The sequence below is a fragment of the Malania oleifera genome, chromosome 10 (assembly GCF_029873635.1).
Source record: "Malania oleifera isolate guangnan ecotype guangnan chromosome 10, ASM2987363v1, whole genome shotgun sequence".
Lineage (NCBI taxonomy): Eukaryota > Viridiplantae > Streptophyta > Magnoliopsida > Santalales > Ximeniaceae > Malania > Malania oleifera.
Genome location: NC_080426.1, coordinates 605,938 through 677,152, shown reverse-complemented (window position 1 = coordinate 677,152; position 71,215 = coordinate 605,938). Strand labels below are relative to the sequence as shown.

Genomic DNA, 71,215 nt, shown 5'->3' with positions numbered 1-71,215 from the left:
GCTATACTAAGAGTTCTAAGAATGTTAATAGAGATTTCATAGATAAAAATATATATATACGTATATATATATACTAGTTTATTATATAGTTTTTACAGAATAAGAGTTTTAATGTTTGCGTGGCCTGAGTAGATATTTACCTGATGTAGAATTTATACAATGTTTCAGCATATCATGTTGTATAGTATATATATATATACAGATATTCACAAATATTATACAAACAGATTTATATAAATTTTATTCAGTTCAGTATATTATAATATTTACAGAATGTCATGTTTTCCTAAATACCATAACGCACAGTTTATAAATATAGATTATACAGACAATTTATAAAGTCAAATTATATAGTTATAGCATCAAGATGCTACAGTTATTCAGATATTACAGTATTTACAGTACAAAATCATAACGTTATGGTTATTTTGGAAACATGATGAGAACGGCAAAGATAGATATATAAATGTACTTATATAGTATCAGATCCCTATGGAAATATTACAGACAGATATAGTTTACAGAGCACAGTACCGTTGCTATATACAGATAGAGTACAACCACATATCTCAGATAATATGTAGGTATCGTCTAACCGTGTTCGGAGAGGATGCAGCTCCCCGGAACGCTGGGTTGAAAGGGCCGATTATACGAGGTAGCAGCCAGTCCCGAGCTTAGGAGTGGATGTAGTTTGGCCGGGCTGAGGTAGTGTAAAGTATGATGACTTACCTCAAGAGACGACTGAGTTAAGTCCCGCCTACTGGCCGCACAATCCTGTCATGAGGGGTCAAATCATGACATACAGAGTCCCAAAAAAAGAACACAATTATGTATATATATATACAGTTTTACAGTTTTTGTCATATGTAGTATGTTATAACAGTATGGATGATAGAAAGCTCAGATGATACAAATGTTTTAAGCTATTATACATGAGTTTTACAGATTTGCCAGATCATGCAGTTTTAAATTTTATTATTATAATTTTATAATTCGGTCGCCACACACTAGTAATAAATATTTCCACTTACTGAGCGTCGTCTCACCCCATTACTTTATCATTTTTCAGGTGAGCCAGTTAAGTGAGCAGATCAGACTCGTGGATAGAGATCATTTGATCACCCTAGTTATAGGGTAAGTTTTTGTGTAGGGTTTTGTATTTTTGGGACAGTTGACACTGGAAAGAGAGATGTATTATGTAGTTATGGTTGAAAATACTGAATTTTGGTATTATATATATATATGTATATGTGGTTATGTGATTTATGTTCCGCTGCATAATAGTGCCCATTATTTTCAGATATTGGAGTAATTTGTAATTATATATAAAAAAAAAAATGGTGAGAAAATTTGAGGATGTTACATTTTGGATGGTGCCCCGGAACCCCAAATTGAAATTCCGCTCTGCCTAAACTGTATAGAATCTTCCTAGGAATCTTGTGGTGGTTCTTGATCGTCAAAATGGAGCTTAAAGGGACTGGAATCGAAGGTGGAAAGGTGGAGGACCGTAGGGTTTGCGAGAGGAGAGAGTGAGAGTGTTTTGATTTTAATTTCAGCACAACACTCGTAGGATTTCTTATATTTCAGCACTGCCTTCTCAAACTCTCAAAAAATAGCCGCTGATTTTCTATTTAACTAGCCCAGGTTTACCATTTACCCTTTACCTGGCTGCGGTAATTTACCAAAACTGTCAACAATTTTCTTTGCTTCTAAGAAAACTGTCTCCAGTTTTCTATTTAACCAGGCCAAATTTACCGTTTTATCTGTTACCGAACCGCAGTAACTCCCGTAACCGTCGCTGGTTTTCTCCTTCCTCAGCCAAAAATCCATTTTTCCTCATTTATTCTATTTTATATTTTCCGAGTCTCTACATGAAGGTTCTTTTATATATATTTGTAGATTTATGTAATTGGGGCTATTATTGAGCCGAAGTTATTATCTAAAGAAAAATTAAGTATTATTTTTACTATATAAGTGTGAGTTACATTTTACAAATGACATTTTTATTTAAAGATAAATTAATGGATGTATTTTGACTTACATAAAAACTCATTTTTGCCACACACTGATAATAATATATTTTTTCTTACCGGTCTCACCCAATTATTTTCATACATTTCAGATAACCTGAAGAGCCTAATTGAAATCAAAGTAGCGTAGCGGAAGCGTGGGTGGGATATAAAAGTTAGTTAGGATAAATATTTAATTAGTTATGTTTTCAATGTTTTGGAATTTTAGGGTTGTTTGTAAGAACCCGAAAAATATAAAAGAGTTTCTGCAGATTTTGTCGACGAAGGTTAGATTTCGTCAACGAAGGCAGTAGACTTTTTGTCGACGAAATTCAGATGTTCGTCGATGAAGAGAAGCCGAGAGGTCTGGAAAAATGGAAATATCAAACTTCGTTGATGAGGTTGCCAACATCTGCGACGAAAAACTCGACTTTTCGTCGACGAAGGAACTTTTCGTCGACAAAAACTAGGCAGGTCAAAGGGTTTGTTTCTTCTTCATTAAGTTTCCTAATCTCTCTCTCTCTACTCTCTCTCTCTCTCTCTTTCTCTCTCTCTCTCTGGATTTCCTTGCTGGTTGTCGATAGAATCGGAAATCCGAGGTTACCACGAGGATCGTGGAAGGATTCTCTACAACTTCTGTGGATTGGAATCTCGTTTCGACGATTTTCGGGTTTCGGCATAAAATCGAGGTAAGGCTTGGTTTTCGTTTCTGATCTAGTAGTTTTGTAGAAGAATGTATCGTGAGTATATTCTGTATTGGGATTTGTAGGTTTTGGAACTCGGTTCGCTATTTAGGAGCCTTGGAGTTCGGGTTTTGCTTACGGGGTTGAGGTAAGGAGAAACTGTGTTATGTTAGTTATTTTTGAAATCGGACTCGGTGGAACTGTGGTCCACGGTCCTGTGTGTGTTTTGATTACTCATTTGGCAGGATCTAACGGGGAAAATATGGGTTTTTCATTATTACAGTTTTGGGAAAAAGGGGGCGACGGGCTGTATCCTTGGTTTTGATGAAAACCTATGTATATATGTGATTTATACTGCGTGAATGGGATGGTCGTGCCTTGACTTTGTATAAACTGTATTTGTTTGGAAAATCATGGTTTAGATTTCCAAATGGGTGTGGTTTGATTGGTTATATGAGCATGCATGTGTGTGTGATATGTTGAAATGCTAGTAGGAACACGGTTCCGAAACTATTCCAGGTACTGAGAGTGTCCGGCTCTATATCCGAGGGCGTATGAAATCGCTGGCCATAGATTGGCAAGAGTGTCCGACTCTATATCCGAGGGCATGAGCCTTTCCGGCAGATCAGGCCACAGGGTGTGGATCCACCATTTGAGCGCCGGTACAATGCCATGGGAGTCGAGGACTAGCCATGTGCCGGTTAGCGCTGTGCTTCACGGGTTGGCTGCAGGCCAACGCCGGAATGCAGATCCGGCTTCGTGCCGAAGAGTGTGATGACACTAGGCTGATCATATGTGTGTATATGATGGAACGGAGTGGATATGATCGCTTGTTCTTGTGATCAGTGTATTGAGAGAGCTGAGCTTATGGGATACTAGTTCTGTTTACCATGTTACTAATCATATGTTGTATGTGCTTGTAGGCACTGTGTGAATTAGTACTGAATTGCATTTAACTGCGTGTTTGTTTTGTCATGATAACACTCAAATGCCACACACTGATATAACTTGTGTTCTTCCTTACTGAGAGGTGTCTTACCCCTACTGTACGTACATTTTTATAGGTCCTTCGAGTAACCGGAACTAGCATCCTAGTGTGGGAAGTGTAGAGGCCGATGTACTGTGTTAGCGCTCGGGTAAGTGCTAGGACTATATGTAACGACCCAAATTAAAAATGAAATTTAAATAATAAGGAAAGAGAAATGGAAACCAGAAACAGAAGGAGGTTGTAGATTTTGTCGACGAACGTGGATACATTTTGGAAGAGAAAAACAAAAAGGGGGAGTTTCAGGGCTTCGTCGACGAGAAAATATCGAGAGGGGTTCTGAGGCAGCCTGAATTTCGTCGATGAATACAGGGCCTCCTCGACGAAATTTGTGAAGGACTCGTCGACGAATACAGGGTCTCGTCGACGTAATCCCCTGTTCTATAAATAGTTGAAATCTAGGATTTTTATCATTTACCTTCGAGCTCTCTCTCTTCTCTCTCTCTCTCTCTACGGTTCTCTCTCCCTTCTCTCTACGTTTTCGGCCCCACCGGTCATCAGATCGAGATCCAAAGTCACCACGACGCTCCTGGCAGAATTCTCTCAAATTTGCTGGAGCGAATCGTGGGAGAAAGCTAGTTGGAAATCATCCCAAAGTTAAGGTAAGGCTTTTTAAGCCATATTTGGTCTTGCGCTAGTTAGAAGAAATGTTGTGCGCATGAAAATACTGAAGTTTAATATTGAGGGTTTTTAGTTTCGGAGTATTGGTCAGGAAACCTCTCAGGTGTTAAACTTGAATGCCTTTGGGTAAAGACTTTCTACTCAATATGTGGGTTTTTGATAGTTGAGGAAAATATTGTATGCTTAGAAATACTGAACTTTAATTCTGGGATTTTTCATTTTCAAGGTGTTAAGTTAGGAACCCTGCGGGTGCGGGACAGTTTTATTAGGGGCTTTCCAAGAATCAAGTAAGGGAATAAACTAAGCTAGTATTGTTTTGGAATATATATATATATATAGTTATCATTTGATTTATGGAAAATGTATATGATTATATATATATGTCTTATATTTGTAAAATACTGTGAAAATGATCGTATGTTGAATATGTGGAAAATCTACTGTGTGGCATGAGTAAAAATGTTGTAAAATGCTGTTTTTTGGGAATGTGGATGAGATGGATTTTTATGACGGAAAATCGGCGTACGGGCCGAGATGTTTTCATATATATATATATATGGATGTGATTTGCCAGCGTATGGGTCGTGCTATGTGATTTGCCGGCGTACGGGCCGTGCTATGTGACTGTGATTGCTAGCGTACGAGTCGTGCTATGAGATGTGATTTGCCGGTGTACGAGCCGTGCTATGTGATTACTATCTGCCAGCGTACGGGCTGTGCTATGTGTAGCTGGCATACGGGCCGAGTTATGATAAAATGTGTAATACTGGCGTACAGGCCGATGATTTTCATAATACATGTATATATGTGAAATGATATGATCGATGTGAAAATAAATGATATGAGAGATTTATGTATCACGATTTTAGTATATGTATATCATATCAGATGCTGGTTGGCTTGGTTTAGGTTAGCACTTGCACAGTACCATTGCTATGTGTCTGTGGTCCTCATGATCATGTTATCTGTGTTAACGCCGCTGTACGGAGTGGTGTGAGATTGGATGGTCGATGTGGTTATGTTTGAGGAGTGTGCTGTTATCGCCTCTAGTGTATAGACCAGTCTGGGTAGACCCATCGGACCTACAGACTAGACTATCGACTTGGCAGTGGTCGGCCAACCATTGTCAAGTCCTGCCTTCAGGCCACACAACCCAGTCATGTGAGGGTAATACATGACAACAGCCAGCTAACCTACTAGGATGATTTTTATGTTATTATTATTATCATGGTATGAGATGAGGAATGTTTATGAAAATGCAGTATGTTCTGCCATGTTTTGATATACGTATGTTTTCCCATATTTGATAAACAGTATTAAATATGTTATGCATGGTATGTGTAGAACACTGAATACTCATGTTGCCACACACTAGTATTAGTTTATTTCTCTTACTGAGAGGTGTCTCACCCATAAATTTCATTAACTTTTCAGGAGCTCCGAATAGGAGAGCGGGAAAAGCCCCGCAGAATTAGTGTTGTTTATCTGCCCTCTGCGAAGGGTAAGTCTTGGAAGGGATAGTTAGATTTTTGGGGGAATTGTCCCTAGATTTATTTTTGGGTTATATATATTGAGAGTTAGTGGTTGTAGTACTCTGGTATATGTTATGCACATTATGATGAGATGTATATGATTTTATACTTTCTGCTGCGTAGGCTTCTACTGTATGTTTTGTTATATCCTTGGTACCCACGGGTCTAGGTGGATGGTGTCCTGCTGAGTTGTGATATTTGATGTTGATATTATTATAATATATATATATATATATATATATATATATATATATATGTGAAAAATGAGTGGGTCGTGACATTGTAGATATGTTGGGTTGCCATTTTGGGTTGTTTTTTTTGGACACCCGGTTGTACGTTTTGTTAGAGCTGTGTATTGCTCTTGTATAGACTCTGGTATGGTACTGCATATGTTGATATAGAATGACTTTTTCCGCTGCATATATGATTATGATTGGATGTGTTTAGGGTGCTTAGGAACCCCACGGGGTCAGACCCTCATTTAGTGTACTGTATCTGTGATGATTTATATAACACAGGGACAGGATAGGTTACATTCTCACCTCCGGGTCCCACTTCGGGGTTTGGGGCATGACAACTTGGTATCAGAGCTAACAAGGTTACTATATCTTGTAGACTTGGTTAGGCTTAGTTATGAGTACATACCAAAGTATAGGATGTGGATATAGGTAGTGTTGGTTGAGGGTTGTTCGGTTGCTAGACCGGGAATTGTTGATGATATTCTGTGTTTTTCTGGGATGACGATTCCAGTAAAGCAGGGCAGATCATCGATGACTTTTGTGTCGGTGTGATAGGACAAACCTAGACCTGGTAGGGAGTAGTTAACACGATTAGTGTAGATCATTGTGTTAACTATATATGTGGTTGGGATTCTAACTGATTCCTATTCTGTTTTCAGTATGGAGCCCAAGGATAATAACCTGAGAAGTGGCTCCGAGGAGACTGCGAGTGATGAGTCTCCTTCTATGCCTCAAGGTTTGACGAGGCAGGTATTGCTGGAGATTGGGCAGAGTGTGAGGAGACGCGAGCGCTCTCCTACTACTGCGGGGTGCACCATTGGGAGGTTTACACGCATGCATCCTCCGACATTCTCGGGAGGACTTGACCCAGTGATAGCAGAGTATTGGGTGGATAAAACTGAGAGGATCTTGGGGGTCCTACACTGCACGGATAGGCAGCGAGTTCTTTATGCCACATTCCAACTATCTAGGGAGGCGAGTCGATGGTGGACTGCGGTGAATCTATTGGAGAAGCAGAGGGGTGGTTCTGAGGAAATGACATGGAGCCGATTCAAGGAGGTATTCTTTGATAGATACTTCCCGGCTTTCGTACGTGATGCGAAGGCAGATGAGTTTTCTGCTCTGACGCAGGAGAGTTTGACGGTGCAAGGATATGCAGCACGGTACGTAGAGCTGTCCTGTTTTGCACCATGTATGATCTCAAACGAGTATAAGAAGGCTCGGAGGTTCGAGAAGGGATTGAGGAAGGATATCCGCAGACTGGTGGGTATGCTTCAGATCCGCGAGTTCTTACTATTGGTGGATAAGGCCACCGTGATTGAGACTGGTATTCGAAAGGATGAGGCGGATCAGGAGTCGAGGAAGAGGATAGTACCTTCTAGTTCTCAGACAGGATCTCGTCAAGGATCGTGGAAGAAGAGGAGCAAGGGCTCGAGTTACTGCAAGAATATCGAGCACCAGGATTCTCAGGGGAGCCAGACTCGTGGGCGTTGTGACAGATGCCACAAATGGCACGAGGGTGAGTGCCAAAAATTTGGGGGTAACTGCTATAACTGTGGCCAACCGGACCACAAATCTCATGATTGTCAGGGGCCGAGGAGAGAAGTACCTGCTTTCAGTGGGAACCGAGGGAGTAATCAGATACCTCAGGGAACCGCTCAGACGAATACAGCTCCAGCCAGAGTATACTCTCTTACTCCAGCAGACGTTGAGCATGCAGGTAACGTGGTGACAGGTACCTTATTATTGCTTTTGAATAAAGCTTCTGTATTATTTGATTCGGGTGCAACCCATTCCTTTGTGTCTGTGAATTTTGTGGGACGGTGTGGGGTAGAGACCCGAGACATGAATGAGGTATTATCTGTTACTACGCCATCGGGGAGTGTATCTTTCTGTAGGAAGATGTGGGTAGACTGCCCAGTGGAAATTCAGGAGAACCTACTACCGAAAAATCTTGTGGTTTATGACATGTTGGGGTTTGATATCATTCTGGGGATGGATTGGTTGTTCTCTAGTTATGCTGTGTGATCGACTGTCGTAGGAAGGTGGTGGTTTTCAGACCTCCTGGGGAGCAGGAGTATGAGTTCGTAGGATCATGTGTGCGTTTAGCGCCACAAATTCTGTCGGTATTACAGGCGAGGAGGCTACTCTTGGACGAATGTTAGGGGTACCTAGCTTATGTGGAGGAACCGTCGCGGGATGAGTTGAGACTCGAGGATATTCGGGTAGTTAGCGAATTCCCGGATGTGTTTCCATATGATTTATCCGGTTTACCTCTAGACCGTGAGGTGGAGTTTGCTATAGAGTTATTGCCTAGTAAGGTATCGATCTCTAAAGCTCCGTATCGGATGGCTCCAATAGAACGTAAGGAGTTGAAGGAACAGTTCCAGGAATTACTGGACAGGGGATTCATTCGACCTAGTGTTTCGCCCTGGGGAGCTCCAGTACTGTTTGTGAAGAAGAAGGACGGGTCGATGCGGATGTGCATTGATTACCGTGAGATTAACAAGGTAACTGTGAAGAACCGTTATCCTTTACCTCGTATAGATGATCTCTTTGACCAGTTGCAGGGCACGCGAGTCTTTTTGAAGATCGACTTGCGGTCAGGGTATCATCAGGTGAAGGTTAGAGCGGAGGATGTAGCGAAGACTGCTTTCCGAACCAGATATGGCCACTACGAGTTTCTGGTCATGCCTTTTGGGTTGAAAAATGCTCTGGTGGTGTTCATGGATCTGATGAACAAGGTTTTCCATGAGTACCTAGATCGGTTTGTGGTGGTATTCATCAATGACATTCTGGTATACTCAAGGAATACGGAAGAGCATGTGGAACATCTGAGGTTAGTGCTACAGATTTTGCAGGAGAAGAAGCTATATGCTAAGTTGAAAAAGTGTGAATTCTGGTTGAGTCAGATTGCGTTCTTAGGCCATGTAGTTACTGGGGATGGTATATTAGTTGATTCTAGCAAGATTGAAGCTGTGGTCGACTGGGTAAGGCCGAAGAATGTGCAGGAGGTTCGAAGTTTTCTAGGACTGGCTGGTTACTATCGTCGGTTCGTAGAGGGTTTCTCTAAACTGTATGGATTAATGATTGCGAGCAGTGCTTTCAGGAGTTGAAGCACTGGCTGGTTACTGCTACAGTATTGACCATTCCTTCGGGGGATGGTGGATTTATGATTTATAACGACGCGTCTCTGAAAAGCTTGGGATGTGTGCTTATGCAGCAGGGTAAGGTTGTGGCGTATGCTTCTCAGCAACTGAAAGAGTATGAGAAGAATTATCCTACGTATGATCTGGAGTTGGTTGCTGTTGTATATGCACTGAAGATCTGGCGACACTATTTGTACGGGGTGCAGTGTGAGATCTTCACTGACCATAAGAGCCTTAGGTATTTCTTCACACAGAAGGAGTTGAATATGAGGCAGAGACGGTGGCTAAAGTTGATTAAAGACTACGATTGCACGATCAGTTATCACCCAGGAAAGGCTAATGTGTTGGCTGATGCGTTGAATCGGAAGTCAAGGCCTACGGTTGTATCTGCGGTTGTAACTTAGTGTCACATTAGACGGGATTTGGAGAGCTCAAGTATAGAGTTGGTGGTGGGTGATCATCAGGCTTATCTTGCTGGTTTGGTGGTCCAACCAACTTTGTTTGAGTGTATAAAAGCCGCGCAGGCTAGTGATGCAGAGTTGGTGGAAGTTATGGAAAAGGTACAACAGGGACTGACTACAAAGTTTAACATCTCTGAGGGAGGTGTGCTGAGGTTTGGGACTAGACTGTGTGTTCCGAACAATGATGAGATCCAAAGGACGATTTTGGAGGAGGCGCATCGTTCTATGTATACGGTACATCCTGATAGTACAAAAATGTATCGGGATTTGCGCGAGACTTTCTGGTGGTCTGGTATGAAAAGGCAGATTGCTCAGTTTGTGGAGCAGTGTCTGACGTGTCAGCAGGTGAAGGCTGAACATCAGAGGCCGGTAGGGCCGTTGTAGCCTTTGCTTATTCCGGTGTGGAAATGGGAGCATATTTCCATGGACTTTGTGACCGGTTTGCCACCAGCGCTTCACGGGCAAAATGCTATATGGGTGATAGTGGATAGATTGATGAAATCTGCTTATTTCATACCGATGAAGGTTAGCTATCCTTTTAGTAAGCTAGCTGATATGTACGTGTAGGAGATTGTGAGAATGCACGGGGTACTGGTGTCCATTGTGTCAGATCAAGATCCGAGGTTTACTTCTCGATTCTAGACGAGCTTGCAGGAGGCACTGGGAACGAAGCTTGCTTTCAGTACAGTGTTCCACCCCTAGACTGATGGACAGTCGGAGAGGACGATACAGATATTGGAAGACATGTTGCGAGCATGTGTGTTAGACTTCGGTGGTAGCTGGATACAGTTTATGCCACTTGTGGAGTTCGCTTATAACAACAGCTTCCAGTCTAGTATCGGGATGGCACCGTTCGAGGCTTTGTATGGTTGGAGGTGTCGATCTCCTTTGTGTTGGGATAAGGTTGGTGAACGTTAGGTGTTAGGACCTGAACTCGTGCAGCAGGCGTCTAAGAAGGTGAGTTTGATCCGGGAGAGGATTAGATCAGTTCAGAGTCAGCAGAAGAGTTATGCAGATGTTCGTCGCCGTGAGTTAGAGTTTGAAGTGGGAGGTAAGGTATTTCTGCGAATCGCTTTGATGAAAGGAGTGATGAGATTCGGCAGGAAGTGCAAGTTGAGCCCGAGGTATATCGGACCATTCGAGGTACTTAAGCGAGTGGGTCTGGTAGCCTACAGAGTTGCATTACCTCAAGCACTTTCGAGGGTCCATAATGTATTTCATGTATCCATATTGAGGAGGTACGTGTTGGACCCTTCACATGTTATCAGCTACGATGAGTTGGATATAGAGGATACTTTAGCGTATGAGGAGATACTTGTTCAGGTTCTGGACCGTAAAGTTCAGAAGCTTCGTACCAGAGAGATACCATTAGTGAAGGTATTGTGGTGGAACCACGAGGTTGAGGAAGCTTCTTGGGAACTGGAAACGGAAATACGCCGGAAGTATCCACAGTTGTTTTGAGCACTTGTACATGATTCTCTGTGGGTTGGGATAGGTGGTTGGTCGTCGGGAGTGTGTGTGTATTATGAACTCCTGAGACTGTTGTGTATGTAACCATGGTATTCTTCCGTCATATGTGAGGGTATGTATGTGTATGTATAATGACGAGGCCGTGTATAAATGGCCGCCGTATTCTCTAGAGTGTGTATGTATAGTGTTGGGACTACGCTATAGTGGTTTCCAGTTTTCTCTAAAGTTCTGTCTGCGTATTTGATTGTATGTAAGTTTATGAATGAGAGGTGGCAAATTTCGAGGATGAAATTTTTGTAAGGAGGGGAGATTGTAAGAACCCGGAAAATATAAAAGAGTTTCTATAGATTTCGTCGATGAAGGCAGTAGACTTTTCGTCGATGAAATTAGACGTTCGTCGACGAAGAGAAGCCGAGAGGTCTGGAAAAATGGAAATATTAGACTTCGTCGACGAGGCTGCTGACATCCGCGACGAAAAACTCAACTTTTCGTCTACGAAGGAACTTTTCGTTGACGAAAATTGGGCGGGTCAGAGGGGTATAAAAAGGAAAAATTTGTTTCTTCTTCATTAAGTTTCCTAATCTCTCTCTCTATACTCCCTCTCTCTAAACTCTCTCTTTCTCTAGATTTCCTCACTGGTTGTCAATAGAATCGGAAATCCGAGGTTACCACGAGGATCGTGGAAGGATTCTCTACAACTTCTGTGGATCGGAATCTCGTTTCGGAGATTTTCGGGTTTCGGCGTAAAATCGAGGTAAGGCTCGGTTTTCGTTTCTGATATGGTAGTTTTGTAGAAGAATGTCTTTGTGAGTATATTCTGTATTGGGATTTGTAGGTTTTGGAACTCAGTTCACTGTTTAGGAGCCTTGGAGTTTGGGTTTTGCTTACGGGGTTGAGGTAAGGGGAAACTGTGTTATGTTAGTTATTTTTGAAATCAGACTCGGTGGAACTGTGGTCCACTGTCCTGTGTGTGTTTTGATTACTCATTTGGCTGGATCTAAAGGGGAAAATATGGGTTTTTCATTATTATAGTTTTGGGAAAAAGGGGGCGACGGGCTGCATCCTTGGTTTTGATGAAAACCTATGTATATATGTGATTTATACTGTGTGAATGGGATTACCGTGCCTTGACTTTGTATAAACTGTATTTGTTTGGAAAATCATGGTTTAGATTGCCAAATGGGTGTGGTTTGATTGGTTATATGAGCATGCATGTGTGTGTGATATGTTGAAATGCTAGTAGGAACACGGTTCCGAAACTATTCCAGGTACTGAGAGTGTCCGGCTCTATATCCGAGGGCATATGAAATCGCTGGCCATAGATTGGCAAGAGTGTCTAGCTTTATATTCGAGGGCATGAGCCTTTCCGGCAGATCAGGCCACAGGGTGTGGATCCACCATTTGAGCCATTGGTACAATGCCATGGGAGTTGAGGACTAGCCATGTGCCGGTTAGCGCCGTGCTTCGCGGGTTGGCTGCGGGCTAAAGCCAGAATGCAGATCCGATTTTGTGCCGAAAAGTGTGACGACACTAGGCTGATCATGTGTGTGTATATGATGGAACGGAGTGGATATGATCGCTTGTTCTTGTGACCGGTGTATTGAGAGAGCTGAGCTGATGAGATCGCTAGTTCTGGTTACCGGGTTACTAATCATATGTTGTGTGTGCTTGTAGGCACTGTGTGAATTAGTACTGGATTGCATTTAACTGCGTGTATGTTTTGTCATGATAACACTCAAATGCCACAGACTAATATGACCCGTGTTCTTCCTTACTGAGAGCTGTCTCACCCCTACCGTACTTACATTTTTACAGGTCCTTCGAGTAACTGGAATTAGCGTCCTGGTGTGGGAAGCGTAAAAGCCGGTGTACTGTGTTAGCGCTTGGGTAAGTGGTAGGACTGTAGATATGTTGGGTTGCCATTTTGGGTTGTTTTTTTTGGGCACCCGGTTGTACGTTTTGTTAGAGCTATGTACTGCTCTTGTATAGACTCTGGTATGGTACTGCATATGTTGATATATAATGACTTTTTCCGCTGCGTATATGATTATGATTGGATGTGTTTAGGGTGCCTGGGAACCCCACGGGGTCAGACCCTCATACAGTGTACTGTATCTGTGATGATTTATATGACAAAGGGACAGGATAGGTTACATTCTCACCTCCGGGTCCCACTTCGGGGTTCGGGGTGTGACATTGTTAATTTTGATATTGGAGATATTATGTAATGGAGGTCTTTAATACTTTGATAAATAAATATATTTGACATATTCCACTGTGTAAATTTTCAGGTTACTACGGTTGATATCTATAAAAATTTTTGGGTAGCCACATGGCTAATATGGGAAAGCTAATGCCGTAAGTCTAAAAATATATCAACCTATAGGAGGTTATTAGTACAAACAAAAAGTTTATTAGATTTGAATAGAAAATATACTAAAGACATTGATGAAACCATTAAGAGAGGAGTGAGGAAATGTACCTTTAGTAAAAACTTCCCTTCCTAGTATGGAGAATAATAGAAGGAAAGATAGACTATTTATAAGATAACAAAATATGACACAAACCTCAAGAGTTTGTGAGATGCAAGCAATGCTAGGAAAATCTATCTAAAAAAATGGGCACTGCTTGACAAAAAATTAGTCCATATAATAAGCACCACTTATGAGACCTAAAAATGTTAATATGATGAGCACCACTCATGCGACAACAAAAAACAAACATTGATTGACAAAAAAATTAGTCTATCTAATGAGCATCGTTCACGAGATAACAAAAGATAAACATTACTTAATAATAAAATTGGTCCATCCGATGAGTACCGCTCATAAGGCAAAAAAATGCTCATCTGATGAACACTGCTTATGAGACAATAAGAAATTGACAATGTTCAACAAATTATTGACCTATCTAATGAGCACCACTCATAAGAGGACAAGAGATGGATACTGCTAAGCAAAGTACATACTCATACGATGAGCATTGCTCATAAGACAACAAGAAATTGATACTATTTCGGTAAAGTATCAGCTTATTCGACGAACACCGCTCATAAGACCCAAAGATGCCCATATGATGACTTAATCTGAATTTCGTGATAATACAATAACATATAATAATTGCAATATACTCTCAAGCCAAAAATGCAAAAAGACTCGAGAGTAAAGGATAACTAATATAACCTAAAAAATACTTTGACATTAAACTCGACGTTAATTTATATAAAACCAAAAAATTAAAAGACAAAAAAAATAAAATAAAAAAATTAAAAGACAAATGGATAAATAGAAATTAAGTAACGTCGATTAATTAAAGCATGAGGCTGACACATCAATCTTTACTCCTTAGTAACATATTCATAACCAAAATATAACCTTTGTGATCCATTAGTAATGAAGTCAATAAGGAGGCACTATGAGTATTGATAAAAAGGTTCCCCTAAGGAAGATAAGACATCTTATCTTATTCTTACTCACTCGTATACTGTTGCACTCATATGATCTTTCAAAATTCCATCACTTAGGCATCAAAGTGGCCCCTTAGAGTACACTCCGAGTCCTCCAAGTTGTTGTTGTTTTTTTTGTTTTCATTCTTAGCAAGTAATCAAAATCATAATTGATCCAAATTGTTTCGGGCAAATTTTGTTAGCAACTATGTTGACTCCTATGCTACACTTTAAGTTTTTAAAATTACAATTTAACAAAGAAAAAATTTATAAAATAACTTACTTCAATAAAAAATTTAAATTAAATTAAAATGAAGGGTGCTCCATACATGAAAATTAACTGAATTAGTAATTCACAAGGTTGTTTGACATGTAGGATTGTAAACAAGTCAAGTTAGTCTCTTAAAATTTTAACACGTGTCAAACTCAAGCCATTCTCAATCTAGCCTTAAAAACGATGTTTATGCTTGTTGCTTATGGAAAAATTTAAGCCGATCCAAGTTTACTTTTACCGTGTTTAAACTTGTTGATTAGATACTAGTTAATTATAATATAATGAAAGTAAATATATTTTGATAAAATGTTGAACCGATCATATATAAGTCGAAACATATAATAGTGCGGTGATACTGTTGTTTTGACTTCATTTGGTCCCACCAATGATAACAACATACAAGGATGAATGAATTCACAACTCTTGCTACATGTTTAAAACGTACAAGTTGGATGGATTTGGATGAAATGAAAAAGAATTTGAATTTATCAATTGAATTCTTCATCTCTCTATTCAAAATTGATTTGATTCCATTCCTATCAATTCAATTTTCCAAACCAAACATTGTGCTAAATCTTAATTTTTAGTATTTGAATTAAAAGCATGAATTACACTTTTTGAACTATGATTTTGAAAAATAAAAGAAAATAAAGATAAAAATCAAAAGAAAGTGAAATCGAATGGATTTGACATCCTAAATGATGCGTATAAATTGGGTAATATTGTGCTGGGTCGTAAACTCCCATAAAATTCATATAAATACATCAAAAATAGTTGTTGCAAGAAAAACTTTTTGGAACCTAACCATCACAAAATGTCACATATTAACTTTTAGATTTATAGAAAGGAGATGAGGGAGGCATCTTATACCTTTTGATGGGCCATTTGTTATGGCCTACCATGCTAACGGGTTCTCTATCCGGATAACCCGACTCCGGGAACGGGAAACCCTTAAACCAATGTTCTCGGTGTTTCAGCTGAGAGAGGAGGATTGAGGCAGTAGCAGAAGCAAGTGGAAGAGAAATGGCGACGAACAGCATCATTCTGAACAGGAAGAGAAACATTGTGTATTCTCTCTGCAAACGCCTCTCCCTGGATCCTGTAAGCATTATCACTTTTTGATTCTTACATACTGGGCTTGCTAGTGTTATAGGATTTGAATTATTATCTCTTTGCGCGTATTATAGCCGTCATTATTTTCTTCAATGCTTTTGTCTTTAAATCAATAAATAATTGTCTCATTTTTTGCGTAACTTTTAATTTTCACAAATTGGGTTGGTTCTTCAGTTTTTGTGGTCTGAATTGTTAGTGGCTGCGGCCATTTGTTGGATGCTTCTTTAGGAATCTGTGTTCTTTTTTTCTTTGCACATACATGGATAAATAGTAGATAGATATACTGGAAATGTATTGTTTGCAGTTCATTTTTGAATGCAGGCAATGCGATTCGATCTTGTTCATTAGAATAATCTGTACGGATTATGGTCTACTGTAGTTTGCCAACATTGAATGGTTTTAGAGGTGGCCTCTTTTATCTCAGGTCAATTAGGAATTAAGAAGTCTTTCTCTCGATTAGTTGTGAATGCAGAAGTCATTGCTTCTCAAGTTAATCTCCACATAATGCCAATTCAGTTGCTGAATCCTGAATTTGATTTTTGTGCAGGAAATCTTCCTGGGCAACATTGAGGAAATTGATCTTAAGAGCTTGTGCTGTAACATTTTGAAGTCATCGAGGAATGTAGATTCCCTCAAAATCAATGATGAGGTACAATTAAGTTGGCTTATTGCGGTTATGCTTCAGGCCAAACTCGAGGTGCACCCTTCCATATGTAGTTTACTTTGTGGCAGAATGTTAATGAAGTCAGTGTTGTATTGGTTGTTGAGTATTTAGGTGATATATTCGTGATTGTGTTGGTTGTTTGGGGCATTAGATGAATTATTTATGGAAGTCACTTGCCAAGTTTTTAAGCCGAAAATCCATAAGACAAGATCTCATGGAAATGGCTGCATGTCACATTGGCTTGTTTTTATTTCTGTTGGTCTGTCTTGGTCTTGAAAAGAAATTTAATTTTCACTCCTGTTTTTTTGTTTAGGTGATCAGGTGGATAGAGTTTGCAGAGAATTTTCCTGTTGACTCTCAAGCATGCTTTGGCGTCCTCAACAATTTAAATGAAGACTTGGCACAAAAGTCTGTTCTTCAAGGCAATGGGTTGAAGCCCTTGGAAGCTGATGTTGTTGCCTTTTCAGTACTACACTCTTTTGTGGTATGCGTTTTTCATCATTTATTGCTAATAATTTTTGTAATTTAAATTCAATTGCTTTTTTGCTTTTTTGAATTACGTTTCCTTTTTAAGATGCAATATTCATCTTTTTCATTATAATCAGTTTCTCTGTTTGCACAATGTGTTTGTATACTGAGTAACTCGTTTGATAAGATCCTAGGGTTTTATAGTGGAGAAATTGGGAAAATTTAAAGAAAGGGAAAATAGTAAGAGAAATAGGGTTTGATCACTTCGAGGGGATTTGCCTCCTAATTAGCCAAAGGCTATGAATTATGTTATTACTTTATTGATTGAATGGGAAATCCCCATAGGAGTTACACATGTATATATAGGGTAGAGAAACTTACTCCTATTAGTAATGTAAAATGCCCCCTTGAATCCTAATTGTTTTGGGAATCTTAATAAACATTAAATAATCATAACATTAAATAGAATCCTAATTGATTTGAGAATCATAACACATTAATTAGAACTCCCAATTGATTTGGGAATCCTAACGTTCTCGCTTCCTTCAAATCAGCCTTGTCCTCAAGACTGAGCAGCAATAAACACTGAGTCTCTCCACTTTGCAGCCGCATGCACAATGGCTAGCATCTCTTTGTTAGTCATGCTGATGTGGGATGGAGAAAAGCCTTACTAGTAAAAGCAATAGGGCATCTGTTTTGCATTAAAATTGCACCAATGCCAACTTCGGATGCATTAGACTCAATGATGAACATGATGTTGAAATCTGGCAAGGCAAGAACTGGTTTGGTGGAAATTGCGTGTTTAAGCTTGACAAAGGCTTGTTCAACTTCCTTACTCCATTTGAACGCATCCTTTTTCAGTAGAGCGGTCAATGGAGCACTAATTGTTCCATAATGCTTGACAAACTTGTGGTAGTAATAGTCAACCCCAAAATCCTTGCAACATTTTTATTGTTTGTGGAGTAGTTTAGTTTGATATCACTTGTATTTTAGAAGGGAACACCTTCTTGGGAAACAACATGCCCACAGTATTCCGAAGAGTGGTGAGTATAGGACACAAATGACCTAAATATTCTGGCAATAGAGGAATGCAGTGATCATGCGTTTGCTAAGGTGGCAATCCTTGTGGCTTTGCAAATGGGTCAGAAAATTCTGAAATAAGAGTCTAGCCCTTCATCCTGGTCAGATTGATGTTGTAACTCCGTTGTTGTTGAAGTTGTACTAGGCAACCATGTCACTCCTTTCTAAGGAGTTTCTCCATACGATGGCTTGAAATTGTAGTGACATTACCACAACATTTGCCTTTAAGAGTCCCTCTCTGGCTATTCACGACAAACTTCATAACTAGTTTAGAGTCACCTAAAGTCCTTAGGGATCATTTGGAACCACCTATATGGAAGTACTTTTTAGAAAAAAAGTGTTGAATTTAATGAGTGCTAATAATAAATGTTGAATTAGAAAAGTGTTGAAAGTTATAAGTGGTGTTTTGTTGTGTTTAAAATAAGTGGTATTTGAATACTTACTTTTATTATAGGGTATTATATGATTATTTTTGAACATATTTCCAATTACAAATATTAATATTTTTTAATTAACAATTTCATTAATAATTATTTTAATTATTTATAATTAAAATTTTAATATTTTATATTAAAAAATAATATAAAATTATTATTTTTAATTAACAATAATCTTGTTATTAATGTATATTTAATGTTAATTTAAATTAATAAATAGTTATTATTCAATCCATAATTGAATTATAATAATTAATATGTCATAATACATAGTAAAATAATATATAGTTATTTTTAAATATATTTTAAATAAAAATATCAATAATTTTATAATTAAAAATTTAAATGATAATTATATTAATTTTTTGATTAAAATTTAAATATTTTATGTTTAAAAAGATATTATATTAAAAAAAAAATTTGGCATGTAATGTTCACAAATAAGGAATTCAGCATGCTCTGAGCTCAATACAATACTTTCCCAAGGAGGACCAAACTGCCTAACACATGCAAACATAATATGCTAATGTCACATTAAAACTCATCAGATGACAGCACATAATTGCACATGCAAATTTTCTCTCTCCCCCTCCCCCCACTAAATAGAAATATTGTCCTTAATGTGAAAGCATAAGGGAAATGGAAAAAATGTGCACGAGAGAAACAAACCACAGGAAAACAATAGAAAATCACACCAACAAATGCAATATAAAAAGAAAAAATAAAGATGCAAATAAGAATAAATAAAACGAAAAGAAAAAGACAACAAAAGAGAAAGGTCTGAAGACTCCCCTGGGGTCTTGCAGAAGCAAGACCTTTTCATGTGGATCGAATGAAGTCATAAATGGCTTGAGATGTTGTCCATTGACTGTGAAGCTATTACCATTCTTTGGATCTACAATGTCTACCGCACCATGGTAATGAACCTGTTTAATGATGTACGGGCCACTCCATCGGGACTTTAGGGACAAATTGTTTGTCTTTGATTTTCTTGTCATGCAGCAACTTCATCCGCTCTTTCGCTAAGTGGGCATTGTCATAGGCTTCTATCCTGGATTCTTCAAGCTCACAAATTTGCAACTTTCTTAAACCTTTCGCATCATCAAGTGAATAGTTAATTTGTTTTATAGCCCATAAAGTACGATGTTGAATTTCAACCGGTAAATGAAAAGCCTTACCATAAACTAACCTGTGGGGAGACATCCCTAAATTAGTCTTGAATGCAGTTCTATAGGCCCAGAGTGCATCAACCAATTTTTCTGACCAATCCTTTCGATTAAGACAGACCGTCTTCTCAAGTATGATCTTGATCTCTCTATTGGCCAACTCAGCTTAACCATTAGTCTGAGGGTGATATGGAGTAGAGGCCTTGTGGGTCACTCCATATTTTTGCATGAGTTTTTCAAAAGGTTTATTGCAAAAATGCAACCCTCCATCACTAATGATCGCCTTGGGCATGCCAAAATGTGCAAACAAGTCTTTAAGAAATCGGATGACAACCCTATGATCATTTATCCAACAAGGTATGACTTCCACCCATTTTGACACATAGTTTACAACAACTAAAATGTAGGAATTCCCAAAGGAGTTCGGGAAGGGTCCCATAAAATCAATTCCCCAATAATAAAAAATTTCTAGAGTTAAAATAGGGGAAAGAGGCATTTCATTCTTTGTTGTAATTTTTCCAAGCTTCTGACAGGACTCACAGGTCTTACAAAAATATTCAACATCTTTAAACATGGTAGGCCAATAGAGTCCACTTTGCGAAATTTTTGAAACAGTTTTCTTTGCGGCAAAGTGGCCGCCACACTCTCCATTATGACAAAAAGGCATCACAGAGGTAAACTCATCATTAGGCACACATCAACGCACCAACTGATTAGAACAATATTTAAACAGATAAGTATTGTCGAAATAATAGTGTCGTACGTCTGCAAGAAACTTACGCTTGTCTTGAGTTGCCCAATGCTTTGGCATTCGGTCGATGACAAGGTAATTCGCACTATCTGCAAACCAAGGAGCGTGTGACATTGCAAAAAGATGCTCATAAGGAAAATCATCATTTAAGGGAGGAAGAGATAAAGATACATCAGGTAGCTGCAAACGAGGAAGATGATTAGCTACAACATCTTCTACTCCCTTTTTGTTTCGAATGGTAATGTCAAACTCTTGAAGAAGGAGAATCCATCGGATCAATCTGGGTTTAGCATCCTTCTTTGCTAACAAGTACTTCAAAGTAGAGTGGTCAGTAAAAATAATAACAGGTGACCCAATAACATAAGAACGAAATTTATCTAAAACAAACACTACAGCTAACAACTCCTTCTCGGTGGTAGTATAGTTCTTCTGAGCATCATTTAAAGTATGACTTGCATAATAAATAATAGAAGGATTGACTCTTTGACCAAGAACGGCACCAAGAGCGAAATCACTAACATTAGTCATAATTTCAAAAGGCAAGTTCCATCGAGGAAGTTGCATAATGGGTGCAACTGTCAAGTGTTTCTTCAGGGTCTCAAAAGCCTGTTGGCATTCATCAGTCCACAAGAAATTAGTATCATTTTGCAATAAAGCACACAATTGTTTAGAAATACTATTGAAGCCTTGAATGAAACGCCTATAGAAGCCAGCATGGCCAAGGAAAGAACGGATATCCCTCACTGTCTTAGGGATAGGTAACTGAGAAATCAGCTCTACCTTGGCTCTATCGACCTCTATATCGCGCTCAGAAACTAGATGACCAAGTACCAAACCACTACTTACCATAAACAAAAATTTTTCCCAATTCAACAATAGATTCTTCTCTTCACATCTTTTCAAAACAGCTGTTAAATTTTTCAAACAGACATCAAAAGATTTACCAAACACAGAAAAATCATCCATGAAAACTTCACACATATCATCTAACATGTCAGAAAAAATGCTCATCATACAGCGCTGGAAAGTAGCAGGTGCATTGCATAAACCAAATGACATTTTACGAAAAGTGTAAGTACCAAAGGGACAAGTGAAGGTGGTCTTCTCTTGATCCTCTGGTGCTACGGCAATTTGATAGTATCCAGAAAGACCATCCAGAAAACAATAAAAAACATTACTAGCTACTTTCTTGAGTATCTGATCCAGGAAAGGTAATGGGAAATGATCTTTTTGGCTAACCGAATTCAGCTTATGGTAATCAATACGCATTCTCCAACAGTCCAACTCGTTACTTTCCTAGATGGGATCAATTCTCCACTAGCATTTTCAATAACAGTTAAACCAGATTTTTTTGGAATTACTTGTGTCGGGCTTACTCACTTGCTGTCGGAGATGGGATAAATGGTGTTTGTAGCTAACAATTTCAGCACCTCTTTCTTCACCACCTCCTTCATGGTGGGATTTAATCTACGCTGCGCATCACGAACTGGTCTCGCATCTCTTTCTAGAAAAATGTTGTGGTTACAGATTGAAGCGTCAATGCCCTTGATGTCTGCAATAGTCCAGCCTATTGCTCCTCGATGCTGTCTCAGTACCTGCAATAACTCTGTTTCCTACTTCAAAGTAAGATGAGAAGAAATTACCACTGGGAATGCGTCCTCAGTTGGGCCTTGAAAAACATACTTTAAGTCCTCAAGTAGTGGCTTCAACTCAAGTGCAGGGACTTCTTCTTTCGTTGACTTCATGACTTCCGGTAAGTCAAAAGCTTCAAAAGTTGGCTTATGCCAACTACCCGTGTAACCTGCATCTAACAACTGAGGGGGACCATCTATCTTTGTGAACTGCCCCTCTGATTCTGTCAACTCTCTAGACAAAGGAATTATCTCATCAAAAACATCAGGCTGCTCAGAAGAGTCATTCTCAAATGCACTATCAGAATCAAGTACCGATAACAACTCTGAAATATCAAAATCATCTATCACATCAACTGCATGTACCTCTGAGTCATCACAACGACTTGGCATCTTGCAGGCATTAAACACATTCATCTCCAATGTCATTTTCCCAAATGTGAGCTTCAGTACTTCACTCTGACAATTGATCGACGCATTGAAACGGACGACCAAGAATGATAGACGCCTAGTAAATGGTGGAAACAAATTGCTGCATATCCAAAACTACAAAGTCCACACTGGATAATAAAATTTGTCCACTTGAACCAACACATCTTCAATAACACCTCGTGGAACTTTGACTGATCCGTCAGCCAACTGTAGCATCATGGAGGTCTTCTTCAGCTCACCTAACCCCAACTACTCATATATCGAGGATGGTAGCAAGTTCACACTACTCCCCAAATCAAGTAGAGCTCTCCCAATGCGAGATTCACCTATCATGATGGAAATGGCGGGAGAATTAGGATCTCTGAGCTTCTGAGGAATTTCACTCAATATAAATGCGCTGACTTGCTCTGTCAAGAAAGCTTTCTTCTTTACATTTAGTTTCCTCTTCACTGTGCACAAGTACTTCAAAAATTTTGCATATAAAGGAACCTGTTGTATGGCATCCAAAAGCGTAATATTAATCTTCACTTGCTTGAAGATTTCTTGAATTTCAGTGTAGTATTTGTTCTTCTGGCCAGCTGTCAACCTCTGAGCATAGGGTACCACAGGTCAGTACTCCTTACTAGTCTCGACCTCCGTATTGATTGACTTCTTCAATTCTAAGCTTGCTTCCTCTGATTTTTCTTTGGCTTCATCTGTCTCAGTTGCAACTTCAGGTGTTGGGACAATTGTTTGTCTCTCCGTTCGAGGAACTTCTTTTCCACTTCTCAAAGTAATAATGGCCTTTGCCGTTTCAATAGAATCCTCTGAGACATTATGTACCTGTTGCTGGTATACTTGAGGATTAGACTGAGGCTGTGCTGGAAATTTCCCTTTCTCTAGGGTACTCAATGTCATGCCCATCTTATTAATGGTGCCCCGCAGTTCATTTATGGCCTGAGTGCTCTGATTGTTAGTTGTGACCTGAATCTGTATGAATTGTTGAAGAGCATTGGCCATCTGTGCCGTGCTATCATCAAAAGATCTCTTCGGTGGAGCGGGTGCTACATTGGATTGAAATCCTGGAGGTGAATAGTGCTGAGAGATCGGATGTTGCTGATACTAATGCTGAGGAGCAACTGGATGGTATGTCGACTGCGAAGGTGGTGCATAAGACTGAGGAGGTTGCTGAAACTATGAAGAAGATTGACCAGGCTGATCATTCCTCCATGAGAAATTCAGATGACTCCTCCATCCCGGATTATAAGTGTTCAAGAAAGGCTGATTTAGTGCTTTGTTAACCCAATTCGCTAATTGCACCTGATCAGACCTACTCTTTTGTAAAACAGGCATAATTGGACAATCCTAAGTCTTATGGCTAGAATCAGCACAAAGAGAACATACCTCCACCGATTTCGCAGCTTTCACCTTCTCTAACTCCATAACTTCTACCCTCCCAGTCAAAGCAGCAATACGAGCCTGAACATCGGTTTCCTCTTTGACATCATATTTACCTCCACCACCAATTGCTTTGAGAGGTTGTACTGCCATTGGTGCCCAATAAGATCTTGTATTCCATTGTTGGACATTTTCAGCTAGGTAATCAAAAAATGACAGTGCCTGATCTGGTTCCTTGCTGAAGAATTCTCCATTGCACATAGTTTGAACAAACTACTTGCATTTAGGAGTGAGAGCTGTATAAAAATAGTTAACTAGCCTCCAAGACTCAAACCCATGATATGGACAGATATTTATTAGCTCCTTGAACCTTTCCCAACAAGCCTGGAAAATCTCATCACCTTTTTGCATAAACTGTTTGATTTGCTCTTGCAGGAATTGGGTTCTCTGAAAAGGAAAAAATTTATGTAAGAACTCACGCTGTATATCAGTCCAACTAGAAATAGAGTTAGGCCTCAAAGAATTAAACCAAATTTTCGCTTTATCCTTCAAAGAGAAAGGAAATAAGCAAAATTTAATATATTCATCAGTTCCTGCTCTAGTAACGAAAGTAGTACAGGCCAACTCAAAGTCTTTCAAGTGCTAATAAGGACTCTCAGAATCCATCCCGTGGAACTGAGGTATCCTTGACAACATTCCATGCTTAATTGTAAAAATCGGTGCATCATTAGGCAAAGCAATGCAAGTCGCAAGATGGTGTAGTGGTGCGTGTAGGCTGCAAAAAGTCTTTAAGAGTGCGTGGTGCAAGTGCAGTCATAGTTTCTTCAAAAATCTCTTCCACAAAAAAATTGTATAAATCAAGTTCAGAATCCTCACTTGCAAAAGAAACAGGAGAACTATTAGACTCTGTGCTGTGTGTGTCACAACTGGTGCTTAGTGAAATTTTGTATAGTCTATTTGAAATGTCTCTGACCCAAGGCATCAAACATCAATCCAAACAACAGTCATTCACCAACACAGTAGAAAACATAAAAAAATGCAACAGAGGTAAAGCTACTCCATGAATTTTTTTTTCCTTTTTTTTAAAAAAAATATTATTATTATTATTTTTAGATTATGAGAAAAATCAAAATAAAGGGAAAAACACTAGTTTGAAACTGAATCTCACGATTTCCCGGCAAGGCGCCAAAAACTTGACTTACTCTAAAAATGAGCAGTGCAAAGGCTATCCCAAGTATAAAAGTTCTGTCGTGTAATAATTAGCCCAAAAGACCATATCGTTTCCTCAGGAAATGCAAATCGGTTTCAAACTCGCGTAAAACAAAAAGAAGAAAATAAGAAAACAATTTTAGTGAACATAGTTCAGATTCGAAATCTTGGGGTTTTTGAAAGTTTGTTGCGAAATTAAAGCAAAATGAAACCTAAAATAAAAACATAAAATGAACAGTACGAAATTAAACAAGCAAATGAACTACACTTAAACAGGGTTTTTAAACAAAAATGAACTCAACCTAGTGCTTAACAATTTAAATCCACATAAAATGAGCGCACATGAAAATTAAACCAACAATAATAAGTTCCATTAAATATTAAAATGACATTGAAATTTAAGCTAGCTAATTAATTAAAGAGACGAGAGAACAAGAGAGAGAGAGAGAGTGAGAAAACTAAAACAAAAATTAACCTAAATAAAAATTTCCTCAACAATAAAATAAGCTTAACACACTAAACAATTTAAACGAACATTTAATTTGAGCATAAACTTTAAATAAAAGCAAGCTAAACTTCAATAATAAAAATGCTCAAACAAATATTAACTCCAACAATAACTTTAAATAAAAAAAGAACAAACTAACTTTAATAATGAAAATAACCCAAACAAGAACTCATTCCAACAATTACATTAAATAAAAAAGGACAAACTGAATTTAATAATACTCCAACAATTATTAAAATAACATAGAGAGAGAGAGAGAGAGATTAAACAAAAATTAATCTAATAAAAGGTTCTTCAACAATAAATTAAACTAAACACACTAACTTAAACAAATATTCAATCCCAACTTTAACTTTAAATAAAAATGACTAAAAACTTAACCATGGAAATAATTCTAACAATATAAAATTCAAAGAGAGAGAGAGAGAGAGAGAGAGATGAGAGGCCGTAGGGTGTGAGGAAGAGAGGTTTGCGCACACTCCTCTGTTTCCTGTGTGGCGTGAGACCCTAGGAAAGCCCCCAAAAGAAAAAGCTCCCAAAACCCTACAAAGGCCTACCCTAAAAACCCCTAGCCTTCTTTACAATAAATGCCCTCGAAAAGCCTACAAAAGCAACCCTTTTTCCTTAAAACCCCCCTATGGCCAGCCTATGTTCCCCCCAGCGCAGCTTGCCAGCGTGTGCTTCCTCTGGATCGACTTGCATGGCCCTTGTCACGTAGGCCTCCTTCCAATTTTAATTACACGACCCAGCTCTTGTGCATTCTTGGCACGGCTTCCAGCTCCTATGCTCACGGCCTGCTTCATTCTCTTTTCAATTTCCGGCTCACATGAAATGCTTCAGCTTCCTTTTAATTCCTCTCACGCACACGGCTCACGTACATGACCTCTCTTCATGTGAGTGCATGGCACGGCCACTTGCATGCATGGGCCTTTATATCATTCATGTGTGGCCCAGTTTCTTCACTCATGTTGCATGCTTCCTACTCACGTGCATGGCTTCATGCACATGGCTTCTAAAAATTATCCTGCAATAATTAAACATAAATATTCGTAAGTTTACGGCAAAAATAAGATAATTACCTTAATATTATCGAATAAGCTCAATGATTAAAATACTGGAAATAATTAAGTATTTAATTAAAACTGTAACACTTAATTAATGCATTTAAATACTTAATTATGCAACTTTGACACGTAATCAGGACTCAGGAGGATTTTGAGGTGTAGGTGGTGTGATAGTGGTTCTAGCATTCTGCTTGCTAATGGTCTTGCTGGAGTGACGTCGTTCTTCTCCTAACTTCTGTTCTTCTAACCGGGTAAAGGAAATTGCAGCGGTCATAGTCTGTGGCCGGTGCACTTTGACTTCATGTTGGATGTCAAGTAGGAGACCTTCAATAAAAGTACGCACGAGTTGGTTTTCATTCCAATCTTTAGTCTTGTTTGATAGTTGCCCAAATCATGTCTGTCACTCCAAGACAATGCTAGTTTGGCATATTTTAGCAAGATCTCCATTGATATTCTTAGATCCAGTGGGCCCAAATCGGACGAGTAATTCGGAAACAAATTCTACCCATGAATGCATTCCACAATGAGCTTCAAACCAATCATACCATTGAATAGCATCGCCATCCAGAATAATAGAAGATATTTTTGGAGTGCGGTGAAAGTGAAAGTATTTTTCAGCCCTAGAAACCCAACCGATAGGGTCTTTACTGTCCCATTGAGGAAATTTCACCTTTATACGAAAAGGACCATGGTCACGCTCTCCTTGGTAGCCTCCTTCACACATGTACGACTGCTCCCTACAATTAGCTGATGTAGGGACATCAACTTCAATCTCTTTATGGGAAGATGCAATGAGTAGTTTAGAGAGCGATCCCTAGATCTCTTCAAATTGAGACTTAAACATGTTGTCAAGTTCAACCTTTAGCCTATCTTCCATCTGGGACTCTGCTAAAGGGTCTTGGCAAGTTGGTGTCTAAAAAGACCACTCTTCTAGCTAAATGGCTATGGCGTTTCCCTCTAGAAGGATTGTCCTTGTGGCATAAAGTAGTAAGAAGTGAGTTTGGGTTGGATGAGAATGGGTGGGATACCAATGCTAATTTAAGATGCTTTTTGGGGAGTCCGTGGGAATCCATTTCTCAGATTTACCCTTCTTTCATCCCTCACACTAAACTTGAGGTGGGGAGGGGTTCTCATATTCGTTTTTGGAGAGACCCTTGGCTGGGAAATGCACTATTTTGTACTTCTTTCTCTCATCTCTTTCGTCTTAGTTCCGAACAAAAGAAAGTCTTTTCTTTCTTTGTTGGCGAATTGAGTAGTCCTTTGGTTTCCTGGAATCTTCATTTTAGGAGACCTCTGAACAATAGGGAGATGGTGGAATTGTCATTTTTGTTATCTTTATTGAGCGGGAGTAATCTGTCTTCGGGGAGGGATGTTCGTTCTTGGTCTTTGGTCCAATCAGGTGTGTTTTCTTGCAAATCCTTTTTTGAACTTTTGGTTTGTTCTAACTCTTCTTTCTCGCTATACTCCACTATTTGGAAGGCTAAGTTCTCCCTAAAATAAAGGCTTTCACTTGGTTGGTTGTGCTTCATAAGATAAATACCAATAACTTGTTGCAAATTAGGAGACCTATGAAGGCTCTTTATCTCCCGATGTATGTGTGCTTTACTACAAGAACTTTGAGACAAGTCAGACAACTTGTCACCTTCTTTTGCAATGTGGATTTGCTTGGAGTATTTGGAATATGCTTTTTGGCGTTATGGGAGAAAGTTGGTTAGTCCTCCCTTAGTGGAAGACCTTTTAGCAATATCCTTTGCAGGTTTTGGCAGAAGAAAGGAGAGGGCAACTTTATGGAAGTGTGGCTTTTTCTCAGTATTATGGGGTATATAGATGGAACGTAATACTCGGATATTTTCTGGGAAAAAAATTAAATCAGATGTTGGTTTGGGAAAAATAAAAGATTTGGCCTCTTCGTGGTGTGTCAGTTATGAAATTTTTAAAGAGGCAAGTTTGAAGGAGCTGCAAAGAGATTGGAGGAACATGTTGACTGAATGATTTTTTCTTGGGCAGTTTTTATGTTTTGCTGTTTTTTGTTTAGTTTTGGAGAGTCTCAGTTTGTCTCGGGAGATTTCTCATTCTCCCTCTTCTAAATTCTTCCTTTAATGATATCTTCTTTTGTTATCCAAAAAAAAAGAAAAAAGAAATCCCAATCAATTTGGGAATCCTAACATTGCTCTTATAGTTTGAGTTAATGTTTTGCTTGGTTTGCTCAATATTGTATAATTTAGAACAAAAATACATTATGGTTATTTTTTTGCTTGTGTTTATGTTTTTTTTTACTAGATTACCTTTTGAAGGATTAAATATTCTAAACAAAAAAGTTGTCTGCTTTTACACTCTGTAGTTATTGTTTCATGCCTTAGCAATGTAATTTGACCTTCAAATTACTTATGAATTGGTTTTTTATTTCCAGATTGGTTTTTCCAGTTCGGAGTGGCAGAAGTTGCCTCATGTAATGAGATGGATGGATTATATCCAGGTTGTGCATTTTGTGTGTTAGTTTTCCATCTTCTTTGTGTTTTCTTTCACATTTATGGTATAGCATTATCGCTATTTGGTTTTCATAAGTAATCCTGCAGTGGTGCATGGGCATTCAAAAAAGTGGAAGAATTAAACTGTAATTCATTTGTGCAGAACACCAAGGATATTCCTGAATTATTTGCAAGGATTTCGGTAGAAAAGCCTGGGTTTGAGCCTCCAGTGAGTAATTTTTTCCGTACTGCACTTTGCTGGGAAAGTGCTGCATGACTCCTTTGGTGCTGCCTTGTTTAGTTAAGATCATTCAACTATATGGAAAGCATATAAGGAGATGAATTTTCTTGACGTTGCAGGTATCAAAAATTGTGGCCAAGATGGAAGCTGATTCAAATGCGACGAAGATTGTGCAAGGGGCTAAAAATGCCAATAATTTAGAAGCTGACCAGAAATCAAATAAGAGCACTACTGCAGTAATCCTCCATTAATCTTTTGTGGGGTCATACTAATTGCATTTACTTTCATCTTTTGAAATAGCTATTGAGATTACTTGTTGATTTGCTTGTCCTTCTTACAGAAAATTATCTAGACAAGCCTTTAACTATCTTTTTTAAACAAATGGAGAATTTTTGCATGCGCATTCATGGGTAAAATCTAAAATATGCATGAAGTAGGCTTTGCATTTTTCCCATAGGGAAGTAGATTATAGTTCTTTTCTTGAGATTTTAGAAATGAATGAAGAAGTTGATGTTTACTACTAGAAATTTCCTTCTTTCTCTTCATTTACTGGAGATTACAGTTCTTTGCTCATGCTAGGCCGAATAGTGAACAAGTTAGGAGAAGTGAGTTAGTTACTGCCAGCAGCAGTAGAAGAGGTAGGGGTTGTAAGTAAGGATTTAATAGCCCTTAAATTGTCAGAGGAAATTGTCCATGATTGTGTGCATTGGCAGAAAAAGGATTGATATAGCCGATCTCACCTATTGGAATTTAAGGCCTGGTTTGTTGTTGTTGTTGTGTACATTAGATATCGCCTTCAATACAGTATTTCTGTCAAACTCATCCTTCTAAGTAAGATATTATGTCTCTGTATGAAAAGGGGAAATGTCGTCTTTCTAATCATAGAATCAGTCCAATTCAACCCTTGCAAAGAGTATCTAATGTGATTTCCCAACCAATACACTATTTTAGCATCTCTTCATTGCCTCTTTTTTTTTTCTAGCATCATAACCCAAATGGATGGGTAAGGAAAAAGAGAAGGGGAGAAAAGAGGGGGTAGGGGTAGAATGGGTTGCATGGCATGGATATAGATTAGCATGAGTTTGTTGGTATCTGGTCATTCATTCTGCAATCTTACTATGGTATATCAATTTGGTAACTGTACTTGTGTTTCTTTTTGGCACAAATTAGAAAAATGTTTTTCTAGTGCTCCTAGTATAGACCTTAGATGGCACTACCATCCGTTTTCATTGTCATAGATTTAATTAGTCTAGTTCTATCTTTTTGAGAATATTTGATTTAACATGCTACCTAGTACCCTGTTTTAGCTTGTTCTTCCTTGCCCTTGTTTCGTTTGACATACTCGTCGTCTTGCCTCAAGCGGGCAGGGAAGGAAAAAGAAGAAAAGGACAGGTTGGTGATGGTTGGATTTAGATTTATGTGAGTTTTTTGGTACATTCAACATGGAAAATTTTGATGTATTTATTATTTGGTCTACTTTGGAAGTCCAATTTGTCGTTATAAAGTAGTACAATATCTGTCCCCCTAGCAAGAGTTTTAGGTGGCAGTACCAAGTCTTGTGGAAGCCTATGGCTATGTAATCATTGTGATGTAGAGAGTGAAGGGGAAGATGAAGAAGGAAGAAGAGTAGAGGAGGAAGAAGGAGATATAATTGAGGGAAACACACACTATCACTTTCTCAATTCAAATTCATTAAAACTAATCTACATGGCTTTCACACCCTATATACTAGAAAGGCTAATTTAAAAAGTGAATTTGAGAAAAAGTGAACTCGTTCCAGTTGGAGACACTGTTGACAGGCCTTTCCTAGTGGGCCTTTTGGGGTGCAAGCTGGGGGCTTTTCCAACTTCCTACCTTGATCCCCCCTCTTGGTGCTAAATTCAAATACAAAGGAGTTTAGGATTCCATCATGGAAAGATTTGAGAGGAAATTGGTCAACTGGGAGAGGATTACTTGTCTAAAGGCGGGAGGCTTACCCCTCATTAACAAATCTCCTGGTTTTTTATGTCACTCTTCCTCATCCCTTTCTCATTTGCTAGAGGGTTGGAGGGAATTCAAAAAGGATTCCTTTGGGGGGATTCTGGGGAGGAATTTAAGTATCATATTGTCAAATTGGGGGTGGGGGGGGGGGGGTAGGTGTGGCGTAAAACAACCTGTCAGATATGGATGATTAGGAATCAAATCTCTCTCTAATTTCAACAAATCCTTCCACGGCAAATGGCGTACGGGATCAATGAAGGAGAAGGTCAGATTTGGAGGGGAATCATTGCTTCAAAATATGGTATTCACTATTCGGCATAATGGTTGGGCCGCTAAAGGTGGGAAAGGAATGCATGATGTTGGAGTTTGGAAATCCATCAGGAAAGTCTGGGATGCTTTTTTCTCCTTCATTAGCTTCCAAGTGGGAAATGGGGATAATATTCTGTTTTAGTATGATATCTGGTGCAGCCATTCTCTCTTTAGCATTAAATTCCCTTCCATTTTCTGTTTGGCTAGTAACATGGATGCCCTTATCAGGAATCATATTCAAATTTCTAAAAAATAGATTTTTTGGAACATTCCCTTGATTAGAAATGCTTATGATTGGGAAGTTGACCGACTTACATATTTTTATGGTAGCTTGTATAAAATCCAAGTGTGGAATACTATTAATGATCCATACAAATTTTGGATCAGAACAATAGATTTATGGTCAAACCATATTATAGGAAGCTCATTTCTCCAACAGAAACTTGTGGGAATTTTCCCTTGAAGCAAATCTACACAACTATAGCGCCCACAAAAGTTGCTTTCTTTGTGCGGGAGGCAGCTCTAGGGAAAATTCTAACTGTGGATAATGTGTAGAAAAGGAACTGCCTCTTGTTAACAGGCGTTTCTTGTGTTTGGAAAGTGCTAAGTCTATTGATCACATCCTTACATGCCACTCTTAGGCCAGAATCTTTTGGGACTTGGCCACTTCTTTGATCAGGCAGCAGTGGATTATTGCCAAAACAGTTAAAGAAGAGCTAAGGGCCTGGAATGTTATCCATTCTGGCAAGGAGAGGGAGGAAGCTTTGTTCCTCATACCGCTTGTCATTTTTTGGTTTGTGTGGAGGGAAATTAAAAGAGAGAGCTTTTGAAGGATTGGCCACCCCCATACATATTACCCAAGACTGGATTTCTATTGTGACCAGATGGCACAGTGATTTATTTTTGGTTGACTATCTTGTAATTCTTGATTTTTTTGACACCTTGCATTGTTTGTTTGTACTTGGGCAGCATCCCCTAGATGCCCTTTAAAGGATCTTTTCTCTGCTGATCGAAAAGAAAAAAAATACTAATAAACACCTAATACAAGATATCAAACAAATCCCAGAACACATAAGTCTATGGCCAAATTAAAACTCTAATTAAACTAAGTTTATTTGGGTTTAGGACTCAACAATCCCTTGGTCCAATCCTTCTGAATTTGTCTCCAACAAGGTCTACCCATGGTCTAACTTCTTGTTGTACTTCACAGTGAGCAAGGTCTATTTCCACCCATTTTTCCCTTTTAAGGATGCTCTGTCTTATAACTCTAAAACATAACATGTTTCTTGATGCTCCATTGAAAGAAAGAAGTGTGCTTGCGATAGTGGACCCCTTTAGACATTTATTGATGAGAAGGTGTTGTGTTGCCATTTGGAGCTTAGATTTTAAAATACTAGACTAGAAAATATTTTGTACGGTTTGTCCTTCAGAATTATCCTCAAACATTACACAATTTTTACAAGAAAATACTTAGATTGTTGTGTTATCACATGCAGTATGGAGATCTGATGCTCAAGGCAGGACAAATATGTGTGGGATTATGGTTTCCTATTCCTTGCTACTACCTTTTATTTAACCTAGCTGTGGTTAGGTCACTTAATTAACTACCACTTATGAAAGCCTAAATGAAACCTAGGCCACACAACTAGTAGGATTTGGTCTGCCTAATTAGGTTAGGTTCAGATGCACATTTAAGTGTGGAGCAGGTATTGGCGCCCCCAACACTTGATGATGCATGTATGATCATCAATAGAATCATTCACACTTTTGGCCATACCTTGCCATTTATTATTGACTCCCCTGAAGATTAGGCAATAAGGATAGTCTCACCTCAAGAAACCCTAGCAATGAACTGGTGTGCTCATTTAGGGAGTCCATCGAAGGATGCATTCATATCCTTCTCATTGTCACATGAATCAATTAAAAATATAGCTGACAAGCAAAAAAAATAAATTATGCTCAAACCTGAAAGATTTTCTTTCATATTTAGGAGTTGGGGGGGCATTTGACAGGACAAAAATATAACCATGAACACAATGAATCAGCTCGTTAATGAGGGGACTCTAGGACTACTTGTGGGGAGTAAAGGGGAATTATTCAACCTCAAATGAACTAATAGGGGCTAGGAAAGGTTTTGTAAACCTCACATGAAAGTTGTAAGGCATTTAACCCTAAGGGCATTAAAGCTCAAGGAGTCTCACTCATGAAAGAAGTCTTGTACAAAGAAACGTACTCTCATTTCTACTATTGTTTCCTCATTTGTAATCTCTTTCCCTTGACTTAAGCATTGGGATGATTCCCTAGAATACATCCTGGGTGTTTGAAGGCCTTCTTTTTTGGCATATTTAGAGAAGGTTGGTCCTGCGCTTTTTGTTGGCAATACCTAGAATGGTAGTAAATTAAAATTTTAAGACCTATAAGTCAAATTCTCTAAAAAGAAATAAATTATGTAAAATGGAACCATTTTTATTTTTCAATTTTCCATTTTTGGTGATTGTTAGCAATTTTTAAATTTAAACGTGCAAAGATAAAGTAATAATTTTTAGAATTCCTAGAAATAAACTCTTTAGTTTTTATAATTTTTTTTTGGAATTTTCAGAAACACAAATAAGCAAAATGCAGGTAATTATAATGATAATACTAATACGCATACTTGTTAGAATCTTACGATTCATGATTTGATTCATACGATTCATATCAATTCCTCACCAAATCTATTCAAAACTTATTAGAGAATCTAAAATCAACTGAATTGTTGTCAAATCAATCGATTCTCCTTGTGAATCTATCGAATTGATCTAAATCTATTGATTCTCGCAATTCTGGACCTAGCATATCTTGACAAACCCAACTAGTTTGAAAGCCCCAAAGCAACATTTCTTTCCTTTTTATTGCTTTTATTTTTACATGATTACCTTCCATTCCTCGTTTACATCATTTTAATGTTTAAAAAGAGGAGAAAATAGAACTTTGGGTCTTATGTTACCTTCACAAAACCATTCTTTGCTCTAAAAGGAGTATAGTGCTCTACCATTGTGATGAAGGGGCAGAGCACTCACCGGCTAAGGTGGTAGTACTCATGTTTCATTGTGTTGTTAAGATTCAAAAGTTAGTTCTTCTAGTAGTTTGTTCAATTATTATCATTTTTAGTTAAATTACTTTTTCTTTTTAATCTGAGAAAGAATATGCATGAAATATTATTTTTTATTAATTGTTGATAAACACCAAAAGTTCAATTTTTTTAATTATTTTTTCTTGATTCCTTCCCCTAAACAAGAAAATTTCACTATTTTATTAATATTTCCTTACTCATCCTCTTACTTTTCATTTGTTTATGGAAAGTATACACATGAAATATGATTATTTTTATTATCAAAATTGAAATGTATTTTATTATTTTGCTTGTTGATTATATATCAATATATGCTTGCCATTTAAAATTGGTTTTGGAAAATTTTCCAAATCTAATGATTCGATTTGATTCTCGATTCCCAAAATTGGAATTTCGATTTATGATTCGAATCTCATTTTGACAACTATGCTAATAGCCTAAAACCAATGAAAATAATCCTACAATTTCCAAAAAGCTTGTATTTATGTACTTTCTAATTTTTTTTTTTCAAAATTTTTATCTTTCTGATATTTTAAATAAAAGAACAGACTTAAAATAACATACTAAATAATAATCGAAAATGATGAATCAATGATAACAATAGTAATAATAATACTAATAATAACAATAAAAATAATAGCCACAGTAATCCTGCAGCCATAGAAATATATATATATATATATATATATATATATATATATATATATTTTGATTTCTGTTTTTTCCCTTTTTGATTTTTTTTGGGTATTTAAGTGGGATAATAATAATAGTAGTAATGGTAATAATAACAACAACCATACTCGTGATTGCTGCAAAAAAAAAATTTCTTTTCTTTTCTGGTTTTCCATTTTCCCAATTTTAACTAAAACTTTATATATATGATCAATGAATAAACAATAATCATAATAATCACAATTATGAAAATAAAAATAAATAAAATAATAAGCCGAAAATTGCACTCAAAGACAAAGAACTCTTATTCATGTATTTGTGATATTTTCAATGATTTTTAAATGAAGAAAAGAAAAGTAAAATAATAAAATTAGTTAGGCCAGGTCAGGTCCACTCTTGGGTCAACCTGATTTGCTACTTATGTGCAACTCTGTGGTTGGGGGTGGGGGCGGGGGTGGCTGTATCCTGTCGCAGCCTAGACACTGTTGTGGGAGGAGCAGCTGTTGCTCCAGCCAGTCACCAATGCCTCACCTCTGCTGTCCTCTGCTCGAGCCTCCATTTGTTTAGCTAACTGGTGATCAATTGGAGCTGTCAGTGTTGTATAATTTGCTCTAGCTGCAAAGATCTATATGTAGGACTCTGCAATAGGTCGGTTCGGTGACAAAAAAAGGGAAAATTGATTTTTTTTTTGGTTCAGTGGCCAGGAGTTTCTGAACCGAACCAAACCGAATTAGCAAAGGCAATCGAACTGAATTGAAGTACTTCGGTTCGGCTAAAACCCTTGAAGCTGAAATGAGCGATAAAACTGAAATTAAAAAAAAAAAACTGAATATTTTCATAAACTGAATTCCCTATAAACCAAATAAACTGACCAATCCGAACCAAAATCAAAATAAAAACTGATTTATATTTAAAAGCTATTCTTTCTTTCATGTTTAATGCTTGTCCCTAAACTAGTAGGCGGCATTTGGCAGGGCTGGCAGGCGGCAGTGCAGCACTTGAAGTCGAAGGGGAAGGGTTGAAGGGGAAGTCGGAGCCTCGAAGTTGAATTCTAATTTTTTGCCGAGCGAAGGGTTGGGTTTAGGACTTTGGGTAATTTTTTGTTATATATATATTATTATTTAATGTAGTTAAATTTGATTTTCGTTCAGAATTGAACCTATAAATGTCACACTGAAAATTGAATCAAGCCTTGTTCGGTTATGACTCTCCCACTGAACTGAACCAAACGTTAGTTTAGAACCGAACCACTTGGACCGAGAGGGGGCTGCTCGGTCGGTTATTTCTGAAATTTGCACAGCCCTACCTGTATGCTGGTGATTGGTGCCATGCTAGTGTGTTCTTGACTTGGCTGTCAAAACCGAGTTACCGGCATCCACATAACCCTATTCCCCCTGCCCATTTCGGGCATTTTTGCTCACTTTTGATCAATTTTGACTGTTCCTGGTGATTTGGAATGGTACGAAAGAGTTAGGAGCAACTTGGGTAGATTTTTAGGTTTTTGACACGAAAATCGAGGAAATATCCTAGCCCATTAAGGGCATTTTTGCGCCTTTTGACCAATTTTGACTGTTCTAAGTGATTCAGAATGGTCTGAAAGTGTTAGGAGCAACTTGAGCAGATTTTGGGTTTCCGGCATGAAAATTGAGAAAATTTCTCTGTTTGTTTCAAGCATTTCTGCTCCTTTTTGACTGTTTTGAGTGATACGGAATGGTCTAGAAGGGGTAGGAGCAACCTTGCCAGATTTTAGGTTTTCGACAAAAATTGAGAAGATCACCTTGCCCATTTCGGGCATTTCTGCTTCGTTTTTTACCAATTTTGACGGTTTCGGATGCTTCGAAATGATTCAAAAAGGTTAAAAATAACTTGGTCAGATTTTGGGTTTCTGGCATGAAAATTGAGAAAATCTACATGCCCTTTTTGGGCATTTCTATTTCTTTTTTACCAATTTTGATCGTTTTGGGTTGTTTGGAACGATTTGAAAGAGTTAGAAGTAATCTGGGTAGATTTCGAATTTTTAGCACAAAAAATGAGAAAACCCGTTTTCACTTTTTTTTTTTGGGGATTTTTCTTCCTCTCCTGGATTTTTCTAGATTTTTTAATTATTTTTTCTGGACTCCGTTGGTATTTTTTCCCTCTTTGGTGAGTTAAGTTTTTTTCAAAAATAAAATTTAAAAGTATTTAAAATAATATTTTAAAAATAAAAAAATCAGAAAAAAGAAGGCGTGTGGCCGCACGCGCTAGCGCATGTGGCCGACATGCACCTAGCCAAAATGACGCCGTTTACACGTTGACTGGTCAATGTGTCAAGTCAGCCGTGCACATGGCTGCCCACATGCACAAAACAGTACCATTTTGATGTTGTGGTGTTTTTGACAAAACAACAGTGTGTCTGCCTTCTCGTTTTAATTGAAACAATGTCATTTTTTTATTAAAAAAAATTAAAAATATATGAAAAATAAAGAAACTCCAAAATGATGCTGTTTTGCCTGGGGGGCTGTCTTCACTTCAACCTCTAGGGCCCCATTTTGGAAAGATTTTAGCCTGATTTTCTCCATTTTTTTGGCAAAAAATTCTGCAAACTTTTTTACCCTCCCCAACCTCCTACCACCTATTCTGGCTGGCCCATGATCTTCCAACTGCCCTAAAATCCTAAAAAACCTCCAAGAAACAGAAAAAAAAGAGCCTTCTTCCCCCTCCTCCTTTCCCTCCTTTCTTCCCCACCTTCTCTCCTACTTGCCCCTCTCTTTTTTGCTCTATAAAACCCTATCTGAGGGTTGCAAAAACGAGAAGACGGAGCTATCTCTCCCAGATTTACTCTCTCTCACTTACACATACATCCACTCTCCCCCCCCCCCCTTCCTCTCTCTTTCTCTCCCTCTCTAGGCTTATCCGGCAGTTCAACTCACCTCCAATAGGCATAATTTTTCTTCACTCTCCCATATTATTTCCTTTTTGCATGAAATATCATTTTTTTTTTCATGGAATGGTTATCTTATGAGAAAAATGTCATTTTTGCATAAATTCCGCATGTGATTTATAATTTGAAAAATTTGCATTTATTTCTTCATGAAATTCATGTAATCAACATTTTGTAGAAAAGAATTGTTTCTTTTCATATAGTTTGCATGTGATTTGCATTTTAAGGGTGTATTTTTTTTTTTCATAGTTATTATTGCATGTAGAGAATCCCATCATCACATGGACTTTTGCATACCCTTTTCATGAAACCTATATGATTATCACTTTATGAAAAATACAATCATTTTTGTATGTAATTTATTATATAATGTGCATGCAATTTGCATTTTAGAAAATGGTGCATTTTTTTCCATGAAGTTATTATTTTATGTAGAATATTATCTTCACATGAATCCTTGCATCCCCTTTCCCTTCATGAAATTCATGTATTATTATCATCCTCACATGTAATTTTGTATGTAATCTCTAGGTAGATTGCATTTTTGGAAAGATTTGTGTATCTTACTTTCATGAGAGTCATGTAATTATCATTTTATGTAGTTTTTGCATAATTAGTGAAATTTACATTTTTGAAAATCGAATGCCTTCCTTTCATGTAAAATCAAGTAGCATCATTTCATGAAGAACCTCATTGTTGTATATTAGCATGTAGATTTTGAAGTTGAGATGACTGGGTTCAAATTTGGTTATTACTTCTTAGTAAGAAATGGGGCTCCTGTGGGATTAATTTCCCTACATGGGCCCCACGAAAGCTTCCTTTTAAAATCAAAGTTCCTTTTTCTCCTTCTTCCTCAAATTGCAAAAAATTGAAAACTGATTTTTATAAAAAATTGCTTCTAAGGAAGTAATGGGACCCCTATGGGATTAATTTCCTCGCATGGACTCCACGAAAGCCTTTCTTTAAAGGTCCAAAACTTGTTTTCCTTCTGATCAAATTGTAAAAATAGAGATCGGCTTTTATAAAAAATAGCTTTAACGGAAGTAATGGGACCCTCGCGGGATTAGTTTTCCCACATGGGCCCCACAAACCCTCTTTCAAAATCATTGTTTGTTTTGCTTCCCTATCTCGCATTGAAAAAACAGATTTCGGCCCCCTTATTTCAAAACTCGAGTTCATGCCGAAATATTTTTGAATTTTCTTAAATTGGATTTTCTTGTACTATTTTGTTTCCCAAAACGAGGTTATCTTTCTTTTCAAATTTGGGCACTATCTCCTAGTGTTCCAAAACCCATTTTTGGGGGGCAGCCACCCCAATTCAAAAGTCTTGGATTCCTTTTTGTGTTTTAGATAAAATCGAAATCTCCCGCTTCTCTCTCTCTCTCTCTCTCTCTAATACATCAACTCTTTCACGGGAAATTCATTTTAAAAAAAAAATCAAACCAAAATTTTCTGAACTACGTCGACTTGATCCCTTGTCTCAGGTAAGGCAGCCTACCCCGAAAGGGGTAGGTTCAGTCCAAAAAAAAAACTCTTTTTTTTTCAATAAAGTGGATCCTAAAGCAGTTTTCGAAATAAAGGATGTGTAATGGGGCCTTCTTGGGGTTCAGTCCCTTGTATAGATGTCACGGAATGTTGTCGGGTTTTTTTTTTTTTCTATTTAAACAGGAAGCATACACATGCACACACATAAGCGTGGTAACCATTCCATGAATGGGTGTCGATAGGGTTGTTTGGAGGACAACCATCATCTAGATGGTTGTTTGACTACCTTTACGCACAAACGAACTCCCAAGCCCTAACTCTCTCTTTGGTTTTTTCTTTATTTTCCCCCTTCTTTCTTAAGAAAAATAAAGTCATGACTCCCTATTTTTTTTACGGTGTTGTCATGTGCCAAGCCACCATCGTAGCTAAATGAGCTGTCATTGGAGTTGGCTGGGAATCATAGAGACTCCAAAGATCTCTCTCTCTCTCTCTCCCCCCAAAAAGAAGTTGAGGAAGAGGGAGATGGAGATAGGGTAGGGATAGAAGTCTCATGTCAAGATGGTCATGCATGATGCTGTGTACGTGAGTGATGATGGCTATAATTTGATGAATGGTCTTGATTTTCATGGATGCCTCTAGGTTTATGTGTGCTAACTGAATCACAGGAGCATGATGATGAGGTAAAGAAATAGACCTCTTTCCCTAAGCATGTATCCTGGTAGGTATTTTGCTATCCTTGAACCTATGCCTCTCTTTGATGTGTTCCCAATCTTCCCCAAAGGTGTTTTTCCCTTTCCACCGATAGCCCCTTAGCCGTAAATATGCCATGTTGCATTAACTCCCAAGATCTTCTTTCTGTACTATAAATTCTCTAAATCTGTTCTCCTTATTGCAGGCCATAAAATTAAATCTTCCCACGATCTTCTCTCCCGACCTTAATAGCAGTAGACTTTGCATCATCTTGCAGGGGGATGAAACCTAGACATGCCCTAGTCCTGGTTCATCTAAATTCTAAACTGTCAAAATTGACTGGGTTTGCCCCCTGAGACAAACGAAGGTGGATTAGTCCCTCAGAGTCAGGAAATTGGAGTCGTGAGTTAGCTTGGACAAAAATGGGTGTGCACACATGTGGAATTGAGACATCAAATGGACGTTGGGAATTTTAGATTCAAAATCACTACAATAATAAATACATTCTCTTTTATTTTTCTGTACTGCTAGTGGGAACTTCATGGCTTGTAATATGGCTAACCAAATTTTGGCGGCTTACCATATTAATTGTAAGGCACTCACTGAGTCACTATTATGCTTGTGTCAGGAATGTAAATATGCCTTTTGAGCTTGTCCATTGCTGTGGGTTTTACAAGAGGACAGAATGTTAAATTTCCAATTTCAAGTCAAAGTAGAATCTAATATAAAATTTGTGTCACCTGAAATTTATGTCTGAAAAAAAATTTGCAGTTTTTGAATATTAATTGTCAAATAAAACAATGCTACTGCTTTGTTTAAGTATCCTGTATCCAACTCCTGTGAAAGTGTTGGTGAGTTTAATTCAATGGTTGAAAGTTCAAAAAATGATACTCAGTTTCTTGAGTTCTAAATATTTTATCTTTGAGAACATTCAGAAAAAGGCAGTTGGAGATGGTGAAACTGCCGAGAAGAAGAAATTACCTGATAAGGAAGCAGTTGAGAAAGACAAGGAAGTTAGCATCAGTTTGCTTAATATACAGGTTGGGCTAATACGCAAAGCATGGAAGCATCCATCTGCTGATAGGTCTGTTCACAATCTTTTCTCTTGCTCTTCCTCCAAGGGGACCCCACCACCCTCGCTCCCTCAACCCCCCACCCCCCCGGGGGACGTGGGCGGAAAATGGCAATTCATTGAAATTGCTTCAGGGCAGTTTTTTGATCTGTATGAATTTTACCAAGATGGAGGATACAGATCTATTCAGCATGAGACTTGCAGTGCTAGGTGATTTTTTGTTTACTTTGTTCTACGATGCAGTTTATTGGTTGAGGAGATAGACATCGGGGATGCTAAATTGCGGCAGGTGGTCAGTGGTCTAGCAAAGTATTGTAATCCAGTTGAGTTGATGGTATGAATACCACTGTGTTAGTATGAACATATTTTACTCATTTTTCCTTTTCAGGGTCCCATTTAGTTTTTACAAATCTTAGATGCATTGAAAATATCGGTTTAATTTTACCCTACAGTGGTACCTGCTAAAATATCTTTTTGACACTCGTCTTTGCAGAATCGCCGTGTTGTCCTAATTACAAATGTAAAACCTGGAAAGCTAAGAGATGTGATGTCGGAGGGACTGGTATTTTCTTTTCCTTTATCATTTCATCAATTTTTGCATTTATTTGTTGAATGGATTGAATAATGATACATTTTATGTTATTTGCAGCCTTCTGCTATATCATTTTGTGCATCAATTTCAAGTCAAATTTTAATATTTAAGAGTATAATTCACCACTCTAGCAAAGATTAGATAATTTTATAAAAACTATAGGTGGTGCATAACATAATTGCATGTGGATGAAGATAGAGATGAAGAAGAGTTGAGGGAGATCAGCATTGAACTACTTGTACATGGGTGGTTATGGAAAAAAAGGGATAATGGGAGCAATTTTTTGGTACATGTGAGGCCTGTTGAAATATTTTTAGGAAAATGAAATTGAGTTTTAGTGTTTAAAATTGCATATTTAACTCATGTGTAAAATCCTCAGATTTATCGCATATATGCTGCACTTTGTGTTGTTTTAGGAAAAAAGAAGCTAGAGATGCTGAGTTTAGAATCAGCTTCTCATCTTTTTGCATTGTTTTTTCACTTGGAGGGTTTGGAAGGATTGTTTGGTTTATTTTGAAGAGAGCTAGGTCTGTTCTATGTCAATGGAGGATTTGTTGGCTGTTTCCTTTATAGGAGGATTTGGTATGAGTAGAGAGAGCTCGGGTTTGTGGAAATGTGCTGTTTATGTGTTGTGAGGAATTTGGTTGGAATATAATGCACGTATCTTTATAGGGAAAAGATGATGTGTTTTTCAACACATGCAGATTGGGATCTGACGCCTCGACAGGGGTGGCTATCCAAAGAATGAGTTTAATTGTCTTTTATCTTGTGCTTTAAGGTTCACGGAGTTGGCACTAATCATTTTTATCTAGGTATAGTTAAGTTCATCTTACTACTACTGATTAATTGGTCTCTAGTTAATCCTAGGGTCCAAGAAACCAATAGTCTCTAGTCTACATTCCAGAGCTGTGTTTGGGAGTTCAGCTATGTGAAGAGAAGGTATTAGGCACCCCTGCACACCAATCCTTTCGAATGGTACCATGATAAGCTCGATTGTTCAAACACTAATCTAGGTGGTCTTTGAATCTTCGTTTAATTAGATTACATTTCCTTTAAGTATTGTTTCACCTCAAAATCATAGGGCAACCTATCAGTGTTGTGAGGCTTCCTTCACCTTTAGAATGCACGAAGAACAACAACATGTTTCTTGAGGATCCGTTGTCAGATTCATTAATTAAGTTTTATGACATTGGCAATATGGTTTCATCACGTGGATCATACAACACACGTCATCATGTTCAATCTTAAATTGATACTAAATATACAGAATCACATTCATATGACATGATACAATGCTATAATCGAAGAGGGGTGTTTAGTGAGTTTATTTGTCATGCCATTAAATATTGTTCCACCTTGCAACTCGTTAGGGTTGTAAGGCTTCCTTCACTTCAAGAACCTTACAAAGAACAACATGTTCTTTGGGGATCCATCATTGGATTGATTAATAATTTTAGGGTTTTCAAAATGCTCACTACATGCTCATATCAAATAATAAATCAAAGTCATCTCACTGCAAAGTAAACCATATCACGATACAACATCTATATACATTATTGAACCTATGCATACCTCCTCAATCAACACATGCTTCAAAGGAGCATTCATGCTATCATATATTGACAATAGTGCGTGAAACAAGGAATCAGAATATCCCCGGGCTTGGGATTTTGCATTTTTCAAGTTCTTATACTCAAATTAAAACAAAAAAACTACTCAAAACACTTGGGAAATCCTAAAAAACAGAGTGGAAACACCTCTAAATTTTTTGGAATTCTTCATAATTTTGTTTAATTTTTACAAATTTATATAGGTTAAAAACAGAAGATGTTACGAGAAAAATCAATATAAAATACCTAAGATGTTTAGAAGTTAATATAAATATTCCTAAAGTTTGTAAAAGGCTTTCCTGAATTTTCCTAATATAAAGTTGATAAAAAACAAAAGGAATTATTTTTAAATTGGAGACAATCTATTTAAAGGAAAATAAAAAACAGATAATAAATAAAATAATTAAATTAGGAAAATATTTTTAAAAGGAAGAAGAGTTTTTTCTGGTCTGCCTCCTATTTTTTGGTTAGTTTTTGAAATTTAAAACAATTTCCCTTGATTTTTAAATAAACAATTGATTTTTAAATAGATAAAAAAAAAAAAAAAAAAAAACTGACCAGTCAATAGGTCGGGACCAATTTAAATGAGCACGAGCGGCTCACGTGACGCGCGCAAGGGCCTGCACTTCGCTGGTTGTCTTCTCTAACCAGGTTCTGGTGAGTTGCCGGAGCCCTAACGGTGCTGCCAACTTCTTGGGCTTCTTTCTGCTGATTCTGACGTCGAAATGACGTCCTACAGCCACCGCTTGACTCCTCTCAGCCTCCAAAACCTATTCCGATGCTCCAAACTCCCCGAAAATCAGCCTTTCATGACTGATATTCTTCAACCTTGCATCGCCAGTGATAATGGCGCTGGTGACTGTTTGACGTGTTCCAGCATCTGTTTTGTGTGTCTTTCAGCTGGTTTTGACTCCTAGGATCTCCTTTTACTTCTCTTGGGCCTCTTTATGAGATCATGCTTGTGAAAATTGGTTCTTTTTCGAACCTTCTCTCTTTTTTTCCATGCTGGTGAAGCTCCGACAAGCTTCTTTTATGGGTTTTCTCTGCGAATTCTGGCTATTTTGAGCCTTTTTCCAGATTTTAAACACAGATATAACCCAAAAACCTAAGCTTTACCTTTGATTTTTATGCTAAATGTAAGTAAATTCATCAAAGACCTTCAAGCATGCTCCAATAATCAAACATGTGCAATAAAACTCTAAATAGTATACATTTAATATAGTTTTTTGCAGAAAAAATACAGCTTGAACTTGTGTTAAGGAACATATAAAAAAAATCCGATTTTTGACATGCAAACAAGAGAAGTTTGATACACTATAAATCATGTATCTTTAATCTTACAAAGAAGAGTTAGGGGATGAAATCTACCTTAATCTTCTTGTAGTTTTTGTTCTCTCCAACTTTAAATGATCTTCTTTTCTCCTAGTTTGAATTTTCAAGCTCTTATTTTTGGATCTTTCAGTTCAAGGGTTTTAGGTTTTCCTTTTGTTGCTTCCTTCTTCTTGCGTTCTTCTCTTGCTTCCTCTCTCTCTCTCTTTGGGAGGGAATGTATGCCTTCTCCCTCTTGTTTGCGTCCCTTGCTTTGAAATCTAGGTCCCTTTAAATAGAGCAAAGTTGGGACTTCCTTTCTTTTCCTCGTCCAAAAATACCCCTTATCTAAAAAAAAACTTACTTTCATGTCCAAAGGAGATGTTCCCCCCCCATCCTTTTTTTTTTCCTATCCTTGTCTAATTTTCAAATAAAATGAGGATAAGCCTCTTTTCTTCGTTAAAAGGGCATCCAGTTACAAAATTAAGGTCCTGAATTATCTTGGATGCAAGATTTGCGCACTTTAATGCAAGGAGAAAGGAATGAACTTCAATTAATTGTTTTTGAGCTCCTATCGACTCTTGAATTGCTCTTCTATCCCTTAGCTAGTCCCAATTATAGATAAATTGACCCCTGAAAAAATAGGGTGTCAACAGCTGACTCTCTTAATATGTTTTTTGCCATGAGTACTAAGGATGCATTCTCCCCAGCACTCATGAGGTATGAGACATATAAAGATAAAGACCACTATTTTGGCTATGGAGCAATTTAGCCAATTGGTACCAGTGAGCACAAGATGGAGCTCAAGTTGTACGGAATGTTTGGGTGAGCTTTGGTGGGGTTCAAGGACGGGCACATGCCTTGATTCCGATTGAATATCATCTTAAGGGGGACCACCTGTGAGTTGAGAAAATTGTACCAATTGGGTGACTAATGACTATTAAGAAATTTGTTAGATGCAAAAAGGTATATGAGACCACTTGGTAAGCACCGAGTCAATTATACATTTATACGGGAGTATCTTGAGTTAGCAAAGAGAAAGGGATCTCTTAGTACGTATTTAGCTGGTTACACTGCAAAGTTTGCGCAAGATGCAAAGTATAAATGCAGATTATGCCCATGTTATGCTGATTACATGATATGAAAGCTGAGCATATTCCTATTGATGTGGATGATAGGGTGCGGATATAGTGCTTGAATGAGCTCCCCTGAGTCCACCCCTGATTTGTTGTGGCATGGGTCCAAGATATTGCTGCGTCTGCTTTTATTCATTCATCTTCTAGGATTCGGTCCAATCTCCCTTTTACTTGGCAGTCTCCCTTTACCAGTGGTTCTTCCTTGTAACGCCCATTTTTTTTAATGCAAAATATGAACAGTTTTTTCGAAACAAGGAGTATTTGTAACTTGTGACAAACCTGTTACAAAGTTTTGAGATTATGCGACGGACAATTGAGATGACTTGTACTTATGATTGCACTTGCTCTTGCCACAGAATCACCTCTTGAGCTCCAATCTCTTCGGCATGTGTTTCTGTAGTCTTCCTTTTGCCTTCTCAATCTTCTCCCCTTTTTATTTTTTTATTTATTATTTTTTCCATTTTTATATTTTTTTATTTATTATTTTATTTATTTATTATTTTTTTGCCTATTTCCTTTCAGATGCCATTGCTAGTTTTTGCCTAATGTTGGCTTGGCTCTAGAGTTTGCTCTTTTTTGGGTTTTCAAGTTTTGGGTTCGTTTGGTCACTTTGAGGCTGTAATATTGATGATCCTTCTTCCTGCTTATGATTTGTGAATTGAATCCCACTCGTAATTCAACATGCATGATTTATGACTTAATTGAGCATTGGTATCGTCCTTTCACCCTCAAGGTGGACTTTTCATGGCACGAGATGAAACGTAGGCCAGGGTTTCTAGGTAAATGAAGAAATGGAGACTATGGCTCAAGATCCCAATAACCCCCCTAGCCCTTAGTATTATTGATGATTTGACCAAACTTGCTTAGTTTGAACTAATGTTTTAAAAGGAGAATGCGTAAGGCGAGGCGTTTTACCTTTGACGAGGCTAGGCGAGGCGAGGCGAGACGTAAGCTTTTGGGAAATTTAGTTTCTTATTTAAAAAATTATATAAACAAATTATACGTACTAAAAATAATAGGAATTTTATTGGATAATTAAAATAAAACAGGTACTTTAAATTTAACTTCTAAAAAATAATTTGGAGAGTCTAAAGTCAACTGGTTGTGTAGGTATTTGCCCATGAATTAAAGGGCCATTGCCACGTGCCCATCCAAAGCTTAAATATTGAATTCCAAACATTGCATTTCTTGGCTAAAAAAGTGGACTCAGTCAGCTCTCCTCATGTCTCTCTCTCTCTCTCTCATAACTCTGAATGGATTAATCATGAGAGAGGCCGAGATCGCTTAAGCAGAGAAAGCTACATTACATCACAAACATACCCCTACTTTAAAAAAATATTATAAACAATCCCCAAATACACATAATCCTATATTAGTTAATACTAAACATACATAATAAATTGCTAACTAAACCCAAAAATCCTCCATCTAATTCTTCTTAAGTATTCTCCAAGAAGGATCTTCCTGAAAAAGGTTTTACTTCTTGTCTTACATCAACTCTCCCCCAATTAGAAAAAATTCGGTCTCGAATTTTGAAATGTTGGAGGATCAGAATTAAGAAGCAAACTTGGATTCTTTGAAAGTCTGCGCCTGAATGAGACAAGAAACCATGATAGACTTGACTTGAGAATTAGCATCAATGAACTCATTGGGGATGACGAACCCTACAATAGGAATGTTTGAAAGACTTTGGATGTCTTAAAACATATTCATTGCCTTACTTGTAGCGTCTTTAAATTGAGTAACTTTGACATGATCAATACTCTTAGGGACTGTTTGGTATCACTTTCAAAAATTAGAGAAGCGAAAGCCAAAAACGAAAACACAAAGCCAAAAACAGAAACTAAAAACTAGAAACCAACAACCTATTTGATTAACATTTATAAAACTAATACAAATTAAAAACTTAATTAAAAAAATGTACATTTTCATCTTTAAATCAAAATATTTATAAAGATATGATTAAAATAATAAAATTACAAATAATACACATTAAAAAATTAATATAGTAAAAATAAATTTTATTATAATTATTTTACTTAATTGTTCTACTTTCAAAATTTACTTTACAATAAAAACTTTATTGGACATGACAATTGAAAAATAGTAAAAGTATTTTGTAATTGGCTTTATTATTTTTTTTTGAAATTTATATATAATTTTATTTTAATTATATTTAAATTTATATGATCATTTAATTTTGATTTAATCTAAAAGTGTATAGTGAATAATTTAATCCAAAAAAACTATTTATGAATATTAAATTTTTTTGCAACAAGTTGCCAAAACAACTGAACACCATAAAATCTGTTTTTTAGCTTTTTGGCAAATAGTTGAAAACCAGCAATAGAAACAAAAAACTGACAATCGAAACAAACACGTTTTTATTATTTGTTTTTTCACTGTGGAGAAACAAAAATAAAAAACAAAAAACAAAAAACATCAATGATACCAAACAAATCCGTAGATTTTTTGTCTTGATTGGTTGGTTGGTAGAGCAGACTTCAAAATGATTTTATTTTCATTATAGTGAAAGACATATATGTTCTCATGTCCTTGAGTCACTCTCAAATTATCCAAGGAAGGAGAACCAAGGAGTAAATGGCCAATCTTCATAAGTATGATATCACACCAAACATTATCAAAATAGTCACCCATTCGGGTAGGAACCAAACATCTTTCACAAACATATATGGTAGTGTTATCAAGCCAAGATATGTCATAAGGCTTTGGATGGGGTTCTAGATGAAGTTGCATACATATGACTCCATTTCTAGAAATCACATTCATAGGACATCTTCCATCATGAATGAATTTGCATGCTTTTTCGTTGTACTTAAGAAAGGTATGGAATGGCTTGATATTATGCTTAGAGTATGACAAAAGCCATTCATTTTTCCAGTAAGCTGTCACCATATTGCTGGATTTATTCATATATATTGCAACTATATATCACCAAAAGCTTTAACAAAATTTGTCCACAAACCTTGATCCTAATTTCTCCAAAACTAACTTCAATTCACCTTTGATATTGATTGTTGTGCTGAAATGAAACTAAGTCACAAAGAAAACTTACACAGTGATGCAAACTGATTTGTTATTGCTGGCAATGACAAATCCACGCTCCAAAGTGCTGATGGTACAATATTTCTTCAATTTCTAGTGTTCCGTCTCAAATTATTACACTCGCTTGCATTATGTTATGTCCATGATCCAAATACCATGCTGCAGATCAAAATTTCATGGAGAAACCCAATATATTGTGACTGCAGTCACTTTCTCACGAAACTGGCAGTTGCAGGGACTCCATTAACTTTTTCTCACACGTGTCGCCGGCATGTAAGGCGTCTCCGGTGGTGACTTTGCAGCGATGATTTTTGCAGCAAAGGGAGATCAAGGAATGGGGAATATAATGGTGTTGGTTGTGTGATGAGAAAATCACAGGAGGTTAGGGTTTCCATAGTGCTGATGGTTGGAGCATGTTTGGCCAGTGCGTGGGGCCATATGACTGGTCAGATGGCGATGCAATTTTTGAGAAGGGTTGTGGAGGTTTTTGCTTTCGATGGAATGGGTGGTGTTGTAGGATGGTGGCAGCAAAGTGGTGTTCGAACAAATGGGGACACGGATGGAATTTCCGAACAAGTTTAGAAACTGCAACGGCTTTTCATTTTTTTTTTAACTGAAATTTCAGAACAGAGAAGAATTAGAGAGAGAATGATGGAATGGAAACAGAGAGAGAAGAAGAAAGGAACGAAGAATGAAGAAGAAGAAAAAAGAAGAAGATGGAAGATTATAGGAATTGCTGGAGAGAGACTGCCGCAAGTAGATGAGACAGCAACAGAACTCAGAAATCAGAAAGAAAGTTAAGAGAATTAAGAGAAGAAGAAGAAGAGGAGGAGAAGAGAAACATAGAGGAAGAAAGAGGCCAGAATGCTACTGGGCAGCAGCAGATTAGGGATAGAACAGGAGATCAGAACAGAGAAAAGAAAGAAGAAGAGAGGAGGAAGAAGAGAGGAGGAAGAAGAAGAGAAGAGGAGAAGAGTGAAGGGAAAATGGTTGGACCGAAATGGAAGAATGGAGATTGAATTTTGGCTTTCATACCAAATGGTGCAGGGGCAGCATCAAGGTTCAGCAGCCATGGAGAAATTAGAAGAAAAGAAGGAACGGGAAGGGAGGAGAGAGGAGATACCAAGAGGAAACTCACGTTATAGGAAAACCTCTTCACATGAAATTACACGTGAATGGAGAAAGGATACATGCTATAGCATATTCCGTTACAATACATGTGACTAAAGCTGCTTTTCTAAAACTACTTTTTTAAAGCTGAAGCTGACAATACAAGACAAATGACATTAAGTTGAGGCTGACAATACATAAGCATTCAAAACATGTGATCAAGACACAAGAACAAAGAGCTGAGTTGGTGCTGTCGTGGCATCTTATAGATCATATCTTGCCTTGTATTCCTCTTCTTCCTCTGCAGGATAGAGGGCCATGACTTCAAGGTCGTCAATAGTTCCATTATTGCTGGTTTGGTACACTAAATTACAAAAAATACCCCTACTTTACACAAATTTTACAAACGACCCTCAAATAAAATAATCCTATACTAATTAATACAAAACACACATAATAAACTACTAACTAAACCCAATAATCCTCAATCCAATTCTTCTTAAGTATTCTCCAACAAGGATCTTCCCAAGGTCTTACTTTTTGTCCTACATCAGATTGTCTCATCAATTGATCATAAGTCTCAACTAATTGTGTATTGTTAAACTTTTAGACCCTAATAGGTTTAACCATTTAACACAGTATGTAGTTAATTTAGGAGGTGTTAATCTCTTGCATTCGTATTGCATTGATTATGATTGTTCTAAAGAACTGCACACATGCAACACGTGACTCCCCCCCTCCCCCTACACAAAACCAAAAAAAAGACGACAAATATAAAAAAAAGGATGGAAAATAAAAGAGAAGAAAGCGTGCGCCCATGCGGATGGGGGGGGGGGGGTGTGGGAATTGATTCTTGCATTGGTGAAATGTTTTTTTTTAATTGGGTCAAAGTGGGTGGGGTGAGACTTCCAAAAAAAGACAACGAATAAAAAAAAGGATGGAAAATAAAAGAGAAGAAAGCGTGCGCACATGCGGATTGGGGGGGGGGATTGATTCTTGCATTGGCGAAACGTTTTTATTTTTTATTTTTTATTGGGTCAAAGTGGGTGGGGTGAGACTTCCCTTTTCTTGTGAAGTTATTAAGATGCTTGGTTAAACTTAGGCTAGAATAGGCTTGGGGAGTCAGCTACACATCTCGATAACTTTGTTTATTTTGGTCCAACAGTTGCCAAATCTCCCATCAAAGAGATGTCTCAGTAGTGAAATTCAAAATTTGTGACTGACCTGATGCAGAACAAGAAATTGGACAATGGATGGACCCTCATAGAGGCTGATTCAAAAGATTGGATTAAGAAATTACTGGGTCTTGACTCTTGAGACCAATAGATTTGGAGTAACTAATTAGGATTATATTTTATGTAGGGTTTTGTTTTTAATTTGTGCATCTTAGGGTTTTTAATTAATTAGTATGGGGTTTATTTGTAATCTTATTTATTTTATCTTTTTAATATGTTAGTATGTTGAATTGTGTTGTAGGCAGTTTTTTGTGAACTTTTTCAAACCTTTTTATCATGAATTCTTACCAAATTCACCTAAGTCAAGAGAATAGAGTGGGTTAATATAAAAGAGAGAAGATAAATAAGTTAGCACATGAAACTAAAATTAGATTATCAACTTGGAATATAGGAACTCTTATGGGAAAAAGAATGGAAATAGTGTAAATAACGTTTAGGAGGAGAATTAACTTAATCCGCCTTCAAGAGAAGAAATGGGTAGGGGAGAGAGCTAAAGAAATTGAAAAATCAAAATTTAAACTTTGGTACACTGGTATGGAGAAACATAAAAATAGGGTGGGTATTATTGTAGACAAAGACCTAAAAGATAATGTAATAGATGTTAAAAAAATAGGGGATATGATCATTTAAATCTGGATATCTTTAGGCTTGGTGATAGTAAACATCATTAGTGTGTATGCTCTCCAAATAAAATTAGTGGAAAATCTTAAAAGACAGTTTTGGGGAGATATGGATAGTATTTTATAAGGGATACCAATATCTAAAAAGACATTGATAGGAGCTGATTTGAATGGTCACATCGTAAAGGATAATATAGGAAATGAGAGGATATATGAAGGCCATGGTTATGGAGATAAAAATGAGGTTAGTGATACAATCTTATATTTTGTCATGTCTTACGATTTGGTTATATTGAATACTTGTTTTATAAAAAGAGAAAAATACTTAATAACCTTCAAGAGTGGGCATAATAAAAGTCAATTAGATTTCTTCTTAACTGAGAATGGGGATCATCTATCTTGTAAGGATTGTAAAGTTATTCTAAGCGAAAGTTTGGCTACACAACATAGAGTCTTAGTATTATATATACATATTAAAAAATGGATGGGAATGAATAGCATAAATTAACGCAAGAGAACTAGATGCTGGAACTTGAAGGAAGATAATATAGTAAAATTTAAATATAAAATGAACAAAGAGCGTGATTGGATAGTAGGGATAAGGTTGATGTAAATACTGTTTAGAATAGAATGACAAATTCTATCATAAGGATAGCAAAAGAGGTTTTAGGTGAGTTCAAAGGAAGATAATTGGATAGTAAAGAAAGTTTGTGGTGGGATTAAGAAGTCCAAAAAGCCGTTAAGGCAAAAAGAAATTGGTATATGATACGACAAAATTGGAGAAATATAGACAATCAAAAAAGACTATTAGTGAAGCTAAACATAAAGCTTATGATACTTTATATACTAAACTAGATACAAAAGGAGAAAAAAAGACATTTATATACTTTTTAGAGCTAGAGAAAGAAAATGCAAAGATTTAGGTGATGTAAAATGTATAAAGGACGAGAATGATAATGTCTTAATTAGAGAAGAAGACATAAAAGAGATGTGACAGAGATACTTTAATAAGTTGTTAATGAAAATCAAAATGAAAATTGAACTTGGAAGTGACAAATGAGGAGAAGACTGAAAATAGAAGATTTATTCGCAAAATTAGAGTCCTTGAAGTTGATATGACATTAAAAAAATGAAAAGTGGGAAATATATAGGACTAGATAAAATACCAATTGAAGTTTGGAAATATTCAGGGGATAAAGGAATTGTTTAGTTAACTAATCTATTTAACACTATTATAAAAATTTAGAAATTTCAGAAGAATGGAGGAAAAATACATTAGTACCCGTATACAAAAACAAAGGCGATATTCAAAACTAATAACTATCCTGGAATTAGGCATTTGAAACTCAGACCTAGTAGAGCTCCTATAAGGAGTGAGTTAGTTATTGTGTCTAACATGAAATGGATAGGGATAGACTTAAAATAACTTGGAATGAGGTAGTGACGAAGGATTTAATAGCCCCTAATCTAATAGAGGAAAATGCTTTTGATCAGGTGAATTGGCAGAATAGGATTCATGTAGCCGACCCCACTTAGTGGGACTTAAGGCTTGTTGTTGTTGTTGTAGTTTTTTGTGAACTTGAAATCTGAGAATTACATGCCCCCCTCCCCCTGATTCTTCTTCTTCCTCCTCTTCCCTCTTCTCTTTCTCTCCTTTCACCCCTCTTGATGCCTATATCAACTCACTTCTGAGTTCGGACAGACTTTGATAAGAAGTTCCATTGATATTTGCTCCCGAATTTCTTTGAACTTGCTGTAAAGGAGATTGAAGGTTATCCCTAAACAATTTTCAATGCAAAAATTGAACTACACATTTTCTGTAGGTCCTGCAGTAATGAAGACTAATTGGCGTTTCTGTGATAGTACTGAGAAGTCAGTTTGATCATTAAGATCAGAGATGTAGTTGACCGTCCTCTGTCTGTATCAGGATAGACCTAATTAAATATTGCAAAAATAAAGGTCCTTTGTGACATTCACATAATGATAATGTTCTGCTCATCTTCCACCTTCAAAGAATGGTAAAAATTTTCAATGTTGTATGTTTTATGATAATGCTATTTCCACTGTAGCTTGTTTGTTAACAAATTCATAGAGAAATGATGCGTGTGGGGGTGTGTGTGTTGTGTGCTTGCTATTTTTTCAGGTGCTATGTGCTTCTAACGAGGACCGCAGTATTGTAGAGCCTTTGCTTCCTCCAGAAGGGTCTAAACTTGGGGAACGTGTTTCATTTTCTGGGTAAGGGTGGAGAAGTTTCTTAAACTGAAGAGATGCATTTGTTGCCTTTATTCCTTACATTGCCTGCATCTGTGACTATTATTATGAGGTGTTATCTGCTCGAGTAACAACTCCGACAAAGTTTGTCCTTGGATCTTTTGTTTAATCATTCTGCTAGCTGTGGGGCAACTGATCCCAATTTTGTGGCAGCCACCTGGCTGGATTTAACCTGTTCAACCAATGCTTATAAAGGCTGGACTAACATTTGCTTCTTCTTGGGACAATATTGAGTTCCCCATCTTTAAACACCTTTAGTATTGGGTGTTGGAGCTCATTGCTAATCCATTGATGGATTGAGAAAAATCATTTGAATTTGATAAGGCATCTTTGAATATGTTCTGTGCGGGGACAAATTGTCAGGATAATCTTGAAGAAAGTGTGAATCCGTAATGTTCTGTGGAAAAACAAAATCGAACAACTTGTGATGGGGGTACAGGACACTGCCATCCCTGGATATGATCTAGCAGAAATCATGAACCTGTAATTTTGACCCAGATCCATTTAAGGGGTGCTGCACACCGCACACTATTCATTTATTTTTCATTTTCTCATCTCTCTCCCCCCCCCCCAACACCAACAATAGTCCACTTAGCATGAGCCTGCAATTCACCTTTTCTATTGTACCCAATTGGTGGATTTCGAAAAAGATAATTTGAATCATCTTCTGTGGACTAGATTGCTTAACTCAATGTATAATTGCAAATGTTTCATATAGGATTGAGGGAAAGCCAGAAGCTGTTCTAAACCCAAAGAAGAAACAGTTGGAGAAGGTCACACCGGTACGCACTTTCTTGTTCCAAGTTTCTTCTAATTGTCATGAGTTTGTGGATTTTCACTTTTTTGTTTTCTGGTAAGTAGGGTTCTGGCTTACCCATAGAAGTGCGTGCTCAATTTTGGTTTGTGAATAAGTGGCGCTTCTGTGGGATGGTTACTGTTGGGTAGGAGGGACAATAAATGGTTGGTCGGATTTTAACTGGACTTCTATCATTCAAGGGGTGCTGTCACTGGACTTTGGGGTAGGAATCATTTAGAACATGATGGGTCATTATGGTTATGTTTGGATAACTAGGGATGGTCATTGAGGTCAGCCCTTGCCATCCCCCCTTGGTAAAATGGCATTATACCACACCCCATTTCTTGATGCCCTCTCTGAATTCAATTTTGGATGTTTCAGTTGCTTTCTTTATTTGCCTTTTTATTTGAATGTTGTGACTTTGAACATGGGTTATGTCATGCGTGCAGCATCTCTTCACTGATGGAAAGGGGATGGCTACGTTCAAGGGAGTACCATTTATGACGTCTGCTGGGCCTTGCACATCTTCTATTTCGAATGCAAGCATCAAATGATGGCCAATAATACCACAATGCAGTGTTCTTTATATGATTACTCTGTTGGTTCATGACCCATTTTTGTTGTATATTATATGATGAAAATAGAATGTTCTAAAAGATGAAGAGAGGGGGGAGGGAGTGGGTGGGTGATTGGTTTTGTTTTCTGATGGATGAAAATGTTGCTCAATGTTGATATTTAATTTTGATTCATATGCTTACATTTTCATTTGTCTGGGAAAGGATGCAGTGAGGTAGAATGAGTTATTTTTTTAAGAGTGGTGTTTGGACAGGTTGAGCTCACAATTTCATAAAACCCTATCCAAAATCTAATAATTTCATTTGCTGTCTTAAATCTATTGTAATTAGACAACCCTGCATAATTATATATATATATATAGACACGCGCACACTTTTTCTATGGATCTGTAGGTGTTTTACATGAGAGATCATGCTACAATTCAAATAAAGACAATAAACAATACCCATAGCTGCTCCAAAGACTTCCAAATAAAGCTTGCATCATCTAGATAGATTGCAAAAAAGGTATTCGGAGGTTTTCAGGACTAATCTAAAATGGGAAAGGAAAAGTTTGCAAGTAAGGGTGATACATGACTATAACATTCAAGTGCTTGCAGCTAAGACATGGAGGGCTAAGAATATAATTATGAAAATGTTGGAAGGGTCTGAGGAAGAGCAATATTCATTGCCTAATGACTATTGGGGTGAGCTGTTGAGGACAAAGTTTTGGTAGCACAATCATTATGAAGTTAGACAATTATGTACTTCATAGGATGTATGTTTCTCTTGACGCTTGCAAGAGGGATTTCTTTGCTAATTGGAGGGGCAGCCGGGGAGGGTAGTTATTGGCTGTTGTTGGTATTGATGCTAATGACTGCATATTTTCTATTGCTTATGTAGTTGTTGAAGTTGAATGTAAGGACAACTAGAGTTGGTTTCTTGCTCTTTGATTTTCATATAGTTGCGGCACACTTGCTATGATTTTCATACATTTGGTTTCATTTGACCTCACTATAACAATAATGCATTTTTCCCCATTATGAATGCAAGAGCTTGTGTTAATACTGGAGGAACATTTTATAGGAATTTTTGTATATGTTGTATGCTAACTTTAGGAAGGAGCATGGAAGGCGAAGGTTAGGAAAAATACTATGAGGGTCTCATGCATCTAGGATTTATTTGAACCTTAGATAGGGTTCACTAGAATGCTTGAGTTTTAGAATGTTGTTTTGCTTTCAGTTGTTCTGTATCAATATGCACCTGCTGTAACTGTTGATACTTGATCTGCTTATGCTTTTGAATTTTGCTTTGCATTTGTGATGGGGCTTGGCTCCCCCCTTGCCTGTCACAAGCTAAGCTTGTTTAGAGCATTATGCTTGCCTATGACCACTTGTCTCGTGTGCTTGTGATGAATTTTCATTATGTAAATACTAGTGTAGTGTTATTTTTTACTAGTAGTGTCTTTGTATGCCAAATAAAGTAATATGACTCCTCGGTCACTTTGATGTTTCCTAGTGTCAGGATGATAATTACATAAAAACCTCTTTAGGGGAGAGTGAGTGTTCATTAGTCTTGTATAACTCACTAGCTATTGTTAATGTATTTAGCCTACTTGCCTCCCTCGCTAAACGCACATTGTCAACGAAGGTGTTATTAATAAATTGCATTGCTTCAATGTTTACTGCTTGCTTGCCACTACTTTCATGATTGTTTATTGTTTTCGTTGCCATTTGATTGAATGCTAATGAAAGTGTTTCGTGCATGAATGTTGGTTAATGATAGGTTGGCTAGTTAAGCAAGAGTGCTTTAGCTAGCGCCACACGACCCTTTCACAAAGGTGTGAAAATAGTCGGTTAGTGACACTTGGTATTAGAGCAAAGGTTCAGTTGCTACGGAAATTCAGTTACCTTCGTTGTGGGATTTGGAAAGCTTTGGTAAGTGATCATGACACCAAACAATGCTGAGAGGATCAGCGTGCTAAAAGTACAGGCTGAGGCAACAACGAACACTGTGGCCGCGGAGGTGGCTCAGATGAGGGAACTTTTTGATGAAGTGATGGGATCACAAAAGCATCAAACAAGTTTGTTAGGTGACATGTCAGAGGACTTTTGCCATATAGTGGAAACTTTGCAATTGCGGATGGTTGATCTGGATGCGAAGATAAATCTAATGGTTCTTGCTATGGGAAATTCCAACACTCCGGGAGTTAGCAAAACCAAGGTACCAAAACCCAAGACGTATAGGGGTGCATGTGATGCCAAGGAGTTAGAGAACTTCTTGTTTGATATGGAGCAGTACTTTCGCACTGTGAGGATGGCCTTAGAACATGTGAAGGTGGATATTGCGACCATGTACCTGGTTAGTGATGCCAAACTGTGGTGGCGTACCAAGTACAGTGTAAGAACCTGAACCATGATATAGGGGTTAATTATGTAAAAGAGGGGTAAAAATGGAATTTCATAGATTTCATCGACGAGGCCATAATTCGTCGACGAAAGTTGAAGGCTTCTTGTCGACGAAATTCAGAAGTTTGTCGACAAGTGAATGTCGAGGGGTTCAGGAAAAATTTGAAATATCTGGCTCGTCGACGAGGCTACCGATTCGTCGACGAGGCTAGTGAAGAATTCGTCGATGAGGACCTCAATTCGTCAACGAATCCACCCGGGTCAAAGGTACTATAAAGGATATTTTGGGTTGCTTTGGGGCTAAGTTTCCCCAAACACTCTCTCTCTCTCTCTAGAACTCTCCCTACACACACTCTCTCTAGTTTTCTTTGCCGATCATTGCTTAGTTTGTAAATCCAAAGTTACTGCGAGGATCAGTGAAAGATTCTCTACATTTCTAGCGGATTGGAATCTTGTTCGAGCGATTTCGGGGTTTCGAGCTAAAATCGAGGTAAGACTCGGTTTTCATTTCTGATTCAGAATATGTGTAGTAGTACGGATTGTAAGCATGTAATGTACTGTACTGTAGTTTGTAGGTTTTGGAGTCTCGGTTGGTAGTTTTGAGGACCGTAGAGTTTGTAGTTGGAATTCGGGTTAAGGTAAGGAGATTCAGTTTATATCAGTTCATTTTCGAAATCAGGATCGGTAAGCTTGTAGGCTACGATCGTATGCATGTTTTGGCTACTTATTTGGGGAAATCTATTGGGTAAAAATGTGGGATTTTCAGGTTACAATTTTCGAAAAAAATTGGGGATTTTGGGTATCATCTCTACTTTGTTTTGGAAACTGTTGGTTATGTTAAAATTGTACTATTGAGGTGACCGTAATCCATATTTGCATAAACTGTATACTTGGAATTGTAATTGATATGATTTTCCGTAAACCAAATAAGTGTGGTATGTATGAGTGCATGTATTTGTTCCAGGTATTTATAAAACAGCTATGTGACGACTAATTACCTACGCTGAAATGTATAGGAACGTGAGTTCCAAAATGTTTCCAGGGATTTGTAAAACAGTTATGTATCGGTTAACTACCGTGGGCGAGAGTGGCCGACTCTATATCCGGGGTGTGAAATATCACCAGTATGATCCGATTGGTCACTGAAGGGTATGTTCTACACCGTATGTAGCAATGTAATCATTGTGGGCCTAGGTCGTCGCAGCGTAGTTGTGCATGTGGCAATGTAATCGTTGTGAGACTAGGTGACCTTGTGTAGTTGCGTATGTGGCAATGTAATCACTGTGGGCCCGAGTTGTCGCTTCGTAGTTGCGTGTGTAGCAATGTAATCGCTATGAGATTAGGTGACCTTGTGTAGTTGCGTATGGAGCAATGTAATCACTATTGGGCCTCGGGCGTCGCAGCATAGTTACGTATGTAGTAATGTAATCGCTGTGAGACGAGGTGACCTTGTGTAGTTGCGAACTAGTGTGACGACACTGACTGTATGTTTTGGGTATTGTATGTACTGGAATGGTTTTTTGAAAATACTGGAACTGTATAGAACTGTATGTAAACGTTTCAATTTGTATCGTATCTATTATAGTGTTATGAAGTATGTAAAATAACACTGGTATGCCACACACTGATATAACCTGTTTTCTTATTTACTGAGAGGTGTCTCACCCCGAATGTACATACAATGTTTTTCAGGTCCCTCAAGTAGCCGTAAGTAGCATCCTAGCATCTGGTAGCAAGGGTGTCGTAGCTACTACTAGTACCTACTAGGTACGAGTTTTGGTATCCAGGTTGTCGGGATAGTTTTGTGGACACCTGCGGTATGTGTTGTAATTATGGGAATGTATATTATAGTTTGTATAGACTCTGGTATGATACTATTTATGTATAAAAGACCGTATTCCGCTGCATATCTGATGAGTATGGATTTGTATGTGTATGTATATGGGGCAATCGTGTACCCTACGGGGTTGGACCCTATTATTTGTATTGTATCATGTATGTTTATTTTGATACAGAGACAGAATATGTTACTTAAATTCACACCTGGGACCCACCCGCGGGTTCGGGGCGTGAGAACAGTGAAATTGAAACTAGATGCTGTGTAGTGGATAGTTGGGCAGACTTGAAGTGATAGCTTAGGGCCCAAATTTTCCCTAAGAATGCTGAGTATAATGCAAGGAAAAAGCTGAGAGACCTCAAGAATAATGGGTCAATCAGGGAATACGTGAAACAATTTTCTTCTTTGATGTTGAAACTGTGGGCAAAAACTGAACTTCATAGGCAAAGAGTTCAAGACTTGTCTATTATACAAGCTATTGCAAAACGTTTGGCTGACTATGCTGGTGATGATACCACTTCATCCAAAGGGTTTGGCGGAGAGGGAAACAGTGGAAAGTCTTTCAAGAAAGGCAAACCCAAGAGTGGGGCAGCCGAATATAAGGCATCGACCTTAAAGGAAGCTTCGTAGTCTAAAGAGTTCAAGACACCCAATGAAAGGGGTAAAATTTCATGTTTCTTGTGTCAGGGACCTCACAAAGTGAGTGAGTGTCCATACAAGGGACCCCTCAATGCCTTATAAGCTTCCACTTCGAGAAAAGTGGTGGAAAGTGATGGGGAAGAGGAGGATACCTCGAGGATGGGTTTAGGGCGGCTAGTGAGCGCATTGGAAAAGCATGTGAAAGCTCCAAAAGTTACTCGAGCAAAAAGATTAATATTTGTGGGCTTAAGGATCAATGGAAAGAGTACCTGTGCTATGGTGGATACGGGGGCTACTCATAAATTTGTTTCGAAAATGGAAGCATGGAGACTCAACTTATCCTTATAGAAGGATACAGAACACATGAAAGTAGTTAATTCTGCAGCCTAGCCTACTCTGGGAGTAGCCAAGAAAGTGACTATGACGCTTGGACAGTGGGAAGGTCATGTGAATTTCACAGTGGTGCCATTGGATGACTTTCCAGTCATTTTGGGAATGGAGTTCATTAGGAGGATGAAGGCAGTGTTGATGCCTTCGGCTGGTTCCTTATGTCTGATGGGAGATCACTCGTGTAGATGCAAATCGTTGCAATGAAAGGAGACAACAGGAAATTCTTTTCAGCCATACAACTTAATGAGAGATTGAGAAAGGGTAAGCAGACACATCTAGCCATAGTGGTGGTAGATAAAGAAGTAGGCAAAGAGCTGGTGCCTACGACCATCCAAGTGGTGTTGGGTGAGTACAATGAGGTGTTGCCAGATAAGCTACCTCACAATTTGCCTTCACGACGGACTGTGGAGTATGAGTTCGAGTTGTTGCCAGGAGTCAAACCACTTGCTAAAGGGCCATATCGAATGGCGCCTCCAGAGATAGTAGAGTTGGGGAAACAACTTGGTGAGTTGGAAGCGGGATGTGTTCACCCTTCCAAAGCACCGTTAAAAGCATCCGTGTTGTTTCAGAGGAAACATGAAGAGCATCTATGAAAAGTGTTCGACAGGCTGAGGGGAAACAATCTATATGTGAAGAAAGAGAAGTGCTCTTTTGCTCAGCGGAACAACAAATTCCTTGGTCATGTGGTTGAACAAGGTCGTATCTAGAGGGGTATGGAGAAGGTAAGGATGATTCAAGAATGGAAGATCCCTACGACAGTGAAGGAGTTATCTTCCTTTCTTGGTCTTACTAGCTATTATAGGAAGTTTGTTGAAGGGTATTCGTGGAGAATGACTCCAATGACAAGACTACTGAAGCAGTGGTATTATTGGCTGCGCATGTGTGATGATGTGGTTGATTATACCCAAACTCGTCTCACTTGCCAACAAGACAGAGGGGAGTGGAGGAAGAGTGCAGGTGTAACTGTAACATCCTAGAAAATTGTATGCAAGGAAGTGTAAAAAAAAGAAGTAATAATAAAATAAATAAATAAATAATAAATTAAATTAATTAAATGAATAATATGATATATATATATATATATAAACATATAAGGGTAAAGTAATATGCATATATGTATATATATGTATATAATAATAATATACTATACATTATATATATAAATTTATATGTATGGAAAGAAGAACAATCATCCTAAAAGTTCAGGATAATTTGAATTTCACCAAGCAGAGCCTTTTGCGCCTTTCTCTCCGTCCTTCTCTCTTCATGCTCTCCCACTCTCTCTTTAGGAATTCTTCGGCGAATCATGCGCTGATTGAAGAACGGGAAGTTTCCTTAGGTTCCAAATTCGACCATCGACATTTTAACCGAAATGAATTTGTAGTAGGGTCATCGCAAACACCACTCCAAGGATAAGGAACTCTCTCTCTCTCTCTCTCCTCAATTTTTCTTCAGATCTTCAGATAAATTGACGATCAGATGCGATATCAGGGTCCCAGCTTCCCTCGTCATTGTTTTAATCAGAGTGAATTTGTGATTTGGGCTTTCTAAGCACCACTCTTGAGATAAGGTGAGCAGTACAAATTATGTCTGTTGTTTTAAAAATTTAACTGATTAAATTCTAGTATTTAATTACTAAATTGTAGTGTTTGATTATATTAGATTTTTGGAGATATTTCTGAGATTAAATTAAACTATAGGATTTAATTAAATTAGATTTTTGGAAATATTCCTGGGATTAAATTAAACTGCAGGATTGGATTATATTAGATTTTTGGAGATATTCTTGAGATTAAATTAAACTGTAAGATTGGATTATATTAGATTTATGGAAATATTCCTGGGATTAAATTAAGCTGTAGGATTTTATTATATTAGATTTTTGGAAATATTCCTGGGATTAAGTTAAACTGTAGGGATTTGATTAAATAGAATTTTTGGGGAATATTGTAGAATTAGATTAAACTGCGGTGATTTGATCATATTGATATTTTTAAATATGTTAAGGATTAAATTTAAATAGGAAAAGTGGATCATACCTGCGTTTTTAGAATTTAACTGGTTAATGGGAGCGTATGAGTCTAAGAATATTAAGATAATTGTAATTCTAGGGTTGAGTTGATTAAACTGAGAAAAATATGATTTTAGGGTTTTGAGCTCTGATCGCCGTGGGCGTGCGTTTAGAGATCTTAGCAGACACCCTCTTAGTAAGCAAGTAAGGGGAATAAATTATAACATATATTTTTGGGAAATGAACTGGTTGATTTAAAAAATGTAAAAATCAGAATATGGTATATATTTTTGAAAATTATGAAATAAATATTTTTCCCTATGATTATTATATTATGATTATCAGTTAAAATTGTGTGGCATGAGAAATATGAAATAATAGTTTTATACCGGGAACGTGTTTTATACTGGAATATTTGGTTTATACTGAGAAATGATGATATGTGTTATACCTATGTTTTTATACAGATATGTTGTGTAACGCCTCGAACCCTTAAATCGGGGTCTAGTGCGTTATACCTGATAAAATCTTTGATAATCTATAAACCAATATATACATAGGGGAAACATAAACATAATCTCCATATAACATAATACTAGAGTTTACTAATTCTAACTACCAACCATAATAAATTAATCATCCACCTGTATTCAAATATATGCATGTCTCCAAAACATTATCCACTAATACCAATATGTTTCACAACCATCCATATCTTATAAAACTTAAAACATAAATTATAAAACATAAAATATACATATCAAAATTAACATAAAAATATACCATTTTCTCTTTCTATTTACCAAAAATGCTAAAAGATCTCGAGCTCTCTAAGCTCGATCTCGAAGAAATCCTAAAAAAAAATGAATTCATATTTGGGTGAGACACATCTCAGTAAGGAAAGAAACAATATATTAAACTCAGCATGTGACCATCATGTGATTATACATATCATTTTATAATATTTGCAAATCATTAACATAATGTTGAAAGTCATTTTCTGATCCTAATCAAACACATGCAAATGTTTAACCCATGAGATTACCCGAGGATAGGGGTGATTATCCGCCCATACAAGTAGCACCCCTCTGCTTTGATACCTAGGCAACCCAAAGGTCATAACTAAAGCGTACTAGGGCACTCACCTTACTCAGTAAGCCCTCAAGTGATAGATTAATCTCGTACTCACGCATTTAACAACAGTTTACCGCAAAGGCCCTAAGGATAGGGAATTCTACCCTCCCATACAAGTAGGTTTCCTCTGCCCTAGCGCGTTATATGACTACTTCCACATTTGAAGCTACTAGTGCACTCGCCTTACTCAGCAAGCCCTCAGGCGAAGAGTATGCCCCACCCAAACGTAACATGTTCTATATACATAAATATTTCTAATATCATAATACACCATTCTTTCTATCATTATTCAATCATTCACATCCTTTCATGTTCATAACTTAACATTTCATTGTATTTCACTTTAAGTGACTCTTTCCCATTTGTATCATTCACATTTCACATTTCACATTTCATTTCATTGCAATGTCATTTCTTGTCATTTCACTTCAAAACATTTTCATTTCATTCCTTTGTACTACAACTGCTTTTTAGCCGTCATTTATTAGTCCACATAGAAATGCGCTAGAATCTGCTAACCCGGCTTTCAGCTGTTGTACCTTTACATGGTTGCATTTAACATACATAGGCAACATTGTCCATATCATATTTTATTCTCATTGCTTTACTTACTTAGCTTGCATTTCATACATTTAACATATAATTTGCATAGATTCTCATGCCACACAAATTAGTAGTAAAATTCATACATATTTCTCATAAAATAAGCCAACCCACATTTAACATTTATATAAAATACACTTCATTTCTTACATAATTCCTTAGAAAATTCCTTTCACTTTCGTTCGTTTACTTTCACACATACATAACTATATTGACAATCCTAAGCTCAGAAAACATAAATTTCATGGCTGACATTTTAAACTCACATAAAAACATATATATACATAAATAACACATAATCATTTTTAATTCATGAAAAACCTGATTTAATATATAAATTTTCCATTTACCTAATTTCTTGAACTACGCCAACAGGGATCCCGAAAAATACCTGCGGTGCTCACCCAGACCCTGAATAAAAAATTCCAAACTCCAATAAATTATTCCTGAATAAAATATTATTTAAATATTTCCTAGGGCTATAATTCCTAAATAAATAGTAATACTCTTAAATTTAGCCAAATTCTCAAATCTCACTCTCGCTTTGGAGTAGGGCCTAGAAAATCTCAATTGAAAAATTACCTACTCCAAAATGACGATATCGACGACTAGGACCCAGTGGTGGTGTCTGATTGTCGATTTAATAGTAGATTTAAAGCAAAATTGAGAAAATGGAAAAAATTACATTTCCTCAGGAGCAGTACCTAAGCCGTTCCCATGACAAATCTGCTCCAGTAGAAATGTCGGTGGCGGAGCTAAGAACCCAACGGCACCTTCCGTTTCCCGATCCACCACAAATTCGTCAAGAAATTGAGAGAAGGAGAGAGACAGAGACGGAGGTGGCTGGAGCTGTTGGAAATTTTCACAGAAAGGGGGTGGGGGTGATGGCTCTGACTTCTTCTTCTTCTTCTTCTTCCTTCTTTCTTCTTATCTCTTCTTTTACTTTAACTTTACAATGTATATATATATATATATATATATTTATCTTATTTCAATTAGTTTTTTAGTTTTTTTTTTAAAATCCAATGTAATAAAATTTTAATTTAATTACTAATTATTTAATTATTTAATTTATCTTAATTTAATTTAATTTTTTAAATTTTAATTAATAATTTTTTTAATTTTTTTTCCCATGTCATTCCTTTTATTTATTTATTTGTTATTTTATCTATTTTTTTTTATTATTTCAATCATTTAATTTTTCGGGTCTTTACATGTTGATATGAGATTTATACACATATGTGATTTATACAGAAGTGATGTTATGAGAAACGCAGCTATGTTTTTATATAGATATGGTAATATAAGATATACAGATATGTTTTATCGAGAAATGAAGAAATGCGATATATAGACATGTTTTATACATAAATGATGAAATGTGACACATTGTAATGACCCGAAGAATTTTAACTATTTAAAATAATAAGAAAGTTAATAAAAAAAAGGAAAACAAAAGAAATGGAAAAGAAATTTTAAAAGGATAATAAGTAGGTGCTCGTCGACGAGCAGGATTTTCTCGTCGACGAGAGATGTTAGGAGCCTCGTCGGTGAGTATGAATGTCTTGTCGACGAGGATTAACCGAGAGGGTTTGGGCTGTTTTGAAACTCGTCAACGAGCTCACGACCTTGTCAACGAGTGTTCTTCAGTGGTTCGTTGACGAGTCCTATCTTCTCGTTGACGAGTCTACGTGGCAAAGATGGGTATATAAAGGAATGGGGAAGCTTCTTGGTGAAGAAATTCAGTTCTTCTCTGTGTTTCTCTCTTTAAACTCATCTCTCTCACTTCTCTTTAAGAATCCGGTTTGGATTCAACCCGAATAGACGATCGGAGGTCGCTACGGTGTTCTAAGGAAGATTCTCTACACATCTAGCGGATTAGTTTTCTAAACTGAGCTTTTTGGGAAACGCTCCTAAGTTGAGGTAAGGGATTGGATTCTTAGTTTTGGGTTTTTAAAAGGTTATTAAGTTGATAAAATGCAGAAATAATAGTTTTTTTGGGATTTATTTAATTAAACTAGGGTTTTTGAACTAGGGCCTGAGTGAGCATCACAGACATTAGTTTGGGATACCTATTGATGTAGTTCGAGGATTCAGGTAAGGGGGAAATTTATATATTAAATCAAGCTTTCATGTATTAAATGGAAATGGATTATGTTATATATGTGTATATGTTTCTTGTGGGTATAAAATGCCAACCGCGTAAATAATGTTTTTCTGAGCTTAGGATTACCTATTTAGCTACGTATATGTAAAAATGAACTGTTGAAAGTGGAAAATATTTTTAGGATAATTATGTAAGAAATGAAGGTATATTTTCAGTATATAAATGTTAAATGTTGGTTGACTTATTTTATAGGCAATATATGAATTTTATTGCTAAAATGAGTGGCATAAGTGGATAGTAATGCCGTTTGAACATATATTATATGTATGAGATGCAGGCTATGTAAAAAATGCATTGTTAATGAAATGTTATAAGGACCATGTTGCTTGTGTTTGATAACGCAACCATGTATATAATGACAGCTAAAAGGAACTGTAAACTAATTGATGCTAGCTAAAAGGAGCAGTGTTAGCAGATTTTAACGCATATCTATGTGGACTAATTGATGTACAGCTAAAAGGAGCTATAGTACGAATGAATGAAATGAAAATGAATGAAATTGAAATGTGAATGAAATGGATATGAAATGTGAAATGTGAATGATGTAAAATGTGAAAGGTCACGTAATGTGAAACGTTATGAAATGCTAAAGTTATGAACATGAATAGTTATGGATGGTTGAATAATGACAGACAGAATAATGTATTATGGTATTATCAGTATTTATGTTAGTAGAACATGTTACGTTAGGGTGGGGCAAACTTTTCATCTGAGGGCTTGCTGAGAAAGGCAAGTGCACTAGTAGTATTAGATGTAGCAGTAGGCTGCATAATGTACTAGGGTAGAGGGAAGTTATTTGTATGGGCGGGTAGATTTCCCTATTCTCAGAGGCCTTCGCTGGTAAACATTGTATGAACTGTGTGAGTACGAAATTAATCTATCACTTGAGGGCTTACTGATTATGGGTCAAAACTGCGTAATTGGGCATCTTAACCCGGGCTTTACGGTTTATATTTTTAATTAAATGTCCAAATTTGTTCAATATTTTAACAAAGTGCCAAAATTATCATTCTTGAACTTTATTGCACTATTTATGAAGTTTTGGTAATTTTTTGTCGCAGGAAAATTCCCGAGAACCAAAACTGACACCTGTTCGTATTTCATGCATAACTTTTTCGTTCGAGCTCCAATTGAGACGATTCAAATTTATAGAGAAAGAGGAAAGGATCATCTACAACTTTTGTGTTTTGAGTTTTGTGAGAGACGGGCCCCAGAAGAGCAGAATTTGCGATAAACAGAGGGCAAATAAAATGAAAAAAAATAATAAAAAAAAAATATATATATATATATATATGAAAGGGAATTTGATGTGACCCGGCCATGCATGGCCGGGTTGGGTTGGCTAATCCGGGTAGGGCACTACAGTATTCTTTTAAAAGGAACCTGAGCGCATCCTCTTCATTCTCTTCATCCTCTTCATCCTCTTCTTCTTCTATTACTTTAGTTTTTTTGTCTTGCTCTCCCCCTCAGTTTTTTCTCTTAGTCTCCCTGTCTTTGCTCCCTTGTTGCTCTCCTGCTCCACCATCCTCGGACACCCACACCAACACAGCAGCTGTTCTCTATTCCAGCCTCCATTCCTCGAGCACATCAGCAACACAATAGCACCCGTACCTCTGCAATTCCAGCGGCCATGCCAGCTCCTCGAAGGCACTCCATAGCTGCCTCACCACACCAGTAAAGCCAGACCAGCAGCTGCCCTCTCCAGCAGATCCTCACGGTTCTTCCACAGCAGCCGTGAACACAGCCGCCCATCCTCTGTTTTCTCTATCTCTCTCTCCCTTTGCTTTTCTTTTATTTCTTCTCTTATTATTAAGTTGGTTATGATTAATGTTTTTATTTATTGAAGTTAATTGAAAAAAAAATTGATCTTGAATGATATTGTATTTCAATTATTTATTTGAATTCTCAAGTAATTTTAGTAGTGAATTTTTATTCGTTTTAATTTAATTATTTTTATTCGTAATTTTTTGTTAAAGGTTCGATTTTTATTGTTTACGTATGTGTTTGATTGAGTTTTTATTGGTGCGTGTTTTAATTTCGTGTTCAAAGTTATTGTCTTTAGTTAGCGTGAGTTTTGATGCTTGATTAGACGTAGGATTTCCATTTTTTTCTATTGCAAGCATGAGTAGCTAAGTTCGGTAACTCGGGGTGTGGGTCGATGTCGTTTGCGTTCCATGGTTTATTAGTTATCCTATGATATCATTGTTAAACTTTTATTTAGTTAAAACCAAAAAAATTGAAGGGATCGTTGATAAATCACTAGCTCTTGCTTCTTGTTTTATTGTTGACGTTAGGCACATTAAAACCTTGATTTAATTTAGGATTTTCATCAACTAATTTACACGACATTCGGTTGATGCGTAATAAGAATTTTTATTTTCTTCCGTTTGGATGTGGCCAATTTACTCGATCTTTAGTGACAAAATTTCATCTTATTAATGCCTTGATTGGATTAATAAGAAGAGGAGTAAGGCCTAGGAAATTAGTAAACAGTGGAAGCAAGCAGACATTGACCCGTAACCCGAGTGTTTAGTAAAACTGTTTCAGTTAATTTGTTTAGTTTTGGTTGCGTTATTAGATTTACATTTTTGCAAAATTGATAAAATTTCAGTTTCATTTTGATAGTTTACTCAAGCATCTCCTACTTTGTTTACTGTTCTCAAAAATCATAAAAGACCAAAAAGATTTTCAAATCCCATTTTTCAGCAACAGGATTTCACTAAACTTGCATTAATACTTTGATACTCAGTGGTCCCTGTGGAATACGATCCTGGACTCATCCTTGATACAACTTGACACTTCTGCACTTGGAAGCATAACTCAGAACGAGTCACTTACTGAGTAAGGTGAGTGCCCTGGTATGCTTTAGTTGTGACCTTTGGGTTGCCTAATGTATCAGGGAAGAGGGGTGCTACTTGTGTGGGCGGACAATCACCCCTATCCTTGGGTAGTCTCGTGGGTGAATGTTTTGCATGTGTTTGATAGGGTTCAAAAAATGATTTCGTAATATATGTTAATGATTTTGCAAATGATATTAAAATGTTGATTATAATCTATTGTTGACCACATGCTATTTTAATATATATTGTTTTTTCCCTTACTGAGATATGTCTCACCCGAATACGAATTAATCTTTTTCAGGACTTCCACGAAAATGAGCTTAGGGAGCTTGAGGTTGATAGCATTTTTGGGGTTATAGAAAGAGAAAAGGGTATAAACATTATGATGATATTATGGGATGTATATAAATTATGTTTTATGTTTTATGTTTTATGTTTTATGTTTTTAAGTTTTCTGAAAAATAGATGGTTGTGGTACATACTAGTGTTTGTGAATACTAAAATGATTTGGAGATATGTATATATGAGAATACAGGTGATGAATGATTATTATGGATTATGGATAGAAGTAGTAAACTCTGGTATTATTTTTATGATTAAAGATCATAATTATGTTTTCCGCTGGGTACATGATATTTATTTATGGATTATCAGGATTTTCAGGAATAACACACCGGACCGAGTTTAAGGGTTCGGGGCGTTACACACACATATATGTTTTATATAGAAATGATGGTATGTGAAATACACAGAGATGTTTTACACTGAAATGATGAGATGATATATATATATATATATATATATATATATATACGGATATGATGAGATATACAAATATGATGAAATATGAATACAGAGAATGTGGAAATGAGAACCCTGATGGACCAGAGTTATTTAGACAGCACAGTACCATTGCTAGTATTTGTGTTAGTGCAACCACACGTCTGGTGCAGAGTGTGACGAGACAGTCAGTTGGGTAGGCCAATCATACCACAAACGCATTTATTTTTTTATCTAACTTGGTAGGCCAACAATGGTTAGGTCCCGCCTATGGGCCGCATAACCCGGTCATGTGGGGTGAATACATGACGATGTAGCATGAATATCCTCA

At 37.2% G+C, this 71,215-nt stretch overlaps 1 protein-coding gene across 1 annotated transcript; it reads left to right on the top strand.

The window, feature by feature from the left end:
• The first annotated feature begins 15,727 nt into the window (after positions 1 to 15,727).
• On the top strand, positions 15,728 to 56,286 carry LOC131165500 (methionine--tRNA ligase, cytoplasmic). Its single transcript, XM_058123379.1, has 12 exons — positions 15,728 to 16,029; positions 16,589 to 16,690; positions 17,019 to 17,189; positions 29,239 to 29,304; positions 29,460 to 29,525; positions 29,657 to 29,773; positions 41,641 to 41,789; positions 42,021 to 42,111; positions 42,271 to 42,339; positions 54,598 to 54,689; positions 55,444 to 55,507; positions 55,971 to 56,286. The coding sequence occupies exons 1-12, from the start codon at positions 15,952 to 15,954 to the stop codon at positions 56,073 to 56,075; spliced, it is 1,170 nt and encodes a 389-aa protein (XP_057979362.1). The 5' UTR covers positions 15,728 to 15,951; the 3' UTR covers positions 56,076 to 56,286.
• The last annotated feature ends 14,929 nt before the right edge of the window (positions 56,287 to 71,215 follow it).

Coding starts and splice junctions, on each gene's coding strand:
- LOC131165500 (XM_058123379.1), top strand. CDS start 15,952: ATGGCGACGAACAGCATCATTCTGAACAGGAAGAGAAACATTGTGTAT. Junction 54,690..55,443: donor GAACGTGTTTCATTTTCTGG/GTAAGGGTGGAG, acceptor TGTTTCATATAG/GATTGAGGGAAAGCCAGAAG. Junction 55,508..55,970: donor AGTTGGAGAAGGTCACACCG/GTACGCACTTTC, acceptor TCATGCGTGCAG/CATCTCTTCACTGATGGAAA.